The following is a 71111-nucleotide window of genomic DNA, read 5'->3' as shown; positions in this document are numbered from 1 at the left end:
TTGTTAAGAGCATCTGTAAAATTGAGATGGAATAGTAATGGTTTGTATGCATGTATCACACACTAATTTTTTATAATTATAATTATGATTCTCCTCATCACCAACTAGGATCAAAGAATGCTTGAGAAAAATCTCCAACTGCAAGCTTCTCATCTTCATCACCAATATAATCAGCTCGGTCTCTATGTGAGTTTGTACAGATCTCCAAACTTGGAAATGTGTCAAACTCGTTGTTGGGCAGTTGGACCAACTCTAGCCTTGTTTCTGCAATTAATATAGAGTTAATAGTCAAAAGATATTATTACTCCCTTCGTCCCGGCTAAGATGACACATTGCTTAGCCGGCACGGGATTTTAGGAGTTATTGGTTAAAGTGTTTAATTAGAGAGAGAAAATATGGGTGTAAGTATTAAAGTAGAGAGATAAAGAAAGATAGATATTTTAATAGGAGTGAGAAAAAATGGTTGAGTATGGAGAGAGAAAATTTTCAAATAAGGAAATGTGTCATCTTAGTTGAGACAAACTAAAAATGAAAACGTGTCATCTTAAGCGGGACGGGTGGAGTAGTATATTTTGAATTCGAGTGAGCGAGTTATATACAGTCCTTACGCACTGGCTTGAATTTTCTTGAGTCCACATCTGACATGAGAAAAGCTCCAGAATTGGAGTATCTGAAATGTGTGTAGTGTGTGTAGTGTGTGAAATATGTGTAGTGCGTGTAGTATGTGAAGTGTGTGCTATATTCACCAAACATGTCAATTTAATTTCATACCAATTCTTTATTTTACCATACATAGGATTTGGAATTGTATTCCATAGAATTCCAATTCTCATTCCAAAAGTAATTATTTTGGACCAATTGCGTAGTTTAACTATATATTTAAGAACAAAATTTACCTTTTAGTCCAAGAATTAAGATTGGCTATAATTTGATAAAAGTTGGATAATTTTGAACTGAACATAATTTAATCAAATTGATTGATTTAAATGATATTGGGCGAATTTCCTCTCGTTTTCATATAACATTCTCTCTCTTCCTGCGTATTATTATCTGAGAGAAGAGGAGATCACATTGAATCAACAATCGGAAGAAAATGGCGGATCAGCTAACCGATGAGCAGATCTCCGAATTCAAGGAAGCTTTCTCGCTATTCGATAAGGATGGCGATGGTAAATATATTATTTCTTATTTTCTTTGCTGTATTAATTTTGCTTCTTTTTTTTTCGTGTTTTGTATATCGATGTCTCCGAATGGATCTGCTCAAACCCTCGCGGCGGCTGTTAGTTTTGATATTTTCCGATCTGCCAGGTTTTGGTGGTATTTGCATTAGAATTGTATTGATTTTACAATTAAGATTTAGATCGCTCGACGAAATGAGATTTGGAAATGCAACTTTCGGCTTTCATTCGTGATTATATATGTTTTTGTTTGCTTGTGTGTTGCTCTTATTCTCCCATGTTCTTAGCCGCGTTCGGATGTAGGTATTATTAGAAATCAATGAAATTCTACTGCTTGTTTTCAATTGATTGCCAATGCTACTTACTGACCTTTCTAATTGCGGAGGTGTTTGCTTAGTAGAATGCTTTGTGGTGGTTAATTTACTGTGACGATTAGTTGATTCCATCCAATCTAAGATGTTGTGGTCTGTTGAAGTTCCTTTGATTGAGTAAAACTGTTGATTGCACTGGCATTCGGATTTTATTTAGGGCAGCTAATTTGAAATTAGCTATTTTTCTATCATATTTTGGGATAGATAGGTTATTACTCCAAGTTTGTTGTAAAAATTTAAGTAGTTCAAAGTAGTAATGGTTTCACAAATACTCCCTCCGTTCCGCGGTAGTGGAGGCGTTTCTTTTCGGCACGCGATTTAAGAAATATTGTGATAAGGAGTTAAGTAAAGGAAGAATAAAGTAGGAAGTGAAAAAGGCAGAGAGATGATGAGAGAATAAAGTAAGAGAGAAGAAATTGGTTGACTTTTGATAGAAAAGGAAATGACCCTATTATTATGGAACGAACCAAAATAGCAAAATGACTCCACTACTGCGGAACGGAGGGAGTATGTGTCGGTTTGTTGGCTCTTTTCTCTTTTCCCTCTCTGATATGCATGTGCATTTAATTCATGGCCGTGCTATTTACATTGGTTGTCTTATAAAGTGTCTAATATTTATCAATTTCACATTACTGCCCTTGTTATTAGAAATGAGTCACTCACCCCTTAAAAGGGGTTATAAGGGGTTATAAGAGGGAGAGCTATCCATACTTTTATAGGTGAGCTAGGATCGTTACCAAGTCGATGTGGGACAAGATATTAATAATTTTAACACGTCCCCTCACGTGTGGGGTAGAATGACACATCGGACTTCCATCAACTGGGTAGGCAAGAGAAGAGATAAAGACATAAAATCCATCATCGACTTGGGCCCGCTCTAATACCATATTAGAAATGGGCCACTCACCCCTTAAAAGGCCTTATAAGGGGGAGGGTTATCCATACTTTTATAGGTGAGCTAGGATCATTACCAAGTCGAGGTGAGACAAGATATTAAGAATTTTAACACTTGTTTTCTAGGGTCTTGAATATAAGAGGCATTTTTCTTTCTCGTTTCTGGTTGCATTTTTATTATTATTTCATGGTCATTTGTTGTCATTTTTATGGCTATTCTAAGTTTCCCTTCCTGTATAAATGCTTGTAAACTCCATCACAGGCTGCATTACTACCAAGGAGCTTGGCACGGTGATGCGTTCGTTGGGGCAGAACCCCACAGAGGCTGAACTTCAGGATATGATCAATGAAGTTGATGCTGATGGCAATGGGACAATCGATTTCCCAGAGTTTCTTAACTTGATGGCCAGAAAGATGAAGGATACTGATTCAGAGGAAGAACTCAAGGAAGCTTTCCGTGTTTTCGACAAAGACCAAAACGGATTCATTTCTGCAGCTGAGCTTCGACATGTCATGACAAACCTTGGGGAGAAGCTTACTGATGAGGAGGTTGATGAAATGATCCGTGAGGCTGATGTGGATGGTGATGGGCAGATCAACTACGAGGAGTTTGTCAAGGTCATGATGGCCAAGTGAGATCCAACCCAACTGATTCTAAATCTTTGAAAGTATGAAATAGACCATAAAAGGAATAAGCGCAGATACGTCTGATTTTATTCCTATTTTCTCTTAGATGTATTCTTCTGGCATTATCAGCTTCATTTTGGTGCTCACCTGTTTTTCCTTTCGCATTGATTTTTAAGTGCTTTTGGTTCTTCAGTTCAGTGTATGCAGTTTGCGCTGTTCCTTTTTCTCTTATGGCCATTATTTCTTGACATTTCATTGTAAGAACCTAATGCAGTCGGGATGTAAGTAGCTGCATCATCTTTCTGTCTGCTCGTCTCTCTTACTCGGATTACTTAATCATGGATGCTCTTCTTTCTACGTAGACTCTTGTAGTGCTTGATTTTCTGCTCCAATTCTTACTCGTTTACACCCTAATTCTTACTGTTTTCTACCCCAATTCTATAGTTTTCTGCCTAATTCATGCTCTTTTCTGGTCTAGTTCATGATTTAATATCTGGGGATTGCTGGAACTTCAAAATGTCAATGTGTTTACTTCTCTATGTTGTGGTTTAACATGTTGATTTTTTTCTCTGGGTTTGAAGATGCCCTTTTCCCTATAAATACAAGTTTAATGTTATCTACTTGAACTAATTAAATTAAAATAAATATCCATATTCTTGCCGTCAACCTTTCTTCTTTAGAAAAAGAACTTTTCCCTATTGGGCATTTTATACTTGTGCTTCTTGGTACTTCATTTTAGGATTTTGGTTCAATGAACTTCTATTTTTATTTGTTTTCACACCCTTACTCTTGTTCCTTTGGTTTTGACCATGTACTTGTGCTTATTAGTGGCTTTTGCCCATATGTATACATAATTATCTGTAGAGTAAGGGTTAAATGTGGTTCTAAAAATATGATGATTTTCAAACGGGCCGGAATCAGTCCATTTTGGATGGCTCTGAGTAAAACTATCGATCAACGGATGTTTAGCCGATTTTGACCAAATAAGTTACCTAGTACATTTATTAGCTGCTAAATCATTACTTAGTTTTTATTTAGAAAAAATGTAAAATGAAACAAAAAATTAATAAAATAAATACCAAACAAATACAAAACAAAAATACATGATGAGACTTTACAAAACAACAAAACAAAAAATTATTTTAAATGACTTTCTTTAAAATATTGTTGTAATCAAGCATTAAACATGAATGCTTTAAAAATCAACCATTCAATATTTTCTAAATAATACAACAAATATATATATATATATATATAAAAGATTGTGATCAATTGAGATTTTTTATGCTAATTGAGAAATGAGATGCAATATCAGCCACTCATTTTTATTAAATGAGTAGTCCAGATTTTTCCACATAGAAAATATCTTTAGATTAATTAATTATGAAATGGCAGAATGGTAATATCATGGTAAATTTTATTCAATAAATATTTTTTTTTTAATTTTACTTTTTAATTAATTTTTTTTAAAATTTTTAAAATTATTTTTTATTTATTTTTTTAATTTTTTAATTTTTATTTTTCAACTACATATACAATTCATGTCAACTACACACATATAATGTCAACTATGTGTACAATCCATGTCAACCACACACACAATTCATGTCAACTACACACATATAATGTCAACTATGTGTACAATCCATGTCAACTACATATACAATTCATGTTAACTACAACTACATGTACAATTCATGTCAAATACTCCCTCCGTCCCAATAAATATGAAACATTTGATTTTCGGCACGAGATTTTATGCAGTGTTGTTTTGTGAGTTAATGAAGAGAGAGTAAAGTAAGAGAGAAAGAAAAGTAGAGAGAGTAAAGTAAGAGAGAAAAAAAAGTAGAGAGAGTGAAGTTTCCATTTTAGGAAACGTTTCATTTTTAGTGGGACAACCCAAAAAGGAAAACGTTGCATTTTTAATGGAACAGATGGAGTAGTATTTATTGAATAAAGTTGTTGACATTTGATGTGTAGTTGACATGAATTGTATATGTAGTTGAAAAAAAAATTAAAAATTAAAAAAAACGAAAAAATAAATTTAAAAAAAATTAAAAAAAATTAAAAAAAATTAAAAAAATAAATAAATAAATAAAATTACAATTATGCCCCTCTGTTGACATAAACTACATGCTGTTGACATTTCACAAATATTCTGGATGAGTGGCCCATATTGCATCTCATTTCTCAATTTAGCTAAATAATCTCAACCTAACAAGACCCTATATATATATATATATATATATATATATATAGGAGTGTACTAGTATAACAACTAATTTTAAAGTTACAACGTACATCCAACCACGTGCTGCCACATGGCACGAAAAATGCAATATTGTATACAGAAAAATGCAATACGCATTTGTAGAAGCTATAAATGAATTTCGGCAGATTGCATTTTTGTTATATGCAGATTGCATTTTTTATTGTTAAGTTTTGCATTTTAGATATTGACTGTTTAAATTGCATTTTATATATAGACGGATTGCATTTTTATATGTGAAAATGCAAAACTTAACAATAAAAAATGCAATTTATGTGAAAATGCAAAACTCAACACTATAAAATGCAATTTACATACAACAAAAATGCAATCTGCGAAAATGCATGTACAACTAGATTGCATTTTTGTGTTTAAAATATTGCATTTTTCGTGCCACATGGCAGCACCAGATTGGATGTACGTTGTGACTCTAAATAAGGGGGCACCCTAGTGCTCCCCTATATATATATATATATATATATATATATATATATATATATATATATAATATAGAGATGTGATCATATCATAACCCCCAAATCATATAATAACTCTATAACCAAATCTGGACCACGCATATTTGATAATCTTGTGGTTGAGATTCAAACTTAGATTTACTTCATAAAAAGGCGCAGAGGGGTAAAAATGTAATTTCATCATTTAATTTCTGAATTTTACTCCAAACACGCGATGAAATAGCGATTCACTGTTTCATTCTGTTTGAACTCAATTCTCTCACCTTCACAATTAACAGATCGATTCTCTCATCTTCATCTTCCATATTTCTCGCCTATTTTATTTCAACATCTCCAGATTTTCTTCGATTTGTTCATTATTCCGTAGTCTCCAGATTTTGTTTCCATAATTGTGATCGGGAAGATGTTTTCAATTTTGCGTTCTTATTTTCATTGATTACCTCTTCAATTGCTGTGAACATTTGCTTCGATGGAATCTGTAGCAAATAACGAAGGTAACAATCATTATCTATTATTTAGCTTATTGATTGTGTTCATTTTCATGTATTGAATTTGATTTTAGATTAATATTAGTTGTCGATTGGTTTATGTTTCTGATGTACTGAAATTCTTATTTGATTATATTATGTATTGTCGATTATGTGTTAAAATGATACGTTTGGCTTATAAATGTTAGGTTTACTGCATAACATGATAGTTTTGTCGGATAAAATGATATAATGATAAAATGATACTATGATAAAATGATACTTTTACTGATTTGTAGGTATGTACATTCCTGTTTGTGATGATGCTTTGAAGCCAATGATTGGTATGAAATGCAATACATTAGTAGAAGCAGTTGGTTTCTATGAACATTATGCTCGTTCAGTTGGTTTTGGCATACGTAAAATGGGTAACAAATCAGTTCAAGGTATTACTAAGTGGCAGTATTTGGCTTGCAGCAGACAAGGCTCTAAGAATTTTATACCTGGTCATGCATCCCAATCAACTGAAGTGTCTTTTAAGAAGCGTAGGTGTCGGTCATTTAGGTGTGAATGTCTTGCTAAGCTCAATTTGAGATATTTTTCAGATGGCAAGAGCAGAGGATATGAGGTTTATCAGTTTGTTGAGTATCAGAATCACTTAATGGTTGCGGATGAGCATAGGCATTTTATGATGGCCAATCGCAATCTGGATCCTATCCATCGAAGGTTTATGGAGGATTGTGGCAGGTGTAATATTGGTCCCACTCTCACATTCAAACTTTTGAAGGAGATAATGGGTGGACCTGAAAATGTTGGATGTGATATTATTGATATTAGAAATGGTTATCGTGATATTATGTCCAATATTGATGGTTCAGATGCTCAAATGATTTTTGATTATATGCGTTCTCAAAAGAAATCATCTGATGCCTTCTATTATGAAATTGAGATAGGATCTCATGGAAAGTTAACTAGACTCTTCTGGGCTGATGCTATTTCAAGACGAAATTATCATATGTTTGGAGATGTAATTTCATTTGACTCAACATACAACACTAACAGGTATATTACTTTTGTTGCTAATAGACATAAAATTATACTTTTTGTTGATTAAAATACTTTTATGTTATAAAATGATACTTCTGAATTATATAATGACAAAATGATACTTGCAGCAGATAAAATGATACTTTTGGCTGATAAAATGATAGTCATAGTTGATAAAATGATAGCCATAGGTGATAAAATGATACTTCTGAATTATATAATGACAAAATGATATTTGCAGCAGATAAAATGATACTTCTTACTAATAAAATGATACTTTTGGCTGATATATTGATAGTCATAGCTGATAAAATGATACTTTTGGCTGATAAAATGATACTCATAGCTGATAAATATAATTCATTTTTATGTTATATTCTGAAGGTATTGCATGATTTTTGCTCCATTCACTGGAAAAGATAACCATTCTAGACCAGTTACATTTGGAGCTAGCTTGTTATCAAGTGAAGGTAGAGAATCCTATTCTTGGTTGTTTGGCTGTTTTGTTCGATGCATGGGGGTAGCACCCAAATTGATTATCACTGATCAAGATTGGGGGATCAAACTTGCTGTTCAATAAGTACTTTTACAAACAAGGCACCGATGGTGTATGTGGCATATCATGGTTAAGGTGTCAGATAAGTTGCCCAAATCTTTACTTGGTAATGAAGATTTCAAAAAAGAGTTGAATGCATGTGTTTGGTCTGATTTGTTAGAGCCTGATGAGTTTGATATAATATGGAATGATATAATGGAACGGTATGGATTAGAAGACGTGAACTGGTTTGGATCAATGTTTGAAGATAGAGAATATTGGGTTCCTGCTTATTTTCGAGATTTTCCCATGGGGTCGCTTCTTAGGACTACATCGATGTCTGAATCGAAGAATAGCTTTTTTAAAAACTACACAAAGCCACGTGCAAATCTTGTACAGTTCATCAATTTCTTTAATTATGCTGTGGGAGATCAAAGGAATGTCAATTCACGATTGAACTACTTGGATTACTCAACTATTCCTGATTTGTCAACCCAATTGCCTATTGAGAAGCATGCATCTACAATCTACACTGATTCTATTTTCAAACATGTACAACAGGAAATAAGTATGGTATGTGAGATTGTTTCTATAACTACTGTTGAGGATAACATCAAGATGCATCAGGTCAAGGACCAATATGGTAGAACATGGGATGTTAAGTATGATTGTAAGCAAGACACATTCGACTGTAGTTGCAAGAAGTTTTCCAGAATTGGTTTGTTATGTTGTCATATATTTTGTTTGTTGAAGAATAAGTCCGCTAATCTCATTCCTGAGAAATATTTTGGTCGAAGGTGGTTGAAGAGCTCTTTACTAAAGGCAGCCCATGGTCTACCATCTGAGGAACAACAACCATTTGAACGTGTGTTCCATTTTTAACCTTATTTGTAAAAATTCTATTTTTCAGTCAGAGAAATGATAGTATTTACTGTAATAATGTTATCTTTTATCTTGCAGATTTGGATGAAAAGCAGGAAGTTAAGAAAAAGTTGTTCTCCAACTTTTATCGATTAGTCCAAAAGTCTGAGGGAAGTATGGATCATTTGTCTTTGTTAAGTGCTGGTCTTGATGATTTGGAAGAGCATATATTTGGAAATTGTGCAGCACCTTCAGTCATTGAAAAGAAGAAGATGGTTGAGGATTTTTATGGAATGGCAGTACCTGATGTAATTGATGTACATCCTCCAGACGTTGTTAGTACCAAAGGATCAGCTAGTGGCAGAGTAGCAAAGAGAGAGAGTGCAATAAGGAAAGCGAATAAGCCTCTACGACGGTGTGGTAAATGTCATGAGCTGGGTCGTCATGATTCAAGAAATTGTGGTAGAGTCAATGAGAAGACAGATTGAAGCCATTTGATATAGTTTAGATATTTTTGGTGTATAAAATGACATTTTTGTTTAATAAAATGATACTTTGGGCTTATAAAATGATAAAATGATATATAAGCTGATAAAATGATACTTGGAGCAGATAAAATGATAAAATGATACTTCTGACTGATAAAATGACAAAATGATACTTGCAGTAGATAAAATGATACTTTGGGCTTATAAAATGACATTTTGGCTTATAACATCATTCTTTTGTTTATAAACTGATAAAATGATACTTTAACCTGAAAAAATGATACTTGGAGCAGATAAAATGATAAAATGATACTTCTGACTGATAAAATGACAAAATGATACTTGCAGTAGATAAAATGATACTTTGGGCTTATAAAATGACATTTTGGCTTATAACATCATTCTTTTGTTTATAAACTGATAAAATGATACTTTAACCTGAAAAAATGATACTTGGAGCAGATAAAATGATAAAATGATACTTCTGACTGATAAAATGACAAAATCATACTTGCAGCAGATAAAATGATAATTTTGGGTGATTATATTCGAAACCACTATTACAAAACGCTATTATCAAGTCATATAAGTTAGTATACAAGGGGTTTAAATTCTTTGATCATCTTTTCAACATCAATTTCTCCTTTTTTGCTGTCATTCTCAAACTTCTTCTTTATTATTGTAAGTGTCTCAAAAGCCTTCTTGTTAGTATCTCCAATAAGCAATGCTTCAGTATATCTGGCACGGAGTTTTATGAAAGACTCTGTTCCCTTCTTCGTTAAACCCGAATTCTAGTTACGAACAGGACCACCCATGTAAGTCTCCAAATGGCGCATCACATAAATTCCACAGTCAACTTTATTTGTATCGTTCTGCCATGGCATATTCATGTATCTGGTTTTTGACAGTTTGACAGTTCTTCCCATTGATGGATTGACTCCATTTCCAAGATAAGTTCGGAAGAAATTTCTCTATTCAAATAACACAAAACATACATGAGGTTGATTAAAAATTATATTATGTTCCATACTGAATTATATTCAATGCATTTTAACTAATAAATATTGAATGCATTTAACTAAACATACTAGAGTACTTGGTGCATCTTCATATTTCTTCTCAAGTAAATCTTCACTAACCAGAGAATTATCAATCACATCCATCATTTGCATTTTGAGATTGAAGCAGGTGATATAATAATGTTCATACGCCCAGATCGGAAAGAATATCTAATTTTCAAAACATTATATATAAATGTCATTTTCAAAAATATAGGTATGTTGTCCTGTAAGGGATGCGATCATATCATAACCCATATTTATGGTGATAACCTAATAACCCTCATTTTATGGAAGAAAAGAATCATTTTATAGAACAGAATATCATTTTATGGACGAAAAATATCATTTTATCATGTATAAATATCATTTTTAGTAAAAATGATACTTTTGACCCATAAAATGATAGGGTTATTAGCTTATCATATAAATATGGGTTATCATTATAACGCACCCCTGTTCTATAATGTATATCTAATTATTACTTACCAGGTCATAATTTTCCCATTTGAAATTTTCAATCTTTGACACAAATTCATTCAAGTTTGAGCAAAATCTTTCTCGACTCTCTGCTTCAGTCCAACCAGATCTCCTTGCAGTAATGTTGTAAATCTGTCATGTTTACATTTTTGTAAATATATTTTAACTTTTAATGTAATACTATTATTTATTTACTCGTTTACTGTACCGTAGGTGTGGTGTTGATGAAAAGACGACTCGGTGATGACTTTGATTTGAATTTTTCATTGTGGTTGAGGAGCACAACCCATGTATCTATGATGTTGATCCTGACGTATGTACGTGGAGCAAGGCTGTGGAAGTCAATCTTGAACATTGTGATCTTGTCGTTCTCATAAACTACCTCACAACTGATTTCAAATTCATATTTAATGTTAGTTAAAAGAACTGAATAAGAATATAATTATGTAATTCAAAACTTACTGTTCACTTTCTTCATCTGCCATCAACCAGTACATTATTTCTCTCTTTTCTTTATTCAGCTTTCCTTTCAGATTTACTGCTCTGACATTGTAGGGAGAGCACATTGCTTCAACAATTTTCTTTGTTGTTCTGACCACTTTCTCCTTTTCAACTGGAGGATCTTGAAAAACCATCTTCTTCCCTTTGTCCTTATTCAAATTTTCTTCTCTTTGTTTTAAAACTTCATCATCTTCTTCAGAAACCACTTTCTCCTTATTCAAATTTTCTTCTCTCTGTTTTAAAACTCTAGCATCTCTGTGGATATCCTTCATGACAGTGGATATTATGGTATCAACTCTGTCATGCTTTCATTTAAAAAAAATATAAATTGTTATTGACAGAAGGGATACTATTTTACCTACAGGAACTATCACATTATCAGCCAAAAATCTAAAACTATCATTATGAAACAAAAGTATCATTTTATTCACAGAACCTATAATTTTATTCCCCGAAACTATCATTTTATCATTTTATCATGCAAAAGTATCATTTTATCCGCTTAAACTATCATTTTATGATGCAAAAGTATCAGTTTTCAAATAAAACAGAACCACCAAAAAACATCATCAAACCTATATCATTTTAACCATATAAACAATCATTTTATGTACTTAAACTATCATTTTTAAAAGTTACCTCATATTCTTCATTCTGAACTTCTTTCTCTGAAACTTTTTCCTTTTCTTTTCCAGCTGCTTTATTAGCCATTTCCTTTTCGCTTTTATTCTGTTTCTCTTGCTCGTTTTCCACCTCACCATCTTTCTCCTTCTCCATATCCTTTTCCCGATTAAATTCTTGATTCTCATTAGGACTGTCATCACATTCAGGTATCAGAGTGAAGGTAGGGAACTCATTCTTATTTTTCAGTATATATGTCCTCTCAGCAGCTTTAGTTAACTCAATCATGATATCAATCCATTCAGGATCATCAGTTTCATCATTGTTTATAGCCTGCGTCATTGTATCCTGACTTTCTATAACATGCTGCACACCTTCCTCTCTCAATCCCATTGCATTTCTCGTTGTATCACAGATTATCTTAAAGCTATTGAGATTCCTGAGTTTATCCGGCGCTGCTTCAAGGACATCAACCATCTTCAACATTGAGGCTTTAACATCCTTTGCAGCTCCCTTCCATTCATTTATGAAATTCTCCCATTCACTGGTTGTCCCCACTTCATCATGATCATTTGTCTTGAGACCTTCTACATCTTGAGATTCATCATCTTCGTCAGCTTCATCATTTTCTTCATGTGGCTGCTTTTTATATCGGTCATACTTATCACCCAGACCAAATGTTGAATTCTCCATTTCTGCTCTTTGTCTTTCTTTCAACAATTCGGCAGTCCATCCTTTCACTGTTGGAAAACATCTTGGCACCATTTTTTTTTCAAAGACAATCCTGTCCACGTAACAAGCCTACATTAAACAAAAACTAAATATTAGTTTTTCTGTAAATAGATTCATAGACAATGGAAAACAAATATATTCTTACCACTACAAAGATAACTGGCCCGGTAAATATCTTTGCTGTGTTTTTTTTCACCTCTTTTGTGTTTCATGCAATCTAGATATGACATAGCTACACCAATTGTATTGTTTGATATTCTCAACATCAGCTATGTAATCTAAAATTTTTGGCCTCAAATTTCCATCAGCAGGAGTGTTAATCATGGCATACTCCATGAGAACCATAAAAGTCCATTTAAACAACTCACCACCTTCTTTGTCTCTCTCCATCTGCTTTATAACATACTTTGGCACCATTTTTTTCTCTCCACCTTTACAGAATCTAGCAATTTCAGTTTTGATGTGGGTATTTTTCTGAAATTTGCTTTTATTGATAGGTAAAGATCCAATCGGGAACCCAAGAGTTATGTGAACATCTTCATCATCTAAAAAAAGTGATTCCCCACTGTTCAACTCAATTGATGAAGTTTTACGGTTAAAGTTGTAGATCAGATAATACGCCAGTGCTCTTGGGAAACTTCTAATATTGAAGTTTAGGAGTGCGCCAAACCGAATCTCTCGAACAGCTCTTCTTTGATTCTCGTTTAGAGATTCAAGCATGTCAACGAAGAAGTCAGTATTCCTTCTTCCTGCCAAAGTTGTTGTCTTAATGACTGTACTATCTTCAACAACTTTTTTTCTTGCCCTTCTTTGAAGCTGTCTTACCATCAGTTGCATCATCATTCTTTCTTTTCTTCTTATTTTTTATATGTTCTACTTCTTCTGCTAATGTTCTATGCTCATCATCATCATCATCACGAATGTTCTTTCCTAATAAACAAAAGATTTCAGTGTGTTAAACAGTTTATGTCATTATATAAAGTCAAAGTATCATTTTATCCCATGAAACTATCATTTTATCTTCTGAAATTATCATTTTCTAAATTTCAATGAGTTCAAAAAAGCAGAGAAGGCATAACTTGTCACTTAAGTAGAACAAAACACTATTCACAAAGTATCATTTTATCATTTTCAGAAACTATCATTTTATGCACCCAAAGTATCATTTTATCAAGCAAAGGCACAATTTCTACATTTAAACAGATCAACCAAACACATAGCAACACAAACACACATACAAAAACACAGAGACACACACAACAACACACACAAACACAGCAGCAGTAGCATCAGGACACACACACAAACAAACATAAAGTATCATTTTATCCCATGAAACTATCATTTTATCCCATGAAACTATCATTTTATAATGTAAAACCATCATTTTATAATCTGAAACTATCATTTTATCAAGGGCAATAATCATTTTATCTTCTGAAACTATCATTTTCTAAATTTCAATGAGTTCAAAAAAGTAGAGAGGGCATAACTTGTCACTTAAGTAGAACAAAACACTATTCACAAAGTATCATTTTATCATTTTCAGAAACTATCATTTTATGCACCCAAAGTATCATTTTATCAAGCAAAGGCACAATTTCTACATTTAAACAGATCATCCAAACACATAGCAACACACACACAGCAAAACACATATAAACAAAGCAAAACACACACAAACACAGAAAAACACACACCAGCAGCATACACAGCAAAATGTAAATCTAAATGTGTAGATTGTTCTCAATATTGTCATGCATGAACGATATTGTATAAATATAAGAAATATCTACACTAAAAAACTACAGAATCTAAAAAAAATCGAGAAAATCTCCAGCAAAATGATAAATCGAGCAAAATCAAAAGTGAAATAAGTAATAAACTTCATCCAACCTTTCTTCGATGATGCTTGAGCGTTTTCCTTCGACATATTCCAGAATCGGATGATTTTTCCTTCGATTCGAAGGCTTTGAAACGCGATTCAGAGGGTTTGTTTGTGAGAGAAATTGAATGCAGGGTTTGAGTGTGAGAGAAATTGAATGGAGCGTTTGAGTCTAGTTTCCTTCTTTCCCACCAAATTTTAGAACGAAATGACAATTTTGCCCTTAATATATCCGAAAATGATAGTTTTATTTGATAAAATGATAGTTTTGTTAGATTAAATCTAGACCACATATTTTAAAAATGTGTGGTGGAGATTTAGTTAGGGTTATCACACAAGTTGGGGTTATCATTATAATGTACCCCTAATATATATATATATATATATATATTAATTTCCCGATTGTAATGCAATAATTGAAATAATACTACAAATATTTAATTAAATCATTTTTAGATAATAGTAAAAAAATTAAATAATTTATTTTGAGATAATATACAAAGATCTAGTAATGCCACAAAGATTTTTGGTCCTTAAAAATCACAAAAGAAGTACAAAAACATTCAAAAATCACAAGTTTGGTTCTCAAATCAAGCGAAATGGACAAATACACCCCTCAAAGGCTGATGGGTAGAATAATAAAAATCGGGACTGAATTCGGGATCTATGAAATTTTTTTACTCAAAATGTAATTTTGTAAATGTTGGATAATAAAAAGATGCGAATCCCATTTTTTTGGGTACTAGTTTTATAGATAAGAAAACATTGAACCTAACTTTTCGATCAAAATTCTGGCAGTATTAGCATAATAATAATTGCATGCTAGTAACAATATTCTTCCAAGTTCAGGACCTAAATATGCAAACATTGTTATCAAGGGCTTTAATTTAAAGATAAGAAAACATTGAGCCCAACTTATTGATCAAAATTCTGGCAGTATTAGCAACCGAAAGTCTTTCTGTATCTTGTAAATTAAGGCCTAAAAATGGCAAGTGATAGTGATCTAAATCAGGAAAATTTGTTAGGACTTAAGTCACAATTAGTAACAAACCCTCACGCCATTCTTCTGAAGCAAAACAGAAAAAGGAAACTAAAAATAGATGTATGTTCCACTTCCAACCTATAAAAAGCATGCATGATCAAGGTGAAGTTGATCATTGCTAAGAAAACTAAAGAAAAACCCGCAAAATGAAGACGACGAAGATGATGATGACGTTCGCTCTCGTTATAATATATATGCAGCAGAGTTCAGAAGCGCAACAGTCTCAAATAGGGCAGTGCCTAATCAAGTGTTTTCAAGCAGCGATAGGCTGCACTTTGGGCTGCGGGTTCCAACCCGTTTCTTGCTACCAAGGATGCAGCTCACAGGATATTGTGTGTCTCTTCACTTGTTTCACCAACCCCTCCAAACCCAACTCTACTCTTACATGATCATCTCTACCTATTTCTCTATCAAATAAAATATATCGTCCATTACATTGTGATTGATCTCTTAATAAATTCCATCTCGTTTTACATGTGTTGCGTTTAGTTTTCCTTTTTAATGTGTTCTTGATTTGAAACCGAACTGTTCTTAATAAGTTGATACTCTGCAAATAGGAGTCCCTTTTTTTCTATTTTGGTCCGTCCGCGAATATGAGTCTCGATTCATAATTACCATAAATGGTAAAGTGGCCTCGCGCATTCCACCAACTAATTTCACTCATATGTCATTTAAAACTAATATATGTAAGTGGGACTCATATTCCACTAATTTTCTTTCACCCACTTCTTTTAACATTTCTAAAAATTGTATCGGAAAGAAGTGGGACTTCTGTATACGAACGAACGGAGGGAATAGCTTATATTGTCACAGAAAAGTAAACTCGAATTCTATGTAGTGCACAAGGTTTCCTTTTCCAAGGAAACGCTTCATTAATAGTTGAGTTTTGAGCTTTGTCATTTTCTTGAGAAAACCATTAGGCATATAACTGGAGGTCCAATTGAACACGTGGTGATTTTACTTTATTGTTAAACTATTACTCTCACCGTACTATAAAAATATATATATTTTCGATTTTCATCCGTTCCATAAAAATATGAACATTCCATTTATGGAAAGTATACCAATATATTATCCGAATTGCATATCCCTAATCTGTGCTATTTTTTGTTTTGAAAAAACTGTAATATACTTTGGAAAATTGTCTCAAAATGGGCACCTCTCACTGCGAGTACCGATTGTCATCCTACAAAGAAGGGGAAATACATTAAAGCAATTGCTCATTAAAATTAAAGAACTAATCAATATGAATGAGTGGAAGCGGAGACGGCGAGTGAGAAATAGAATTTCGATTGTAAATTTGGAGTGGAGAATTTCGATTGAGTTTTGGAATGGAGCACAGAACTCTCGGCTAGGAGTGGAGCAGAATTTCAATTGAATTTTTGAGAAATTGGATCAAAATGTAAAGGGTGGTTAGTTCAATTTATAAATATTTGGAGAGAAATAATAACAAAAAAGAAGATAAAAAATATAAAAAAGTAAAATACCCTTTTGAAAAATTCACATGGCTCGAACTCATATTTTAAAAGATCAACGAATTTAATCTCTGACCCATATTCCGAAATAAACGACTTGGATGAACTAAACGTACTGCCATATCTCATGTTGCAAAAATTGGCCCATCAAAGTTTTCTGTTTTAGTTACACAGATTTTTCCTTGTATTCATTCTCCTTTTTCTATTTTTTACTTATATTACGTCTGGTAAATTTTGTAACGGGTTATTCGAACAACTCTTGAATTTATAATTAATATTCTAATCATAGTCTAAGTTTAGAATATGTGTTTATGTTACTCAGTTAGGACGTTTAATTTTGGGCACATTGTGGGAAGCGCCGTCTTTAGTGACAACATATTTTATCCAATTTATATTCTCTCTTATCTTTAACTTTGGGCTAAAGATAAAATAAATGGCAGCCGCAGCAGCAACCTTGGCAATTCATCGCTCCTCAATTGCATCATTCCTGCCAAACAATCATCATCCCAAGACGACGTCGTTAAGGAGGATATTACCAATACTGGCATTGTCCAAGCGCCAGAGTAACCAGACCGCCGATGACAAGGCAGCCTTCGTTTCTCAGGTCAGAATCCAACATTACCAATTTATCATTTATGATTGCAGATTCTTCTTCTTTGTAAAAATAGACCGTGTAGCGTTTGAAAGTGAGCACCTCCATTTTCATTCACAACCACACATTGTTTGGTTTTCACATATCTTCAAGTGGTTGTTTTGGTCGTAAATTGACTTGGTAGAGAGATCATATGCTAATACACAAGTTCGATTACTACCATCTACCCTTATACTCCCTATGTCCCTCTATAATGGATTAATGGGGTTGGGTTTTTTCCATAGGATTTAAGAAAAATTATGTTAAGCAAGTTAAGTAAATAAATAATAAAATAGAAATGAAAACCAGTCAATCACTTGAGGTGGAATATAAAAATGACTCAACTATTAGGGAATTTTTTGAAATAGAAAAATGACTTAATTACGAGGAAACGGAGGGGGTAACACATAAGGGTGGGTGTTAAGTAAATTGGATAACACAAATAAGACATATAAGAGACTTGTTAAAAAGAATTAGATATTCTTCAAGTTAAAAGGACAATGTTGAGGAATACATTTCTAAGTAGGTGGATGGATATTTGGACAGGAAGATGTGAAGTATTTGGTGCAGTTAGGAGGCGCATCCGTCGCAGGTGCAGCAGCGATCAAATACGGAAGCATTATATTTCCAGAAATCACTCAGCCCAATCTTGCACAGGCCTTGTTCATCATATTCGCTCCTGTTACAGTTGCTCTTGTGCTACTCGCCAGACAAAGCCGTGTTTGATTCAATGCTTCTGCACAAACCAGACACACTTGCAACTTAACAACGATGTAGCTAATTTATTATCTCAAATGAAAACTCCCAAATTCTTAATTTCTTTTCCTCGGAATACTCTTCTGCATCACACAATCTTGTAGTTCTACTTAGTTTTGTATGACATGATCAAGAATTCTTACCAAGGTAAGTATAGACTTCATTTACTTGCAGCTGACTAAGTATGCATTCCATCCTTGAAGCCGATATTCACGAGCTGCCTCTGCAGGATTTTTCGCATTTATGATTCCGCGGCCAACTATTATAACGTCGCTGCCTCTCTCTTCAATAACCTGAAACAAGAATACCAGAAATCAATGACAATGATGATAAATATGAATAAAAAACGTGGCAAATAGTTATTTTTAATTTCTGAATGACCCAAATTTTAAAAATGTAAGACAATATGATTCACAAATATGAAATGAAAATCAATGAAGATTTGTGATTGACAAATAATGTAAATTTGTTAACTAAATCAAAGTGGCAAAAAAATTGGTAATACCATAACTGAAAAGTATGTTATACTTACATAGTTATGTATGGAGTAGCGATACAGAGCAATCATTACTTAAATGCATAACTAGATATCACGAATTTAGTTCACTACAAGAGAGATTTGGTTAACTATAAAGGCATTTTAGTTCACAATACGAATGTGAAAATAAGTGAACCAAAATGCCATGATAGTGAACTAAATCATTCACGGAGTAAATCCTTCACTATCGCTCTTATAGTGAACTAATATCGCTCTTATAGTGAACTAAATTCTTGTTCTCTAGTTATGCATTTCAGATTAGTTATACTTTGATCATCTCCCTCTATTAGATCTTCTAATCCAATGGTTATAAATGATTATTTGTTATGTTTTAAGATTTGTTTATTATTTGAATAAATCCATTTATATACTCTATATAGCCTTTCCTTTTTTATTTGTCCCACTTAAGATGTTCACTTTCTATATTTGAAAATAAATTCCTTTCTCCTCTCTCCTCATTAATATTCAACTACATTGTTTCTCCCTACTTACTCCCCTAACAACTCTTCCTAAAATCATGTACCACTCAAGAATGTGGACATCTTGAGTGGGACGGAGGGAGTACTACTACACTGAATATACTAGACAATATCAATTTGACTATATAGTATAAACAACTAAAAATATGGTGAATGGACTTATGAATACTTTCTAAGTAATAAGTGTATAACAAGATTATTACTACTTTTCATTATTGTCAATTAACTATAGATATCCATAATAGTATGAAATTATAGTTATAGGTTAACAAATTATCTATTTGTAAGAAGAATTGAAGAAATAAGTTATCTTGCTAAAACCCAAAACAAGGTGAGACAGAACAAGCTGCACCACTATAGTCTATATGTGCTAATCTACTCTGACTATAACTATAAGAAATGAAAAGTAGTAGATCGGGTAAAAAATCACTTACAGACTCTGGAGTATTATATTGTTGGCCCAATGCATCTCCACCTTTTACCATTTGAACACCAGGAGTGGCGTGAATAAAGGATGGATTTCCGGGTCCACTAGGCCATGAAGCAGGATTCACAGATATGAAACCAATAACAAAATCTGAATGATCCTCCGCAATTTTCACAGCTGCAGATGTATAGTCGCCAGTAGCAAAGTTACCAAGAGAACTCATTTCAGCAAGCAGCAACAAACCTCTGCCATGTGATAAACCCTATCACATCAGAAAACATGATATAGTAACTGTCGTATTTCATAACATCTCATGGCTCAAACCGAGCCAAAAGGTATACTCCCTCCGTCCCTGAAAAGTATGACCATTTGGATTGACACGGGTTTTAATGTATAATTGGTAAAGTAAGAATGAGACAGATAAAGGGTAGTGTAAGTAGTGTTAGAAGAAAGTGGGCTCCACATCATTAGTAGTGCAGTGTAATGGTATAAGTTGTAAATAAAATGATACGTAGGGGTAATGTTTTGTTTAACTATTCCAAAATTAGAAAGTTTATACTTTTCAGGGACGGATTAATAAGGAAATAGTGCATACTTTTCAGGGTCAGAGGGAGTATTAAATACACACCTTTGATTTTAGCCCATCCACAATTCCGGGACCTGAAATTATATGAGCATTTGTTATATCTGCCCAGTCCAATATATGGAAGATACCACTGCAGAAAACAAGTGAAAAATCTTAAGGAAAGCAGCCAAAAAATATACTCCCAAATGCAATATAAGAGTACCCTGCATACTGCATGCTGACTGTGTTGCCAACGTCAGCAAACTTCCGGTCTTCAAAAATCAAGAAATTATGTTTATCTGCGATCTTCAAAAGATATGCAGAATTAGTCTCTACAAAGATTTACTTCATGCCTTGTAACAAACCTTTCTTAGAAACACTTGATTTTCATAATGTATGTATGCTCATAAGGGGATAGATGATGTTAAATAGGGCAAATAAAATGAGAATATGAACTTCAGAAATTTTCTGTTAAGAGAAGATAGTCCCCTTTAATAAATAATCATGGTGACATGAAGCAACCTACTGTAATAAGTTAATAAAGTATTGGTGCAAAAAGCATGTCCAGTCAGTACAAGTAAGACAAAATCAGGAGAAATCTTTAAAATCCTAATATATGATACTGCAACTAATGATAAACCAAGGCCGAACCATCACCATCTTTAGAGTAACCTTAGAAATACGTATACCGTGATTCCGTGAGATGTCCTATAAATCCTAGGGCAATATGTAATTCCATCAATTTCTAATGTATGAGGAAAATTATGCTCAGAAGTTAGCAATATACCGAACGCAGTTTAGATCCAAAATCTGGGATAAAATCAGGTAAAGTATCAGCATGGGTTTTCAACATGCAGATCTCTGGTCCAACCTGCAGAAATATTCAAAGAAAGGTCACCAATATTTAGCAGGAATAACCACATGCGAAGTTAAGTAATTAATCAGTTACAAATATACTACTCCCTTTGTCCCATTAAAATGTGAAACATTATACTTTTTGAGTTGTCCCATTAAAAATGAAACGTTTCCTGAAATGGGAACCACATCATCTCTACTTTTTTATCTCTCTTACTTTATTCTCTCCTCGTTAACTCACAAATGACACTACATAAAATCTCGTGCCGAAAAACAAATGCTTCATTTCTAATGGGACGGAGGGAGTATACATTAAGCGAGCATATCACCAAATGTTGAACGAAAACCACATGGAGTGATATTAGAAAGTTAAGTAATCTAACTTCCTCTATAAGCAGATTTCTACCAGCACATACACAACTACTGAATTCATTGTTTTTTTATTTAATACAGAGAAATACATGAACCAATGAGAAAGAAGATTTTATTAGACAGAGTATGTCTTCATGTCAATACTACCCTCAGGCCTCATATTCAATAGTAAAGAGGAGAATGTGTTTATCTCACCTTGTCCGCTAAGTCAAGCAACTCTGAAGCAGTTGCAACATCAGCAGCCAAGCACAAGTTAGTCTCCTTCTGTGACATTATCTCGAACAATTTCTTTCCCATTGGGTTCTTCGCCATTTTTGCCCTCTCTTCATATGGAAGTCTATGTCTGACCCCAGCAGTTGTTGGTGCCACTGACGCTGGTACTGACACCTTTTGGTTCTCCTCCAAGAATCTTTCAACCATCTTCTGAGTCTCCTCGGAAACTCTTTCCTTTTCCTTCAGTATCCTGACCATTTCCCTCAGTGTCACCATAGAGTGTAATACAATTCCTTTTTCTGCCAAATTTTCCCGCCCTCCCTGTTCCCTGTATGATGATACATAGATTTTCAAAGAATAGTTTTCAGTATGCAGAAATGAGCACGCGTCACCTTTTATGCGCATCTACTAGGACATACGAGCGGTACACAAACATAAAATCAAGCAAAATACACTGGCAAGTGAAAGCAGATGCATCCAAATTCCAAGCCGAGAAAGTACAAGGACGGGCGTTCTAATGAATGACAATATGTTTTAGGGTCATTTTCTATAAGTGATAGGATGGATGGATAGATAAAAGAAATCAACGCTAATCTATCATTTTCTTTCATATAGATTGATAATTCTTGAACTTGATTGACGATCTTAAGCTTCAAATACTCAATCATATGACTGATTACTAGATAATCTGGCTGTTGGACACAGAAATCTCAGAGTTACAATAAAATATAATAATAAGCCTCAAAATTAGTGCCTTCGTCAAGAAGCCAACAGGCAAATGGAAAGCAAATTAGCACCCAGATGAAAACTAAGATGCTGCTTTTGTGATACTAAATTGCAGATATTTCAATCAGTATGACTGATTACATATTTTTGCACATTGAGAAATGAATTAAAACCCTAGGCAGTAGTAATAATAAGGAAACAACAATCAGTGCGGTAAATTTGTTAGCATGAACAGATATAAAAGAAACAAATACCGGAAATAGCTAGCAGAGTAATTCTCTTTTCACCTATCAATCATAACAACCGCGTCGGCGACGTTCATCCCGGCCGCGCGGAGAGGCGCCGCTGTCTCAATGACGGAGGCGCCGCTGGTGACGAGGTCTTCGACGACGAGACAAGTCTGATTTCGCAGAAACGCGCCCTCAATAGCGTTGGCGGTGCCGTAGTCCTTGATCTCCTTGCGGCGCATGACCATCGGAACGCCGGACGAGACGGAAATGCAGGTGGCGATGGGGAGAGCGGTGTAGGGGACGCCACAGACGACGTCGTAGCGGGAGGAGGAAGGGACGGCGGCGACGAGACCGCGGGAAATCTGGCGGAGGAGGGAAGGGTAGGAGACTATGAGGCGGAGGTCCATGTAGATTGGGGAGGAGATGCCCGATTTGAGCTTGAAGTCACCGAATTTGACGGCGGAGATGTCGTGGAGCTGCAGAACCAGCGACTCCATTGTTGGTGGTGAAAGTGAAAGGGGTTGAAGTTTGATCAATGTTTGAGGTTTTAGATTTTGGCTACGATGCATAGTAGAGTTGGACTGCAGTCACAAATCCACTCTTTTAATTTTTCTCTCATTCCTTTAGAGCATCCATAAGTAGACCTGCCCACGGTTCATGAACCGGCGATTTCAGTTCGGAACCGCCGGTTCCGGTTTGGAAAATATGGAACCGGAACCGAACTGTGAAGCTGTTTCACGGTTTCGGTTTCGGTTCGAAAACCGGCGGTTTCGGTTTCGGTTCGGAACCGCCGGTTTTTGGACGGTTCGTAGCGGTTTAGGTTCGGTTTCACAGTTTCACGGTTTTTTCCGTTAATTTTTTTTTGCCATATAGTTTGATATTATAAAATAAATTGGAACAAGGAAATGGATAGTTTAAATTGAGTTGTTAACACTAAAATGAGGTGAGTGTAAGTATGGATAGAGAGGAGTATTTAATATAGATAAAAATAGAGAGAAATGAGATCCAATTTGAATTTAAAATCAACATTTAAGAATAAATAAATAAATAAATAAAAATAAAAGAAATGGTGTTTTATGCAATCAATTTTGAATAGTGCAGCCATCGCCCACCGTCAACCAATCAATTTTGAAGACTACGACATTAACCAATGTTAATTTATTATACTTTATTTAAAGTAATCAATTCTTCTAAGTTTATTTTAAAATGTTGGATAAATATTTATTAATAATTATCCATACTCCATAGATTCCATACGTAAAAAAATGTGTTAATTAATAAAATTGGAAATAGTATTATAAAGTTATTACCATAAACCATATAACATAGACTCCATCTTGTAATTTAGTTATTTTTATTTTATTATCTTTTATCTTATGTTTTTACCATCCAATTGTACCAAATAGTATTATAAAGTTATTTTTGCTACAAAATTTTGTCTCACATTATTGTTTCTACGGATATTACCAAATCTAAAAATGAAAGTTATTTATATAAGAGTATAAAACTCATAAACCGGATCATTCAACAATGTTTTATTTAATGGAGTATAGTTTTAATATAAGGATTAACTATGTTTAAATTTATCATTGCGTTGGCGGTTCGGAACCGTGAAACCGCCGGTTCGAAACCGTCCGGAACCGGCGGTTCGGTCGCGGTTTCGGTTCAAAAAATTTGGAACCTGAACCGAACCACGGTTCTAATTCACGGTTTCGGTTCGGCATATTTTTCGCGGTTTCGGTTCGGAACCGTAACCGCCGGTTACGGTTTCGGTTTTAACCGCCAGTTCGGTAAACCTTGGGCAGCTCTATCCATAAGAGCCTCTCCAATGCTAAATAGGCCAGCAATAGGCTAGTCATTCTCTCTCCCTGCCACGTCAGCAGCACTAAAAATTCACCTCCCACATCAGATTTAGGCCAACCATAGGCTAGTCATAGGCCAGCCGCAATAAAAATAATTCAAAATATACTACATTTACGGAATTAAAATTACGATTTAATTACGGAATTAAATTTACGACACATATACGGGAAAATTAATCCATTCCATTCAAAAAAAGTACAAAGATTTAAAAAAAAAGTACATGATTTTTTTTTTAAAAAAAGGGCTTCCACACACGAGCCCCGCCACTCTCTACTCGTCCTCGCCGTCGCCGCCGCCACCCGTGGTATCTGAGCCCACGTCGGAACCCCTTAGCCGTGAACTGCGTCTCCACTGGGGTCGACGTGTGAGACGAAGCCGTAAAAAAATCCAGAGAGGGACGATAGACCGTGTCCCTCCCCCCCCTCCCTCCGGTGACCCCTGCATCACGGGATGCATACCGTGCTGCATCCCCCCCTGCATCCCTCGGCTGCTGCATCTGGAGCATACCTCCCCACCCCGGCGCTGACTGTCCGCCGCTCCCCTGCCCCCCGCCGGGCATCCCCCACGGCATACCCCCCGGCATACCCCCCCTGGTTCCCCCCCTGCATCCCCCCGGCGCACCGGCCATCATCCCCATCAACTGCCTCCGAGGGACGTTAAAACCTGGGCCCATCTGCCCGCCCATCTGGCCCCATCCAGATCCCACAGGTACCGTGGGAGTCTGAGATCCACTCGTCGCTGGACTGGACTCGTTGTTGTGATCCATCCCTCGATGATGCTCTTATACAGAAAGTTAGAGAGAGAGAAAACTCGTTAAAACAAGTGGTGTAAATGAAAATGAAACGAAAATCGCGTTTATATAGGTTTTAAAAAAAAAACAAAAAAACAAAATTCGGCGTTGGCCGATCGGGCCGCCACAAAGGCGGCCAGCGCATCGGCCAGCGCCGAGCGATCGGCCAGCCCACGCCGATTGGCTCGCCGATTTCCCGCTGGCCGCCTCCAATGGTTGGGCTAGCCGATCGGCCAGCGCCGTGAATCGGCTAGCCGGTCGCTAGCCGACCATTGGAGATGCTCTAATAGATGGATGCCCGATCTCACGCCCGATCGGCTGAGATCGGGCTCGGACTTGATCGGGCATCCATTGTAGACGTTGGGCATGCCCGGGGATGACCGATCTCTCACCCGATCCATCAGGCGTGAGATCGGGCATCCACTTGCAGAGTCGCGCCCGATGACGCGTTTGCCCGATCGACGCATTTTCCATTTTTTTTTTCAAATCTATAAATATACCTTAAATTTCACTCATTTTTCACACAACTCTCATACATCTCTCAAATCTCTCTCCATTGCAATATCTATCTTTCGCTCACTTTTCCAAAATGTTTCCCGGAGAAGATATGGGTCGGTCTATGGAACGCGCAATATTTGCTTTCGGGAACCAGATTCTCGCGGGTATTCGTGCAATACAAGAGCAAGAGCAAGCCGAACAGCAGGCCCAAGAGCAGGTCCCGAGGCCCATCCGCCAACGGATATCCGTCCGTCGAGATCATGTCCTAGCTCATCAACCATCTGTTCGAGGACTACTTCGCCAATGAGCCCCGGTGAGGACCGACGGTTTTTCGCCGACAATTTAGGATGCGGCGAGAGCTGTTTCTCCAAATTGTTCACGCGATGGAGGCGCGCGACGAGTACTTCCAGCAGCGGGAAGATGCGGCCCACAGAAAGGGTCTGTCCCCGCTGACGAAGTGCACGGTTGCGCTTCGTCAGTTGGCATACAGCACTACGGCGAACATATTCAACGAGTATCTTCACGTCGGGGATACAACTGGCCGGGAGTGTCTGGTAAATTTTTGTGCTGGCGTTATTGACGCCTTCGGCGCCACATATTTGCGCAAGCCGAATGTCCAAGATTGTCAGGACCTGATGCGGATGCACGGTACGGTGCACGACTTTCCTGGAATGTTAGGGAGTATTGATTGTATGCACTGGGAGTGGAAGAATTGTCCTGCAGCGTGGAGAGGCCAATTCACCAATGGGTATAAGGGTACCCACCCAACGATGATCCTTGAAGCCATCGTATCGTTGACCACAGTCTTTGGATTTGGCATGCTCACTTTGGCGTGGTGGGGTTAAACAACGACATCAATGTGCTGAACTCGTCGAGTCTCTTCACCGAGCAATACAATAGCAACGGTCCAGTTATCAACTTCACTGCTAACGGACGACAGCATCATATGGGGTACTACTTAGTCGACGGCATTTATCCAAGATGGCCAGTTTTCTTGAAGACAATCTCCTGCCCAACGGATTCCAGGAGAGAGTTTTTGCTTCTCGCCAAGAAGCTGCATGGAAGGACGTGGAGCGAGGATTCGGTGTGCTTCAAGCGCGTTGGGAAATAGTGAAAGGCCCGGCTCGTTCCTGGTACAGGCATCATATCGCCAATGTCATGTACGCGTGCATCATCTTGCACAACATGATTATTCACGATGAAGGTCGTGCAGCTAGTGAGTGGTCCGACGCTGAAGCCGCTCCAAACGCAGGTCATGCAACTCCGCCGGTCGTTCAAGGTTTAGCCTATGGAGTCAGCGAGAGATTACAAGCTCAGGAGAGCATGCGCAACCAACAAGCTCATCTTCAACTCATGAACGACATGATTGAAGAAGTTTGGACACGTAGTGGTCGTTGAAATTGTACCTCTTTCGTTGTAATTTTTTTTCTTTTAAATTAAGTAATGTATCTTTTTTGCTAGTTCTTTTAATTTGGAGTTTAATTTTGCTATTTATAATTGGTAAAAAAAAATTAAAATTGAAATGAGAAATGGATAATAAATAGGGCATGCACTAGGGCTCCACCATTGCAGAAAGATAGGGTATGCTGACGTGGCAACCACTAGGACTCTCACTAGGTCTTCCACTAGGGAATCCATTGTGGATGCTCTTATAATAATACTCCCTCCATCCCACTTAAAATGAAACATTTGGAAATTGGCACGAGATTTTATGTAGCGTTGTTTGTGAGTTAATGAAGAGAGAGTAAAATAAGAGAGATGAAAAAGTCGAGATAGAATTGTTCTCATTTTAAAAAAATGTTTAATTTTTAATGGGAAAATAAAAAAAGGAAAATGTTTCATTTTTAATGGGACAGAGAGAGTACTATTATACTCCCTCCGTCCGTGAAATGTTGTCCAGTTTTGTCATTTTAGTCTGTCAGCGAAATGTTGTCCACTTTGCTTTTTTTCCATTTTTGGTAAATGAACCTCATTTTCCACTAATTCATTACACTCACATTTTATTATAAACCTAATATATAAATGTGGGTCCTACATTCCACTAACTTTTTCCACTTACTTTTCTTTATATTTCTTAAAACTTATGCCGAGTCAAACTTGGACATTTAGCGGACGGAGGGAGTAAAATTTCAAATAACATACTTAATTTTCTATAATCAGAATCTATGATTGGAAATTATCTTATACTCCCTCCGTCCCATAGTAAATGTCACAATTTCCTTTTTTAGAGCTCTTGCAAGAACTGGGATTTTTTAGAGTATTTTGAATCGAGAAAGAAGAAGACAGGATATAAATGAGAAAGAAGTAGAAACCCATTATTTCAATTTTTAAAGAACAACCTTTTGTTTTTAATTTGCTTTTTCAAATGCCAATTATTTTATTTTCAAAAAAATAGTAAATATTCTAATCTAAATCCTTAATCCGGTCAAAACACCTTTAACTGGCGTTAACCGTTAATTTTTTATGGCTCCGTCCAGAATGGAATAAATCTGGACTGTTTTCAATTGTGCGGGATATAATAATTCAAAAGAAAATATTACTATGAACTAAAATCATAAAATCTCCATATGTTTAGGACCACGGATGACTTTTAGTCAAGTTCAAACAATTAAAGAGAGATATCCACTGGACCAATTAGTTTGTTTCGACATGTAAGTTTAGGATTCTTGTACGTTCACTATAAATATTTCAAACAACTGAACAAAAGTATAATATATCCAAGGGATCAATTAGTTTGTTTCGGCAAGTGTCATGAGGTTAGGATTTTGTTCCTTTCTTAGTTAGTGTATGTCCTTTATTTTCTTTATCATAGTTCTGTATTATCGGCTTTCACTCCGTATCAGGACAGCTGAGAGAAGTATTCACTGGATTGGGATGTGCTTCTTGACGTTTTTAATGACCCAATCATCGATAGCGGCAAGAGAATTGTTGACATGTACAACAAGAACAACAAACTAGGGTAGTTCCGGCTCCAGGCGAATGCCACCAAGACTGAAAATGAAGCTAATAAGGCAACACTATGAATGCCCTAAGGTAACAATAAACACAAGTTAATTAGTATCTTTTCATTTACATTTTTGCACAAGATCACCATTGTATTCAATGACAAACTAGCAGAGTGCATATCATTTTATGGGAAAACTGCTGTTATGTGCAAAATGGCAAAGTTTATGAATTTTTAATATTTATGCATTTAACTCTAGGTAGTACTTGCACAAAACTATGTAAGATACTTGAAAGCCCATGTTTCCCTGCAGCAATGTTTTTACCAAGCACAAAGATACAACATGAACATCAACAAGCAGTAGATTCATACCATCACTACTCAAGATCCTAACACATGACAGTCGATAACTAACGAGGATTCTTCACCATGTAATTTGATTCACGAAGAGTATTCTACCCAAAACACATGACCTGAAGATTCCATCGTACTACACGAAGCTACCTAATTCTAAGACTACGACAAGGGCTGGGCAAGGATCGTGTTACTGCTCCTTCCAGATCCTACCAGTAACCCGCAGCTTCAGCTCTTTCCTGTCTCCACCAGAGAAAAAGAGTGCCATGTTACGTTGTATGATGAACCCATCAAAACTGTCACGAACCTTTCGGTGGCTGTCCCGGATGCTCCTGGGCACTCCTTGCCATATCATCTTCCTTCCATTACCTCCAACCTCTAGGCTATAGCTATAGTTTTTTGCCTCATTGTCATCGCCCATGAACCGCAAAAATGCTATGTAAACTGGTGCCATTCCAAGCTGAAATGCTTCGAAATGCAGACAGAAATACTGCCCAAAGCAACTGAAAACCTGAAAGATCAATAAAAGCAACAACTGAATTGCAGGAGAAATTTTTTACCAAAGAAAGGAAGCATGCACTGGGTTTTGCAGTCGGCTGGCAAAGAAACATTACAAGTTGAGAAAGAGAAAATAGACTCTACCGTAAGCATCCATGTTGCATTCTCAACTTCATGCGGATTTGATTTGACATAGCGATGGTTAAAAGTACTACCGCTATGCATGTCTACTTTGTGATCATCTTTCAAATGGCTCACAAGAAATGGAATATCACCACTGACCAAGCACTCTGATCCGGCATAAGGACAATTGTAAGGTCTATAAGCGCATTGAGATTCGTGTTTAAGCTTGCTGTAGTAAGGATAGATTCCTATGCACCCAAAATTTTGATATTTACATGGAAGCTCAAGGGATGCAGCAACCTTCTCTAATGCCAGACAACGGATATTACCAAGCTCATGCCTGCAAGTTGGACATCGGTTGTGCACCCTGGGTTTGCAACCAGAACACAATGTGTGACCATTGGAACACTGCAGTGAAAAAGGAAATGAATCCAATTTTATTAGAGCAAGAACCAAAAAAACCAGAAAAAGGGCAAAGTAACAAATAAAAGTAAAAGGAAGTGGTCAAAAAATTGTTTTAGTAGACCAAAACAGTAGCATCAAACCACATACAAAACCTCATTTAAAATTAAAATATGGGACTGATATTTTGCTTACGTATAACAATAGTTTCAGCAAGTTCCCTGCCTAGAAAAGAATTATTTTTAGAAAGTTAGTTCTCTAATTCCACAAATTCATGTATTCCCATAAAATGTTTTGTTACAGCCACTAAGTATTTCTCAATTCATATTTTATGAAACAACAGATACTAGTATCTGCCCCAATTAATTGGAAGTAAACTTTACAGTCAAGCTTCCAAGATCTGGAGAGATAAAACAGTCAGAAATGACAGAGCCTTGTTATTTGCAGGCTATTTTATATACTCTACTTTTTCTCTTGAAACAATCTTCATCCTTGAAATAAAAGTATGTGGTGTGTGCTTAATGCTTATGAATTAAAAATTACTGACCAATGTACTCGAGAGACAAATACAAACGACATGAAAAGATTATTCCATACGATATAAGCACAACTAGTTGAAGACTGCCCAACCTTGTTGTTTTGAAACAAAATATTTGTACCTGACTAATTGGAGGGTACATAGCATTCAAGCAAACTGGGCATTCCAGAAGTTCACGGACATTTGTCGAGACAGCCACATTAGGTTTTGAGGCAGTTTCTGAGGTGTCATTGACATGTTCACCAATGTCCAATGTGTCTTCATTTTCTGATGGATCAATGACCTCAGGTTTCATTCGCAAGTCATCATAGTAGGAATTTCCACTTGACATCGGAAGCATGTATGGTGAGCCCTGCACATGACACTTTTCAAGTTAACTAAACCAAAACATATACTCCGCCATAATACATAAGATAACGATATAAACCAAACAAGAAAACAGAATGCAGTTCAACCTCACAACAACAAGTGAACAAACTAAGCACAAACACAACATTATCATAAATTGCATATTTGAAGAAAAACTACAAAACTAAGGACAAATGAGATGATTAAAATACAGCTACTGCCATCATAATAGCTTCTTAAGTTGGTCACAGATATAGCAGAATAACATAAAATAAAACATACACATTCCATATCCAGCAAATACAATGATAAGTAACATTAGTTTTATGATATAACCGTAAAATTGAAGCAATGAAATCCAGTGACTGCCACATTATAATCTCTAAAAGGTTGGCAATTGCTAATTCAGAAAAGATGCAAAAAACTTTTTAACTTTTAAGATTGACAACGCAACTGTACTAGATAGAATAAAGCTCACAAAAACAATGTACACAGCCCGGAAGCTCTGTTATAAAACTTTATGACACAGCTCAATGTATAGATGTGAGCACCATTAACAAGTTCAGGAAAAAATATAGTAGAACTTTTCAAGTTGCTTTAATACAAATTGAAACTTAAAATGCCATCCTCTTACCACTTTTGCCTTTGAATACTGTATTCATTGATTCACAAACAACTACTCCCTCTGTCCCAACTAAGGTGACACACACGTTCCTTTTTAGTTTGTCCCAACCAAGATGACACATTTTGTGTTTGGTAACTTCTCCCACCAATTAATACACCCATCCACTTTTTTCACTCCAATTAAATATTCAACTCTCCTTTTCTCTCCATTTAATACTTTCACCCACTCTTTCCCTCTACATTAACCAACAACTCCTAAAATCTCGTGCTGACTAAGAAATGTGTCATCTTAGCTGGGACGGAGGGAGTAGTATTATTATGCTATAAATGACTACTCACTTTAAAGCAGAAAAGTGGCACCCAAATCAAATCTTCTCTGAAATCACAAGGTTTGGTACAATCCATGCGCTAAATGCTATACCTAATCTTCTATCTTTTTCAATGCTTAAAATTGAAATTCATCTGTCCCACCGAGTGTAGCAATAAATTCATAACAAGTACCCGTTAATAGTAAGAGAATATATCCAATTTATAAAAAAAAATCCAACAAATTTAGAGACCAGACTTGAAATCGGCCTCAATTTTGTAAATTCAACAAAAACACAATCTTGGAAACTTTCTTGTTTAAAGGCGAGAGAGTAAATCACGAAGACTAGAAAGCAAACATAAATTGAATGTTGAGAAGTTTTCAGCCTTTGCCAGAACGGGGCGAATATAGAAAAAGGAATGGAAAATAGGAGAGTAAAAGACCCAGAATAAAAGGCTAGAGACTAAGATGTGAACACAAAAACTTACCTGGAAAAAAGCAATGGCGAATCAAAAAGCGATTGAAGAAAAGGAAGAGAAAAACCCTAGCAAGGTTGTAATTAAATCGGATTAATTTATAATCCGGTAAAGTCAACCAAAGAAGAACATAGCGAGTGAGAGAGAGATTTGAGGGTAGAAGATGTTTATTGTCTTGGTCTAGCACGGGCTTGATGTGCAGCAACAAATGAATTTGTAACCATAGAAAATGATGAAGAAATTGAAAGTGAAACTTCAATTCAAATTAAAGCCGCGGACAATGAGGGAGAGGAGCGTGTGGGTCATTTTTCTTTTGTCCTAGATAAAAATATAGAGTAATTTTTATTTTCATCTTTTCTATAAAGATATAGATATTTTTATTTATCAAAAATTATCCTCTAACTCATTATATAAATTTGTTGCAGTAGTGTGCTCTACTATTTTAACTCTTTAAACACTACTAATAATATGGATTCAACTTGCATTTGTTCTCGTATCGTTTTAAATATATATATTTTTATAAGATGGGGAGTACTAGTACTAGAAGTGTGTTCAATGAGAGGAACATAAATTAGCGCATCTCTATTTTTCTCTTGTCACATCAGTATTTTTATCATTCGGTCTAAATTTTTGCAATAGTATCCTATAATTCTGTCCAATATATCAGTCCATCTCCATTTCTAATTCATTTAATTTTATTGGTGTTTATCAAATAAAAATAAATACCAATATTAGATAAATTGAAGGCCAAACACTAAAAACAAAATATAGTCCCTTCGTTTTACTCAAGATGTTCAACTTTTCTTTATAATTTGTCTCATTGAAGATGTCCATTTTCTATATTTGATAATTAATTCCTCTCTTCTTTCTCCTCATTATTATATTCAACTATATCTTTTCTCTTCTTACTCAACCTAATAACTTCTTCTAAAATCTCATGTCACTCAAGAATGCGAACATCTTGAGCAGGACGGAAGGAATATTTAATTAAAAATCTCGTGCCACTCAAGAATGTGGAATATTTTTATGGGACATACGAAAAAGGACAATGTCCTTATTTTTGTGGGACGGAGAGAGTATTGTTTACTTATACAAAGAACTTACTCCCTCCGTCCCACTCAAGATGGCTACATTTTTTAGTGACACAAGATTTTAGGAAGTGTTGTTAAGTAGAATAAAGTAGAGAGGAAAAGTATAGTTGAATATTTTAATGAGGAGAGATGAGAGAGAAGGTTATTTTCAAAATTGAAAAGTGACCATTTTAATTGGGACAGACAAAAAAGGAAAGTTGGTCATCTTGAATAAAACAGAGGGAGTACTTGTTACCTAATATGAACATCGTTCACAACTAGTCTATAATGCCGAAGAGTTAGATGTATTTGTTTCTTATACATTTAAATGTTTGATAAACATCTTATAAATGCAAAAACACACAAAATGGATAAAATTACTTATTCTCAACTAGGGTTAAAGTGGATTATAGAATTTATTGTGTACAAATAATTCTAATTTTTCTAACTGCTTAAAACATGTTTTTAAGTATACCAATCGTAGCAAGTCCGTGTCACGTCCCTCATAAATTTTCGTCCTCCCTGAGTGGTGGCTGAAAATTTTAAATCCTCAAGCAAGAGAATTTCTTTTCGAGTTTTGATAAGCTTTGCCCATCTAAAAATTAAAATTTGAGTTTGGAAAAAAGATTAGAAGATGTAGAGAACAAAGACTTTCACATAGAAAAATAAACAATACACTTCGATTATTTGGATATTAACGATATGATCATATATATTCATGTGTTATGATTTATATTTCTTATATATAAATTATATGCGTTCCTAGCATGCAACTTACTCTATTAAAATTGCGCAAAAACTGATAATCCAATAATCACTTAAATAAATTGTTTAGGCCTCATTGTAAGCATAGGCTGTTGGGCTGTGAACACAGCCCAATTGGCTATTATTGATAAAATGTTCCTTTAAATAGATAAATAACACATCGCTACAGCGCGTGAAGGAACAATTTTTTTCATACCCAAAAATCCCTAATTTTGCCATTTCGGTGTAAGTTGAATTAAATGGAGGCAGGGCAGCCGAAGTTGAAGAAATTAGCAAAGCGCGGCAAGAATCCATACAATTGTCAAATAAATAATCTCGATGATGGTTGTCTCATGCTAATTTTCAGCTTCCTCTGCCCCATTCCAGGTATGAATTTTTGTTCCTTTGATGTTTAAGCTAACAGTTATTGGTTGAATTCCTGAATTTTTTTGAGTCAGTTGTTTCTTTGAAGCCGTATTATGAATATCTGTAGTTATGTCGAACGTCAATTTGGCTTATTATGTGGAATTTCATGATAAATTGAATTTATTTGGTGTTTCTGCCGACAAAGAATTGTTTTTTTTTTGTTTATCATAGTTGGACTGTTGAAGCTAAAGTGGTGTAATTGTGTTTGTGCTTCTTAAATTGAATTGCTGTTCGGTAACAGATGTGTTTATATCGATTTTAATTGCAAGAAAGATTTTTTATTTGCGTGTCTTTATTTTTGATGAAGTATTCTTATGTATGTAAAAGTCGATTTTTCGTAGATAATCGTTTGTATTATTGAACTCATTTTTAATGAGGTATCTCTAGAAGTTAGTGTATGAATATAGTATATTTATTGGAATAGTTTGCAGTACTCTGGGACTTTTTCCTTCCTTATTGCAGATCGGTATAACACCGCCCTCGTTTGCCGCAGATGGCGATTCCTAGCATGCCACCCTCGTCTCTGGTTGCGAGTTGATAGGTCTGTTAATGATCTATCTGAGCCTGGGGTTTACCCCAATATTGAGACGGCTGTCGCTGCAGCAAGGTCAGTGACGCTTGATATGTGATGTTCAGTGTCGCGAGACGAATCTACTCGTGAAAGGATACTACACTCTTCAGCTTAATAATTTGCAGGCCTGGAGACACAGTATTGATTGCAGCTGGAGGGATTCACCGAACTTCTAATATTCAGATCAAGAAGCCTATCTGCCTTGTAATTTATGCTCTCTGACTCAGATTTGGAGCTTATTCACCCTCTTATTTATCTCATCTTTAATTCCTTTTCTGATCTGTCTGACAAAGGTAGAATTTATGTTAAATATATCTGTTTGTATGCTGAGCTTTTAGCAGTGTGTACGGGTGTATGCTGAGCTCTTAGCTTTGCTTCTACGTTTTGTTCTGGATAAGGAGCAGTGTATGATGAGTCAGTCACATCTCAATATGAAATAAAGAAATGTGGTTGAAGAAAATCACTTGCATGCTACCACTAGTCTCAGAAAGCTTCCACCCGGCCCCATTTTCTTGCTGTATGTAGGAGCATTACACAAAAGTGTGCCTATCATAATTGATTGATGTGATAAGATATGGTTCTTTAAAAGGGGGAGGAGAAAAGTACTATGAATATATCGTAGGCAATAGGTACATAAAGTTAGCCTTACAGCCAACTTCTTTATTTGATTATGACATGCTAAAAATCATACTCCAGTTTGCAGATATGACAATTGCTGTTGAAATAAAACTTTAGAATAGACAGAGTCACAAAAATCATTATTCCTCTTATTACTCGGTTACGTAACGTATGTCCATTCCTCATTAATTTTGTTGCTTTGCTATATTTTTGACGTTCATATTCCTCTAAATTTGTGAGGTGGTTATCCTTTTTACCGCCATTCTCACTCATTTTTTCTTTACTTTGATATGAGAGAGTTATAATTGTTGACTATATGAAGGGTTTAGTTTCAGGATGTCTTCAAATTTGTGATTTAAACTGTCTAACCATTTCAATTGGCTTGTATCATGTAATACAGAAAAATACCTTATTTCCACAATATTTTTCGCAGATTGGCGCAGGTGAACTCCCTGATGATACAACACTTATCTGCTCCCGTGGTTCTGAGAGGTTTGCTATAATCTGAGTTTTCTTTCTTAAGTAAATAAATAGTTTTACTTCTTAAGTAAATAAAGAGTTTTACTTCTTAATTAATTAAAGAGTTAAACTGCTAGATACAACATACACTTGCACTGCGTGCTTCTAATTCAATAGTGATTTGTCTGATGATTTTGATTTAAGTCTAAGTCTCTAAGATTTTTTGGTGAGGGAAACTTGATGATTGTGTTAAGTATGGAGATCGATGCCCTCAACCAGTTTGCTAAATTGATGCACACAAACTGTTTGACTTAACACTAACACAAGATATATAGATAAAAGATTTAAATGGAATTGCAACACTGAATATCAAATAATGACAACCCCTACGTGGTCCTTGGCATATGCCAAACTAAACACTATTCTGGGACGTACCCTCTCCTTCAAACATGAGGCGTACTAAAGATTCCTATCCTATTCCTACTATGAAAGGTAAAGATAATTGTGGAACATAAAGATAAAAGTAACCTAAATAAATACTAAAGATAAAGGAGTAAAAGGTCATTTGTGGTCCTAAACATATGACGATTTTACGATTTTGATCCAGAACATATCTTTTGAATTATTGCATCTTGAGCAAATGAAAACGTTCCAGATTTAGTCCATTTTGGACGGAGTCGTAAAAAAATTGATGGTCAACGGCAATTAAACATATTTTGACTGACTTAACACCTTAAAATATTTAATATCAAAAAATAAAATATAAAATATATTATTCACCAAGCCAGGCTTCTTCACCAGGCTGGACCGAGGCGAGTCGAGGCTCCTCAAAAGCAACAGTTTGACAACGTCGATCAGCTCCTCCGTCGGATTCTTCGGCTGCACCAGATTCTTGAAATTCTGGCAGAAATTCATGTGCCGATTTAGCGCTTCTTCGCTCCCAATTCCCCTCTCCGACCTCACCACCTCGTCCTTCACCGCCTCGTTGCAAAGCTCGCAAATCCACCGCCCCGAGTAGCGCTCGCGCACCCACTTAATGTACACCTCCATGCACTCCTCCGTCAGCCCGCAACACTCACACCGCTGTTTACCTCTCTTTCTCCCACTTGCCTTCTTCAACAATTTTTGCGCCGATGATGAGACGCTTGAATGCCATGTACATTTCCCGCAAAGCCCTTCTCTAAGATTGAAGTTGTTAAGGTTGTTTGTGATTCCGTGCAGACATGTGAACCATGTTATATGTGTAAGATTTTGGTGAGATGGAAAGTTGGGACTCTCCTTTGCCAACTGTGTAATGTTTAAGGACAAAATATGTTATCTCCAATCATTGGCAGCATTTGCGACAGTGTTATATTGGGAGTGAAGAAGTACTAAATCGGTACATGAATTTATGTCGGAGTTGCAAGAATCTGGTGCCGCCGAAGAATCCGATGGAGGAGCTGATCGACGCCGTCAAACTTCTGAGGAGCCTCGACTTGCCCCGGTCCAGCATGGTGAAGAAGCCTGGCTTGGTGAATAATATATTTTATTTTTTGATAAATTAAATATTTTTAGAAGGTGTAAATTAGGTCAAAACATGTTTAATTTGCGTCGATTTTTGAAAGCTCCGTCCAAAATGGACTAAATCCGGACCGTTTTCATTTGTTCAGGGTGCAATAATTCAAAAGATAATGTTCTGTACCAAAATCGTAAAATTGACATATGTTTAGGACCACGAATGGCCTTTACATAAAGATAACCTAATCCTTTGTTACTATTTTTCCATATGATAAACATAATAACAACTCTATCTTCAATTCTTGATCTATATCCGCGAGTGAAAACAGCCTTGTCCTCAAGGCTGGAGTCGAGACTGGCCAAAAAGCGTTGTGCTGTAATCGGTGGGGGTTCCTATCTCATGGTTGGGAACATAAAACAGTGGGCACATCAAAAGCGATTTGAAAGTGCACTGTATGGAAATACCTGCACACTACCGTATTCATTGCGGAATGCAGTAGGAGAAGGCTGTTGGAAGAAGATATTGGAAAAGAACGCTGCAAGCTTAAGAGCCCGGCTGGTGGTAGTGGTGGCAGGGGCATGGGCAGGGGCAGGGGCAGGGGCAGGGGCTGAAACAGTTGATACTAACTACCACGACGAACATCACGGTGGAACATCTGTCGTGGGACATCGACTAATGCTGGATGGATGAGGAACAACAACCGTGACCGCTGCAAGTGCTGGCTGGGGCCGGGGTTGCATATCAAGAGCATGAATGGGCGTGAATGGGGAAACACTGCTGGGAATCACTTCTGTCGTAAAAGATGTGGAGACGGAGTATGAGAGACTATGGTGTGGGTCCTGAAGAAGAGTGGAGTGGGCCTATAATGGCTGATTTCAGATCACACTTGGTGAGAACTCAGCTCGAATTTCTGCGATATTCTTCTCACCTAAATGAACTAGTAGCTCTTTCGAAAACATATCCCATGACAATGTGGAATTGCGCCAGAGTAGAAGCTGTATCCAAGTGCTGGGCCAGAAAAAGCAATCAACGCTGGTGTCTGATGCACGACGAAGTATTGGGTGAGTCGAGCTAGCCAAGCAAGAGGTTCAGTTCCGTTAAACGTTAGAAGAGATGCAGGTGGTTGAGGGTTGGATGTAACTGTGTTCGTGAATACCAGAGGCTCGGTTGTTGATTTGCTGATGATCTGCTCGTCCATTTTTTTACACCAAATTATTGAGGACATTAGTGAAAGTCCCCATGTCAACAGAGTGATAGCGAGAGTGGCACGGATTTTGGGAAAGTCCTTGGCGGTAGTTTCTGCCTCCTCATTCCAGTTGTTAAGTATGGAGATCGATGCCCTCAACCTGTTTGCTAAATTGATGCACACAAACTGTTTGACCTAAGCACTCTCACAAGATATATAAATAAAAGAAGACTTAAATGGAATTGCAAAATTGAATATCAAATAACGATAGCCCTACGAGGTCATTGGCCTATGCCAAACTAAACAATATTTTGGGACGTGCCCACTCCTACCCTATTTCTACTACGAAAGGTAAAGATAACTATGGAAAATAGAGATAACCTAAATACTTACTACTATTATTGATAAAGATAACCTAATCCTACTGCAACTATTTTTCCTCCAAAAGATTAATACTCCATAATTAAAGGTCCTCTTCTTTCTATTCAAATCCAACTATTATCTTCAATTCTTAATCTGTATCAGATTGAGTTAAATAGTTGATACCCAAAGGGTGTTTAGATAGCCGAGCTTATAAGCTTATTTAAGAAAGGTTATAAAGCTCCAACCAATGATAAGATGTACTATGTCAAAAGTTTATAAGCTGTCAAAGTGTTTGGATAGCTGAGCTTATAAGTTACAGATAGAATTGTGAGTCAGAGTAGAAATTTAAGGGAGATGAAATTTCAAAAGAATATGAAGGAGATAATGATCCAAATAGAGTTCTTTTGTAAGCCGATCATTGTTTATAAGATTAAGAAAAAATAAGTTGGTTGAAGGGAGCTTATAAGCCTCTGGAGTTAATTTTTTACAGCTTATAAGCTATTTTCGAGCTTATTTTGTCAAACACTTCGCTAAAGCTTATAAACCCCACCAAAAACCCTATCGGTCATGTGTTTTCATAGGCCATATTTTTGTGGTTAGAAATTCACCAATTTTTATCAAGGGTTAGTGAATTGAATGAACCTCAATTAGTTATCATAGTGCAATCAGCAAAGTTCTTAGTTTTGAGTGATGAGTTTTGTGTGCATGTGTTGGCCAACTGGTGAAGTCGTTAATACCTGAGGCCAAAGGTTTCGGGTCCGAGTCTACTGTGACGCAACCATACATTTTCTGTTTATCCAATCAAATATATTGATTGAACCTTTACCAGTTAGAACAATTTCAGTAAGTGTAATTTTGCTGTGATTCTACAGTGCCCTGGAGTTCTTGGCAACATGCAAGCTGGCTAATCTGACGGTGAGGGCCGAGCTCGGCTGCTGCCTTCTGCACAGGGGTGGGAGGCTCACTATTGATGGCTGTATTCTCCAATGCGAGTCAAATCCCTTGGACCATCTCTCTCATGCCATTGTGACCACCGCAAGCCCTCCTGATGGAGTTCCAGCTGCTGCATTAAAGAAGAATGGTGATTGTGTTACTGTAATGCGTACACGGATTGAGGGAGGTGCAAAAGCTGTCTTGACAAGCGGAACACTCTCCCTGCAGCAAGTACGTGTCATATATACTCGCACTTCCCTGTTTTTCTGGTTCAGCGTCGAGCAAACTTGAGACCGAACTAATCTGTGGGTTCGCGTTTGACCTCTTTCTTAATACTCATTCAAATATCTTATGTCTTCCTCCTTTCTGAACTGGAATCTTTGTACTATATATTCAGTGGTGCCATCTCAGGTAGTTTGTAGTTGTAACTGTAGTTTTCCTGTGTTGTATACTAGTAATAGTATAAATCTCCCGCCACTCTTTGGTATGGAATCTGTAACAATAGACCTTTATAATTTGATTGCTAACTAATGTTTCATTTATTGGGTTTTTTTCACGACTGCAGTGCTTACTTTCACCTATAGTCATTGCATTGCCCACTTTACCATCATTTCCAATCCAACTAATTAGTCTAATTCGTATCTTTATTATTGAGTTTTGCTCAAATTCGGGATTTGTTACTCCCAAATTTTATGTTTGTAAATTATTGCTAATTCATAGGTCGATGAAAATTAATATAAGGATTTAATTTTTTGTTGATATATGCAAAATGAGAATTTGGAGAAAATCCATTATTATCCCAAGTTTAAATATGAAGATGAAGAGAGAGATTGAGATGATGCAGCAACAGCGTTTACATTTCAGATCAAGTTCTGTTGCCACATATTGAAAAAAAGCAGAGGCTAATTACAGAGCTCACGGGCAACTCCAAGGCGAGAATTGACAGTGTCGAACAAAATCCTTAGATTCTGCTGCTGCAAATTGGCTATCACATTGAGCACTGAGTTCACATTGTTCGGCGCCGCTGCCATCGCCAAGCACGCCAACGACCCCGAGCTGCTATGGATCAACACATTCTCCATCGGAAGCTTTAAATCCAGCCCCGTAAAATGAAACGTAACAGTTGGCGCTATCTCTTCATTCGTCGCTGCAAAGCAAGTGTCGAACGCTCCCAACGAGCTTATCGCCCCTGTTATTTGCTTCCTAAATTCATCCCGAATACTTATGTATATGGGTTGGACGAACCGGGTTATAACAGTGCCCGAATCTATAATGGTACCCGACCCAGTGCTTGGGTCGAATGCTAGTAGCTCTGGTGCTATTGGAATATTGACCCGGCCCACACTGACTCCGGTGAGGTTCACGTAGTATAGCGATGGGCGGTGTGGGTTCTTCAAGAGCGGGGTGGTTCGGATGTTCTTGGGTTGGCCCGCGGGTCCGAGTTTGAGTGAGCCCGAGAAGTAGTACGACTTGAAGCTAGGGAGACAATATGAGAATACACCTGAATAGATCGCCCCGGTTTGAGAAAGTAATGACATTGGTCCACGGCCCAAGCCCAATAACCCTTGGGGCGGGATCGACCCGCCCGAAATGGTGTTGACACACCCGAAAGCATAGTTTGGGATGACGGTGTTGCCTAAAGTGAGGGTGTCACGGGATAGCGTGGCCGAGAAGGTCGATCCGGCACCGTAGGACCTGTTAAAGAGGCATGAACCGGAACCAACTGTCGGGCACGAGACCCCGCTGACTTGGGTACATTCTGGTACAGAGCAGTCCAGTGAGGCGTAAGTGGTGGAGGAGTTGGAGGCGAAGACAGCAGACGAGCACCCGGTGCAACCGCTGCATGGAATCCATGCAGCGTCGTTGCTAGTGTCCAACACCATGAAGAAGAGCTGGCCCGGAGTCCCAATCTTGACCCGGACAACGTAGTTGCCCGCGTTTATGACCTGGCCCGAGGCGATAGGGGCGGGGGTGGGTTTTGGTGCGACTAGGTTTGCCAAATATGAAATTCGTTTCGGGTCGTTTGAGGCCATGTTAAAGACGGCGTCAACCCATGATGTAGCGGGTTTGGGCGAGTCGAATGGTGAGCATTTGCCGAACATGGGGATGACGGATAGATCCGAACCGGGGGACGAACATGGGTTGAAAGAAGAACCATTGCAAGATGTGGAGAGACAAATGAAGAAGACTAATGTCACAAGAATATTGGAGTGTTCCATGGAGGCTGTTTTATGAGGATAAGGGTGATGGTTGTTTACAAGATTTTGTAAGGGGTTTTATAGATAAGAGTAGAGAGACGGTGTGTGAGCAAAAAAAAATTGGTAGTGAATTGAAAATAACAATATAATAAGGACTCTTATAAAAAATATAATACTATATGCATTAACATTTGATGCATGTGAAGAACCCTGGCCCTTTTGTTGACAAAGAAACAAGCATGGGTAAATATCACCCAAGACAAATCTTACACTGCTGAAATATCAATACGGAAAAAAAAGATTACTTTAGTTCTTGTTGATTTTTCAATTTAAAATATAAATAGTATTTCATTTTATGTGTCTACCATGATTATATCTTAATTAACCAAGTGAATTATTAGAACCTTCCAAATTGCTTCGTCCGGTCCTCATTAAGCGTGCGATAATTGACAGGTGCAGATTTTAAAAAATTGTTTGACTTTATTAAAATAATGGGAGAAAAAATTAGTGGACTGAATTATGAATTAAATGAATTAGTGAAATATGAGATCTTGCCACAAAATAGAAAAAGCAGAATAACACATTTAATATACACCGAACGAAAATGATAAAATGGAATAAGTAATGAGGACCGGAGTAATAATCTATACATATATGTGGTTAATATTAAAATGAGATAATTAATGGAGACCGAAGTAATAATGGTTCTGAGATAAAATGAGATAATTAATAAGGACCAAAATAATAAACTATATATAAGTGGTTGAAGGGCCCTGAAATCTGAATCCACTGTGGAACCCGATTTGCAGGATGTTTTGTTTGATATAAGAAAATTGAGATACAAGACAAATTTATACTGCATTAATTAGATTGTCCCCTTTTTTATATTTTACCTATCGCGTGGACCATGTTTTACAATTTTATATCTATTTTTGTAACCCAAATCGAGGGTATTAAATTAACCCAACTTGATATTCTTTAATTATATGCTCTATTGCGTGAAAGTAGGTTAATTATGTAAAGGGTACATATATGATACGATCACACACATGTTTGTTAGGCAAGCAGGATCATGAGTGGTTCAGAAATTCCATTCAAAAATCATTATGTTCATTATGTATTTCGTTAATGAATATATTAATGATAATAATTTGGTAAATATTGAGTTTTGTTTCAGTTAAAATGTTACTCCCTATAATTTAAAATAAAAAATGTTATCAAATTTGAGTTTCATATAAATGATTGGAGTAAATTTATTTTTTATTCATATATCAAAAAAATAGATTTGACCTTAACCCCTATGCAATGCTAAGGGGCTAGAATTGAAAAGTTGGGTTTTCTTTTGAGATTCTAAAATGATATTTCCCTCAATAACGACATTAACTTTCATATCTCATCTCCACTATTGGCAGAAGGCATCTATTGTTTTCAACATCAATGATCCTAGGGTTTAATCAATGTCAAGAGGTTTAAAAATAATAATTTTGGTAATATGTGAGTGAAGTAATTGACCTAGTTCTAAGTGTGGTGATTAAAACTGATTATTATATGATTATAAAATGGAAATTAGCAATATTATTGGGATTTTTTTCAATATTTTAGTGGATGATTGATGTTATTGTTTTGAATTTCTCATTTTCTTTTTTAATATTATTTGTTTTGTATTTTGAATGATAACTTCTTACAATAATTAATGATATAATTAGGGAGTTAGTAATCATATTTAACAGCTTAATTTGGTCAAAATTGGGATTAAAAACGTTGACCGTTAAAATTTGACGGAAAAGTTAACTTTGGACCGATTGTGATTCGAGTTGAAATGTTTGAGATCAAAAAATTCAAAAGATAATGTTTAGGACCAAAATCATAAAATGAGCATATATCCAGGACCGGTTTTAGCCTTTACTCAAATAGGAATAGAAATAACTATATCATTATGATATTATCTAACTATATCAATTAACCCCTAAATAATAGTAGTAATAATAAAGTTCATTTGCAGTGCTTAAGATATAACCATATCATGATTTTGGTTATGAAATTATGTTTGATATTTTAAGATTTAAACATTATGATTTGGTTCATTTAAATAATGTAAATACTACTCCCTCTGTACTCATATAAGTTGAGTCATATTTCTTTTTGAGATATCCCAACTAAGTTGAGTCATTTTGTTTTTTCGGCAAAAACCAAAACATATAATCACTTTTCTTTATCATCTCTCATACTTTACTGTATCTCCTACTTTATACTCTCTTTTTTTTATTTTAACTTTGTTTAATATACTTAACCCAATTTCTTAAATTGCGTAGCCAAAAGAAATGTCTAAAAGTTAGTTGGGATGGAGAGAGTATTAATTAAGTATTTAAAAAACTAAACTAAAATTTATTTTGGTGTTAAACATATGAGCATTTTATGATTTTGGTCCAAAACGTTATGTTTTCTGGTTTTAGATGATGCTATGTTTTCATTCACGATATGTATCAATATGATTATAACCAAATTCAGCAATTTGGACATTGTAAGTAAGGGTATTTAAGCTTATCATCCAAACTTCAAAATTCTTCTGATGCCCAACCATTAAATCGCATGCCTGTGGTGAATTTTGGAGGCAAAGCTAACGTCTAGATTCATGCATGCCTTCTTTAAAAATTGGCTTTGACAACGATCTCCAATGGGTGAATGGATGACGACAATTGATCTACCACATCAAGTCGACCAAGATGGATGCAGTGACCACATCTATTGTCATTGCAAATTTCAATTATTTTTTATTTTCTTGTATGACAAAAAATTAATAATAGTGCTTAATCATATAATTTTAATCAATTTTTTGAAATTTTCAGTGTATAATTAATATCTCCGTCCAAAAAAAAATCATATTTCCATTTTTACCCGTCCTCTCAAGTGATCTCATAATAAAATGATAAAGTTACTCTCAATTTATTACTCACTTTTTATCTTTCTCTCCTATTTAACCACTTATATTTTTCTCTCTCTTACTTCACCAGTATCCAGAAAAACATGTGACATCCACCGATGAGATTATTTTTAGTGGACAGAGGGAGTAATAAATTTCAAGAAGAAACATTATCTCATGGAGGAATTCAGGCGCCAGGTTCGCCTCTAAAATTCATCGTCGGCTTGCGAGTTTATGTCTGTGCATCGAAAGAATTTTGATGATCGAATGGTGAGCTTTAAAACCCCTAATGTTTCACCGTCTTTCGCTGTTGATATCGATCGAAATCTGGGTTAGAATCATCATAATTCAAATTACTTATAAACCCTAGCACCGTTTGCTACGTCAATTTGTGGCAAAAATGAACAATTCATACTCCATTCGTCGCTTAAAAATATAAACTACTAAAGGATACCTCAGTAAAGAGAAAAAAGTGATTGAAATATTGTTAGTGAAAAATGGGTCCACCTCAGTAGAGAGAAAAAAAATTCCTAAATTATAAAGTTCATAATTTAAAGGATGAAATAGAAAAGAAATACTCCCTCCGTGCGAAAATATGAGTCCCGTTTTTCTATTTTGGTCCGTCCGCGAATAAGAGTCTCGGTTCATAATTACTATAAATGGTAAAGAGGTCTCACATTCCACCAACTTATTCTACTCACATATCATTTAAAACTAATGTATACAAGTGAGACCTATATTCCACTAACTTTCTTCCACCAACTTTTCTTAACATTTATTAAAACCCATGCCGGAATGGAATGAGACTCCTATTCGCAGACGGAGGGAGTAGTTCATATTTTTAAGGTATTGAAAAAGTAATATTTAGGTACCAAAACTAGCAAACATAATATTATGAACCAAAATAATAAATGAGTCACAAACTTTTAAGGATCAAAATATACTTTACTATAGTGTTTAAATATTTAGTTAACAGTGTGTTACAAATTATAAAAATGCCTTGGTCGTTTAAACTGTTAAACTGTACAACAGTCACTTATTTAGGAAAAAAACTTTAGTCTTTTTTTTCATACTCACACATACATATTACATACAACTTTACGTATGTGTCCTTCAAAAATATAAAATTTCAAAGTATGATTATAATTTATTACTGAGTAAAGGCCAAATATGGTCCCTAACATATGACCGTTTTATCAATTTAGTCCTTAACATTATCTTTTTGATTATTTGGTCCCTCACAAATAAACTCGGATCCGAATCGGTCCTCACTTAACAGAACCGTCAAAAAATAGACGATGACCGCAATTTGACTATGTTAAATTACTAATGGTAATTAATTATACATAATTATAATTCTTTTCCTATTAGCAAAATTGGAAAAAAGATAGTATCAGTTACAAAATGAAAATGAATAATTTATAATTTAATAGGAATTAAGAATTATAATTAAGTATAATTAATTACCATTAATAATTTAATATAGTCAAATTGCAATCACCGTCTATTTTTTGATGCATCTGTTAAGTGAAGACCGATTCGGGTCCGAGTTTATTTGTGAGGGACCAAATAATCAAAATGATAATGTTAAGGACCAAATTGATAAAACGGCCATATGTTAGGGACTATATTTGGCCTTTACTCTTTATTATTCCAGTTTCATATTAATAGGATCATTTTACTATTTTGAAAAGTTTTAAGTTAATTGAGTCATTTTTATTTTTGACAAAAATTAATCATGTCTCTTACTTTATTCTCTCTTCATCTCTCTTACTTTATTTTCTCTTACTTTATTCGCTATCCACTTAACACACTATTCTTTAACTCCGTGCCGAAAAGATGTGCATCTATTAACAAGGAACAAATGGAGTATTACTACCTCCGTCCCACTCTAAGCGGAATATTTCTTATTCGACACGAGATTTTAAGTATTGTTATTTTGTGATTTAAATGGGCAAAGAATAAGTATGAGAGTTAAAAAAAGCAGAAATAATGATTTTTTTTAAGAAATGTGTCATTTAAAGTGGGATATCCCAACAACAACCTAGAACAACCTAGCCAATGAGAATAAGGTATTTCATAAAAAAAAACAAAATAAAAAATAAAAAATAAAAACCGGCTAGCCGATCGCTCGTTGTGCAATAGTGGACTTGCAATCGGCTAGCCGATCGCTCGTTGTGCAATAGTGGACTTGCAATCGGCTAGCTGTGCTCGTCCACGCCCTAGCTCTAGGGCGTTGTTTTTTCGTCCTCTCGGCTAGCCTACCGCAAGAGCGGACTATCTGAGAGCCTTAGCCGTACGCCGGTGGCTAGGGCGCCGGCTGGTCCACTATTGTGGATGCTCTTAAACCATATTCCTTTCTCTTCTTTCTCATTCAACCCAGAAACTCTAGTTCTCTCATTTCATTTCATAGATATGGAGAGGTCCCATTATAGCAGCGGCTTTCGCGATTGCACACGTGACCTCCGATTCATATACGACTATTGTCATTATACCAAGGTGGCTTCACTCCGATTCATCACAAGTTATGAGAAACCTATAAGGGGAACTTATATTTCGTTTTTGAGAGAAAAGAAGGATGTTTCTTAAAGCTATGCGAATCGATCAAGGAAGGCGACGTCGTGACTTGATCAACGTCATTATCTAGATCTAAAAGTGAGAGTCTTGGTTTAATTTTATCATCAACGATAGACGTAAGTAGAGCAATAGAGAAACTAGTGAGAATTGTAATATATGCGGGTTGTTTTTTTTTTTTTTTTTTAATTATAGTGTTTCTTGTTGAAGTAATGTTATGAAATGCAATTTGAAACATTTGGATTACAAATCTGGCAATTCAAAATATATAACATGTTACTCATGTAACTCATCATTCTATGAAGCAAGAAGTACTTCAAATTTTTGGACATCCTTACACGCACACTGATTATTTAAATAATAATCCAAATAAAGATTTAATTTTCTGATTGCTACATTGTGATCCTACACATTTGCTCCATTTCATCAATCTTCACTTAAAAATTATAACTAATTAATCACAAATTATTATATTGATACGATAAAATATGACCTAAATTCGGATTGACCGTTAGTCTTTTACGACTTTGTCAAAAAAAGCAAAAAAGTGGACTGATTTCATAAATTCGAGATACAAAGATACAAAATATTCCTCCTCATTTCCATCTTAAAAAAATAGACTAATTTTACTATTTTAAGCAGTTCTCTAAAATTAGACCAAGTCTAAATATAAAAAGGTTTTAGCCAATTACAAACCACTAATAATGTGAACCCCATAATCCATTAACATTATAATTTTCACTCCTTTTTTCTTCTCTCTCTTACTTTTTCTCATCTCTCCCTTACTTTACTAATTGTATATTAAATTTTGTGTCATTTACAAGTTTGTGTATTTTTAAAGGACAGAGAGATTATAATATTCTGGACCAAAATTATAAACGGTCATATATTTAATGTCAATTTTGGATTTTAGTCTATAATATACTTCCTCCGTCCACAAAAAATAGAGCAATTGGTGTATGACACGAGTTTTAATGTAGAATTGGTAAAGTAAGAGAGAAGGGAAAAAAGTAAGAGAGAAGGAGAAAAAATAAGTGAGAAGTAGTATTAGTGGAATGATGTATAGGGTTATTATTTGTTGAAAACTTTCCATAAATGAATGTGCTCTATTTTTTGTGGACGTTCAAAAATGGTAAATGTGCTATATTTTTTGTGGACGGAGGGAGTATTAAAGTAAGAGAGAAGGAGAAAAAATAAGTGAGAAGTAGTATTAGTGGAATGATGTATAGGGTTATTATTTGTTGAAAACTTTCCATAAATGAATGTGCTCTATTTTTTGTGAACGTTCAAAAATGGTAAATGTGCTATACTTTTTGTGGACGGATGGAGTATATAATACTCCCTTCGTCCCAACTAAGTTGAGTCAAAACTTTTGGGTGCAGAAATTTTGATGAAAAGTAGATGATGAATAAAGAAGGAAAGATAAAGATAGTAAAATAAGTGATGGAATAAAGTAAGAATGATTAGATATTTTGTTTTTTGTCAAAAAATGAAATGACTCAACTTAGCTGGGACATCCTAAAAAAGAATACAACTCAACATAGTTGTGACGAAAAGTGTATCAATCATGATGTAAAATGATGTGGGTCTTATTCTCCAATAACATACTTAGGCACCTTTTTTTCTCTCTCTTTCTTATTGTACTCCCTCCGTCCCACTCTAAGTGGAACATTTCTATATTGGCACGATATTTTATGTAGTGTTGTTTTATGAGTTAAGTAAAGAGAATAAAGTAGGGAAAGTGATGTTTCTACTTTTAGAAATGTGTCACTTAGAGTGAGACATCCCAAAAAAGAAAATGGTTCACTTAAAGTAAAAGAGATGGAGTATTAACTTTGCATTAAAATTCGTTCTATTTTAAATATTGTACTTATTTTTTTAGGATGGAACATTTTGATATATTGTAGAACAAAAGACCAAACTATAAGAGAGAGCGGAGAAAGAAAACATTGTCCGAATCTGAACAGTAATCAGCCCTTGAAGATCAATTTCAAATAAATGCTTCTACAAGTCCACCATTGCATTTTCCTTCGAAAGAGCTTCGCGTGGATACCTCGTACGCCTCAATCGGAGTTCGGATGAAGAAGATATGGTTGTTTTACAAAGACTGCGCATAGCAGTGCAACACGCGCGACTGGAGCAAAATGCGCGACCGGGGGTTCAAAACGCGCGACCTAATCGAGAGTCGGACAAAAAACCCAACCGGGCATTTTGCACTGTGAAGATTGCCCGATCGGGCGTTTCTTACCGGGCCTATTTTTAAAGCCCTAACTATTTAAATAGCTAGGGCACGACTTCCAATGCATCTTTTGGCGGCTGGAGGCGATTTTTAGAGAGAGAAAGAGGCTTGGAGTCCATTTTTGGGAGGAAGAAGAAGAATTTTGAGGCTAATTATCCATAATCTTGCCCATATAGTAGCATTTACTTGTTTTCTTGTATTGTTGCCCACTATGAGTGACTAGATTTTAGGGATTACTCCTAGCTACTTAGGGAAGCTTGTAAATATGAATCCATGATTGTGTTTTGATTGATTTCCATGTTTTGGTTCTTATCTATGTCTTTATTTTCAATCTGTGTTGGGTTTTTCTAAGAAACTTAATCCGGTAATAACCTTAACTTCAATGTCTCTTTAACTTGGGGTAGGGAGCTAATATAGATAAGAAACCCTAGGCTAAAATTGGTCAGGGGATAGTTTGGGGTGGATCTTGTGTGTTGAACGTTCTTAGAAGCTAATCCCGAGCTTACTATGCGACTATATGAGTGAGGGGTTGGTGAGTAGAGCCTAGGAGACGTGATCAGCTTATCCTAGGTGTAAAATTCAACGATCAGTGATCAGCTGCGTGAGAGCGTAAAGTCAACACGATCCCGATAGATAATGGTAAGTAATTAAACTTTAGGATTCATGTGAACAAGCAACCTGAAACAAGCTAGGAGTAGTCTTCCCTTGTATTTTTCCTTCTCGTTTCGTCCTTCACTCGTTTCTTGATCAAAAATCCAAAATTAAACTATTTTACTGCTTTTTAGTTAGGTTTACTAGTTTTAGCAATTCATCTCCTCCTGTGGGTTCGACACCTTTTATACTGCATTGCATATACTTGCAGGGGTAGTATTTTTAGGGAATTATTACTTGTTTTGTGTACTTAAATTGCATCCTAAAAATCACAACGCTTATGCCCATTTAATATACATTTATTTTGTGAAACACATCCTCTGCTTCATAGAAATAGGCTAATTGGAGATGACACATGGTTTAATGTGTAATTAGTCAAGTAGAGAGAAATAGACAAAATAGTTGAAATTAAATACTCTCTTCGTTTCTTCATAGTTGAGGCGGAACTTTTCGGCGCGGAGTTTTAGAAATAAATGTTGGGTGTGTTAAATAAATAGATAAAAAAGTAAGAGAAAGGAAAAGGTAGAGAGAATAAAGTAGAGAGAATAAAATAAGAGAGAGTAAAGTAAGAAAGAGGAAAAAATTACCATATAAGGAAACGACTCAACTATGAAGAAACTTCCTGAAATGATAAAACGACTCAACTATGAAGAAACTTTCTGAAATGATAAAATGACTCAACTATGAAGAAACGGAGGGAGTAGTAGATGGTGGGATCCATAAATAATAAAGTGAAAGAGAAGAAAAAAGATTTGTTATTATGAATGTTGATACTTCTGTGGGATTGAAGAAAAGGAAAAATGAAATAAATCTATTAAATGAAGTAGAAAAGAATTGAATTTGACGAATGAATAGGATGAGGAATGATTGGTGGATAGGTTTGTTGCAGCAAAGTCCTTTTGTCCCTTGCTGAGGTGAGCACGACATGCGGTCGGTCACGGGAAACCGTTAAAGACTTTCCAGTTCACGTGAATTTCCAATAATCCTCCTATTTTCTTCATTTCTTTTTATTACGGGCCAATAATTATTTTGATAGATTCAATAATGCTCCTAAAATTAGTTTTACGTAGTTCTTCCTCCGTTGTATAGTAGTGGAGATATTTCTTTACGGTACGATAATTAAGAAAAATTGTGTTAAGTGGGTTAAATAAATGAAGAATAAAGTAGGAAAGAAAATAGGTAGAGAGATTAAGAGAGAATAAAGTAAGTGAGAAAAATATGTTGACTTTTATTAAAAAATAAAATGACTCTACTAAATAGGTTAAATAAATGAAGAATAAAGTAGGAAATAAAAAAGATGAGATGAAAAGAGAATAAAGTAAAAGAGATTAAAGAAAATGAGAAGAAATATGTTGATTTTTACTAATAAAGTAAAATGACTCCACTATTATTGAACTTACGGAGTTCTATGTATTTTGCAAACTATGTTTTAAATTATGCTGATTAGATTATAAAACGATTTAATATGAAATTATGCTAATATATTAACACAATATGTTGGTTATATCGTAACAGGGGCATGTTAGGGTGTCACCACCCCTTAAAATAACACCACACCATACCACTATTCCTAGCCAATCATTTGTACACGTGGACGAATAATAAGCTGTCACGTGGCAAAAAAAAGAAATCTGGAAAAAGACGGTCAGCAATTTGCTGGTCTTTATCCAGCAATATTTCTTGTCCAGCAATATCTGACACACTATACAACAATCTATAGATTGGTGTGTAGTGTTTGTAATATTGCTGTGTAACGTTTATAATATTGCTGTATAAGCGGTGTCACGGTGTCATTTTAAGAGGGGTTGTCATTTTAACACAAACTATCGCAACATTATGGGTCGTAGTGGGTTGTCAAAAACTTATTTATATTATGATTAATTAAATAAAACTTTCCATATCCTATCATAAGCAACTCCTAAACCTTTTAACATCAAATGGCCATATTTTTATTTGTTAAAATAATTTAGAAATTTTTAACAAAAACTGCAAACACACGTCAACAACATATAATTAATTCCTAAACACAAATCCTAAGCAGAAAAAAATCCCAAATCCAAACTCTAACCTGACAAACACACCCCAACCCTAAACATAAACCCAAACCCAAAGAAAAACCCAAACCCAAACCTAAACCTAAACCTAACCTGAAACCATTAAATTCTTATTGGGTTACAACTCGTTAGTCAAGTAATTAGAATTAATTAAAAAGCCTATTACTAAATTAAAATTAAGCCTATTACTATTGAAAATTCATTAGAGTGTCGTTGATTGACAAAATGAGCTTGGTCTATAACTAAATTATAATTAAATTTTATATTATTGTTTGATTGCTGATTATACTCTCTAAGATAATTTTGAGAAATTGCTTAGTTGATAAGATTAGAATTTTAGATTCAACAAATCAAAATTTGTTTGATTGCTTAGATTATACTCTTTAAGATAATTTTGAGAAATCGCATGGTTGATAAAATTAGAATTTTATATCCTCTAACTAGAACTACCCATAATTGCATGCGATCAAAATCTCTACATAAATATTGGTAAGTAAAAGTTGTACTTATGGCAAAAAAAACATAAGGGTATCATGGCATAGACACATTATGTCTCAAAATCATTACCAAACTAGCCTCTCACCAACGAGTACGACGGAGAGCCTCCGTCTAACTTTTTTTTCTCTTTATTTGTAAAACATAGGTAAGACTAGGCATCAATATCTTCTTCGAGCCACATGTATTCGCCTTCTCTAGCACCTTTATTTGCACTACTTTCTTTTTACTTGAGCTCTTGCCTTCTGGATTTAGTAATTATTGGAGATGATTCCAATAGTCTCTGCAAGAAATTTCGACGCAAATTAATGTTGCTTCCAGGAAAATATGTCATAGTGTGGATGTGTAACAACAAATCGGCAATGTTTTTAGTTGCGAACCAAATATACAATTTTTGACTCCTTAGTTTTGAGTGCTTTTATATGTTTTTGGATATACAAAACTGTCATAATTTCATTGCACTCTAAAAAAACTTGTTTTTACATGACATAAAAATTGAGACGCAATTACTTGCGTTGAATTTTTTTAAGAAATAACAACAATTCTTTTGCTTTTTTTAGGATGCTTCCAGTTTGCATCCTCTAATTTTAGTTGGGACACCAACAACAAGGACACTTTTAGAAGCGTTTGTGGTATATTTAGAAATACATTGACGTCCTTAATTACATTAAAAATGTCCATATCGGTTTATTTGGTTGTAGTGGCAAGACTTGAAAGTGGAGGTAAAACGGAGCTCCGGTGATGTCGAGGATTGAGGTGAAAATGGAGAGCTCAAATGGGAAAATCATCACACATCTCAGTCAGTTGCTGATTTGGGCGACCTGTCGAACTCAGCGGGTCGCTAAAGTTGGCTAGTTTGTCGAGAAGCATATGAGCATTGTTCACTCATATAGCTGCCCTCAACATAAGAATTGTAGGAAAACATGGAACATGTGGGAATTTGAAAAGGCTAGGCCTTTGGCCTTTCATCTTTTGGTAACCTCCAAATGCTTTATGGTATGCCTTAATGTCAAGACCTTTGAGGTGGTCTCCCATATCCTATAAATAGGTGGAGTTTGGGAGAGGAGAACACACCAACAATCATTCTCTCTTCTCTCTACCTCTCTACATCATAATTCGCATATAGAAGCATTGCATAGCTCGGTTCTCGCCTCCAATTCAAGTTCGCCGGAGCCTACGAGTTTGAGGTGCTTCAACTCGGTAGGAGGAAAGTCGTTTCATCTTTGGGGACGTTGCGCCAATCCGTGAGCACTAGCTGGGGCGTATCTCATCTTGCGGAGAGAGGGATACCTCGACTCGACTTGAAGAAGACTATAGTTTGCATCTTGATCCTTTTATTGTATTTACTTTGATATATTTACCTTCTAGTTTTTGGTTCTTTTGTAATAGCAAGAGTTTGCCCGTGTAAAGGCTACACTATTTCCAACAATCGCAAGACGAGATAGTGTACTCTTGCCATCATCATGCGACCGAAGCTGGAGGAAACATAAAATTCAAAGCTGGAATGAAGCAACAAACAGACGCAATGTCGATGCGCACTGAAGTGGTTAATTTCTTGAGATCCATTCTCTTGATAATTGTGTTTATCGTTTGTCATTTGACAAGCAAGACCAGTTTTGACTTGGTAGTAATAATGCATGTGGTGTTGAATATACCAATGCACATATGGTTCAAGATAATTGTGTACTTATTGATGGAGATAATATTGTGCAAATTATTTGAACGTGTTGTTATAAACAACAAAGATCACGAGGTGGTCGCAATGGTCTCCGACGTGAACCATGGTAATAATCCAAATGAATGGTTTGTTGATACGGGTGCCACATGTCATGTGTGCTCCGAGAGAAGTGTTTTTTCTACTTACAAATCTGTTGGAGGTAGAAAAGTACGCATGGGAAACCAAGCCTCTTCTGAGGTGGTTGGTGTGGGTAACGTGTTCCTAAAATTAGGATTTGGAAAGGTTCTTACCCTTAAGGATGTGCTGCATGTCCCAGACATCCGAAATAATTTGGTGTTAGGCTCACTTCTAGTAAATCATGGATTTTCACTAGAATTTGAGTGTGAAAAGGTTATATTGACCAAGTATGGAAAGTTCATAGGTGAAGGTCACCTAGTAAATGAGCTTTTTGAGCTGAATGTTATGGTCATTCACCGTGGAAAAGCAATAAGCAATAAGGAAGATGGCACATCTTCTTATTTGCTTGAGTGCTCTAATTTATGGCATAAAAGATTGAGACATGTAAATCTGAATGCTATAAAAAGATTAGTAAATCTTGATTTACTAAAATTTGATGAGTTTAATTCACAAAAGAAATGTGAAGTCTGTGTTGAAGCAAAAATGACCAAGCTGTCGTTCTGCTAGGTAGAACGGAGCACAAAACCTCTAGAATTGATCCATACAGATATATGTGATTTAAAATTTGTGCAAACCAGAGGTGGTAAAAAGTATTTCATCACATTCATTGATGATTGCACGAGGTATTGTTACATTTACTTATTAAGAAGTAAAGATGAGGCAATTGAAGCGTTTAAAGACTTCAAAAATGAAGTCGAAAATCAACTTAATTGTCGAATTAAGTGTGTTCGAAGTGATAGAGATGGTGAATATGTGGCGCCATTTGCAAAATTATGTCATGCAAGTGGTATAATTCACCAAACCACGGCTCCATATTCTCCTCAGTCGAATGGTGTTGCTGAGCGCAAAAATCGAACACTGAAAGAGATGATGAATGCTCTGTTGATTAATTCAGGATACCCCAGAACATGTGGGGGGAAGCTTTGCTAACCGCAAATTACATCTTGAATAAGATTCCACTAAAAAATAGGGATGTGACTCCTTATGAATAGTGGAAGGGAAAGAAACCTTTATATACACACCTTAAAGTGCGAGGGTGTTTAGCAAAGGTACAAGTGCCGCCTTCAAAACAAGTTGCAATTGGCCCTAAAACAGTCGATTGTATCTAAATTGGATATGCATTGAACAATAGCGCATGTCGCTTCTTAGTTCATAAGTCAGCTATACCTGATGTAGCTGAAGGAACAATAATTGAGTCAAGGAATGTTGTATTCTTTGAGAATGTGTTTCCTTGCAAGAAGCAAGATGATCGTTCTAGTGAAAGAATGATGGATGAAACCACTAGTTCTAATTCTCCAAAAGTGACGAGGACAAGTCTTGAGGATGTAGAACCAAGACGTGGTAAAAGAGTTAGAGTTGCTAAGACTATTGGTCCAGACTTCATAACTTTTATGTTGGATGGTGAACCAAAGTCACTATTAGAAGCATTGTCTGGCTCAGACGCAGTGTGGTGGCTAGAAGCTATCAACAGTGAAATGGAATCCATCATGCTAAATAACACATGGGTGTTAGTAGACTTGCCGGAAGGCTGCAAGGCCTTAGGATGCAAGTGGATTATGAAAAAGAAATATAAACTCGATGGTACTATAGACAAGTACAAAGCTCGCCTAGTAGTCAAAGGCTTTAAGCAGAAAGAAGGACATGAGTTCTTTGATACTTACTCACGTGTGACGAGAATAGCTTCCATCCGGGTGCTTCTTGCGATTGCTGCGTTGCACAATCTTGAGATTCACCAAATGGATGTGAAAACTGCGTTTCTGAATGGTGATTTGGAAGAAGAGATATACATGGAGCAACCTGAAGGGTTTGTTGTGCCCGGACAAGAACGCAAGGTATGCAAATTGGTAAAGTCTCTCTATGGATTGAAGCAAGCGCCGTTGCAATGACACTTGAAGTTTGACAATGTAATGTTGACAAATGGATTCACTATCAACGAGTGTGATAAGTGTGTTTACATTAAGAACACAGATAACGGGTTTGTTATTATGTGTCTTTATGTTGATGATATGTTGATAATGGGCAGCAATAGTGCCATTATTAACGAGACAAAAAATATGTTGAAAAGAAATTTCGATATGAAAGATATGGGTCTAGCTGATGTGATTCTCGGAATCAAAATTTTGAGGACTAATGAGGGAATTGCCTTAACGCAATCTCATTATGTTGAGAAAATGCTTAAGAAATTCAACTCGTTTGATTGTAAGCTAGCAAAGACTCCTTTGGAGCTCAATGTCCATCTAAGCAAGAATATGGGTGAGCCTGTTGCTCAAGAAGAGTATGCAGGTTATATGAAGTTTGATGTTTATCACGAACTGTACTAGACCAGATCTTGCTTGTACGGTGAACAAGTTGAGCTGATTCACGAGCAACCCAAGCAAGGAACATTGGAAAGCTCTGTGCAGAGTTTTGAGATACTTGAAGTATAATTGACTTTGGACTCCACTACACAAGATATCCCCAAGTACTTGAAGGGTACTGTGACGCAAATTGGATCTCTGATTCAAAAGACTCATTTTCGACGAGTGGGTATGTGTTCACTGTGGGGGGTGGTGCTGTTTCGTGGAAGTCAACGAAACAGACGTGTATTGCTCGCTCCACCATGGAATCCGAGTTTATCGCATTGGATAAAGCAGGGGAAGAAGCCGAGTGGCTCAGAAATTTCCTAGAATGTATTCCATGCTGGAAGAAGCAAGTGCCCACAGTAGTGATACACTGTGATAGCAAAGCAGCTATAGGTAGAGCACACAGTGGCTTTTGTAATGGTAAGTCTCGACACATTCGTCGACGACATAATACTGTAAGGCAGTTGATCACAAGTGGTGTTATCGCAGTTGACTATGTGAAGTCAGTGGATAACATAGCGGATCCATTAACAAAAGGTTTAAACTGTGATCAAATGCATAAATTGCTAAAATGAATGGGACTGAAAACAACATCTTAAAAGATGAGTATAGTGGTAACCCAACCATACGATTGGAGATCACATGTGATTGGTTCAATGGGAAACAAAGCTATACAAATCTAGTTGTAACACTCAGAAGATTTTTATCATTGCTCATTCTTTAGAAAGCATTGAGTGATGTAACCTGCAGGTGGTAAGAGGCTAAGTCTTTTGACTTTTAATGATTCTTGAAATCTCAAGGAGATGCAGTATGGCAGGATACTCATGAAAGAATCACCTATGTAAGTGAGAAGTGGGGCCGCTTCGTGTGTGTGAGTCACTTACGAATTCCAAAGAGGTGTTCCACGGCCGAAACGGACACAAACATGAGAACTGATGGAGTTGAGACAATATTGTGTTGATACTATTGACTAGGCATACACCAAGGAGGAATAGTTCAAGGCATCGCGTCCACTAGCCTGCCGGTATGTCCGATAGTGTTGATATGGAAGGTTCAAAACCACAAGTTACCTCTCCAAAGACAGTATCGTTTCTCGAGAACTGAGCAATGAGTCTGCATACATGCATTTGTGTCTGGTGTTGGTTTGAGCTTGCGGCGCTCTAACCAATGTGGGGAATTGTAGGAAAACATGGAACATGTGGGAAATTTGAAAAGGCTAGGTCTTTGGCCTTTCATCTTTTGGTAACCTCCAAATGCTTTATGGTATGCCTTAATGTCAAGACCTTTGAGGTGGTCTCCCCTATCCTATAAATAGGTGGAGTTTGGGAGAGGAAAACACACCAACAATCATTCTCTCTTCTCTCTACCTATCTACATCATAGTTCGCATATAGAAGCATTGCATAGCTCGGTTCTTGCCTCCAATTCAAGTTCGCAGGAGCCTACGAGTTTGAGGTGCTTCAACTCGGTAGGAGGAAAGTCGTTTCATCTTTGGGGACGTTGCGCCAATCCGTGAGCACTAGCCGGGGCGTATCTCGTCTTGCGGAGAGAGGGATACCTCGACTCGATTTGAAGAAGAATATAGTTTGCATCTTGATCCTTTTATTGTATTTACTTTGATATATTTACCTTCTAGTTTTTGGTTCTTTTGTAATAGCAAGAGTTTGTCCGTGTAAAGGCTACACTATTTTCAACAAGAATTGACCGTTTCCAGAGTGCTAAATATGTCAGTGTAGTTCACTCAGCTATTAACAATTGGGGATTAGGTTTTGTACTAAGAGAAATGAGTTTTGCCATTTGTTTCCTGGAATGAGAAAGTGTTCAATTATTAGGGGAAGAATTGGTAACATATAAGTTGAAGGTAATATGCTTTATTTGTAACAAATTAATTTTTATATTAAGATATTTATGTTTACTCATGATAGAAATCCATGGGTTCTATTCTAAAATCAATTGGTGATAGGAGGAGTAGCCCATGAGATTTATATACTAGTTTTAGTTTTCTCTTGACACCAATGTGGGACAGTTATATGTTATTTTTTAGTTTCAATTGCCAACATCCTCCCTCAAACCCTTCAAGGTGAAGCTTGGAGGGGTTGGACTTTTTTTATGATCGATTGGACAATCGGCCCAATTTATTTTCGATCGGTTGGACCACTGGCCCAAATTTCAAGCCCATTTATACTGTTGGGTCAGTCATTTTTTTTTCGGTTTCAGCCCAGATATACTACTGGGTCAGTTAAATATGACTCACAGTCTGCGACCTGCTCTGATACCATGATAGAATCCATGGGTCCATCCTAAAACCAATTGGTGATAGGAGGAGTGGCCCATGGAATTTATATACTAGTTTCAGTTTTCTCTTGACACAGATATGAGGCAGTTATATGTTATTTTTTAGTTTCAATTGCCAACAACTAAGCCTATCGTTATTTTTTGAGTTGGTGTTGTTGATAACATTTATATTTAAAATTTTAATTTGCATACAAAATGACAAAAAGTAGACGGTTTTAATTTTCAAAGTTAAAGATTAAGATAGAAAAAATGCAAAAGACTAAATGGTGAAATTTAAATGAGAACTAAAAGATTTGTATAATTGATATCTCTATTTCATAAAAACGTGTGTACTTTCCATTTTTATTTGTGTCATAAAATTATGGTCATTTCATTTATAAAAAATTTTCTCCAACTTATAACCTATATGCATCAATTTATTTACAACTTATACCACTATAACTAACCATTACAATTCACTAAACAATAATAATAGCATACTAAATTACTAATATAAATCCTACTGGCTATCTATACCCTTAATTCTCCTTCTCTCTTTTACTTACCAATTGTGTATTAATTCTCGTGTCATTTCAATTTTCATATACACTTATTTTTATGGGACCGAGGGCGTACATAGTTTAATTTAATTTTAGGTTTATTATCACAATGTTAACTTGCTATACTATTATTTTTCAATTTACTAAATATGTTATTATTCATGATTATTGTTAATATGACTCACTATAAAAATTTGCGTAATTACTTAAAAAGATGTTGAATTGATATTATATTTTTTTAGCATAAAAATCATAATATTTTAATAAGGTTATTGGCTGAATATTAGAAATATTATTTTAACGTAAACAACATTAATATAAGAGTCGAGCATCATTTTAGCGATATCAGCGTTATTGCATTTAGTTTGTGACTTGAAGAGATTTTATTTTATTTTTATTGCCTTTTTTGGAATTTGAGAGGGTATGGTGATGCACATGCACATAATACGATTAGAGGTGGTAATTTGGAAAGGGAATTAGACGTAATTTTGTTAAGGTGTATCAGTTTTATTTTGGTTGAATCCCCTATGTTATATAAAGCGATGAGATGTAGGGAAAACTGATACAGAGTTATTGATTGAAAAAAAAACAACAAATTGGTGGAAAATGGTTTCATCTGCGCGTAGGTTTGGAATGAAGAAGAAGTAGCGATTGGAAGAGCTGCTTCAACAAGTGTGCAAATCAAAGAGGATTTCTTTTATGTTTGGGCTTATCTATATAACTGATAGATTCCAAGTCTAATCTTTTGGGCCTAACAATCTTTTTTTCGTTTTTTTCTATAGCCCAATTCTTTTATTGAGAAAGCCATTTTGAGCCCAATTGATTAAAGCAATTTATATTCGAAGAATAATTGAGGAGCCCAATACATGAAATAAACAAGGTGAGCTTTATTACTTAAACTCTTTTATTTTTAAGGATATAAATTTGGTGATATAAGGATGATTTAAATGTTATGTCATGCTGTATTTTTCTGTTTTGAATTGCATATCTGATTGTCTACTAGGATAATATTGATAGACTAAAGGTGCCTAGTCCGGAGCAAAGCACAAGAAGTGCTCGACAAGAGATGAGGAAGAAATAAACTTCCGCACACAGAGAATGTAAATGATAACACACCAATATGCAAAATAGGAACCCTCGGCTTTATTGAGAATATTGAAAGAGAACAAAGATAAATCCTCACAAGGAGGCCCTCGATCCTAGATCGCCTAATACCAAATTCCCCAAGATGATCTTTACCATTGTGGAGATTCAATATTTATAGACTTACAAATGAGAAAATATAGCAACAAACTTAATTCAAATTTCAAATAATAAATCTGCTAACAAACTATCTACTAGCCGAGAGATATACGCTACTCCTTGATCGCACCTACTCCATCGCTGTTTCCTCCAAGTTAGTTGGCCACAACACCCAGCGGTTTCCACGTTTGTAGACCGCCATTCCGTATCAAATATCTACTAGAATTTGATGGTTAACGGATTCGGGTCTAACTAGGGTTTGATCTCCTAGTTGGGCTAGTTTACACTAATGGGGATCGTGAGCTATCTTTTGGGTCATGCCGGTCCAGTGATCGAGTTTGTGGCCACATTCTCGTCTCACATGATGGTTTAGATATGTTATGATCGATGATGATGATGATGATGATAGTTGGTTGTGCAACCAAGTTATACGCTGGAGGTGATTTTAGTGTTCAAAAACACTAAAATCTTTATTTCTTTTGTCTTAGCAAAACTCATGTTATTTGAAGTTTGTTTGTTGATCGAAGTTATTTCTTTTGTTTTGAACAATTTGTGCTTGGATCTAGCGATAATGAATCAAAGTTGATTTCCTTTTTGCATCTCGGTTATGAATACTTTCATTCTACCTAGATTAGTTAGATCTAGTAGTTTAGCATCGATTTCATAATTTACCTGCATGGATTTCCTTGATTAGATTAAATCTGGTTTCTTTAAGCAACATTTTAAGCGTTTCGATCGGTTGAACTCAAGGAAAATGCATGAAATCCGTGGTTGTTTAGTTTTCGTCACCTTGCATGTTGGTCAGTTTGCATGATATAAGATTAGCCTATTTAATCACTTCGGTTTAGGATTTAATTTCAGATCTAATTTGTTAACAAGAATCGATTCAAGTTGTTGTTCATGAAGTTTTCATTTCTCTGCATTTCACATACTTGTTGAGGAAGATAACATCTCCATCTGATTTGGACCACTTTGTGCTTTTTAGCCACCTTTTACCTTTTGTCCTTTCACTTTTTCTGTGGATCTGGTAGGCCGTCGGCCAGTTCGGTCTGATATTCGCTTTTGTTCGTGTTTGTCCATTTATAGTCTTGTACCTTCCACATGCTCTCAAGCAGTCCGGTTCCTATATTCATGACTCAACTTTATTTTACCCAAATAATACCCGCAAGTGTATGAGGTTATTGTAGCAAATAACAAGCAAGAGTATATCGTATCCCACAGAGACAATTAAGTGTAAACCTAAGTACCACGAATAAATTTCAACTACTATCCAGACGATCAAGAATTTTAGGTTTTGAACTAACAACTACGAAAAGCATATAAATTCAGAGATTATAATAAACACTTAAACAAGAGAACAAAGAAGCAAGTTGTAGAAAATGATAGAGAAATATGCAGAATTCAAGGATCCGATGCACAACTCATAGCCTAACCCAATTGAAACCGATTTACCATTTAAAGTCTCCAGAATTGTTGAATCAATCACAAATATAGATTAAACCCCCTCCCGAGGTGAGAAATCTGTAGATTAGGTGTAATAATTGAAGTCCCCTTCTAATTCTTAGACCTAACTCCTAACAGTTCGATTAGATTAAAGATCCCACCCTAAACCTTCAAAACCTCAACTCTCCCGAGTTTTATTGAATTAAGGTGTGAATTATTCTTCTTTCAAGGTTAAATATTTCATTTCCCGATTACTCTAAGAAACCCTACACTCCCAATTGGTGATCAAACAATTGTTAGGAAAAAGCACAAGAATAATTCAAACAATTGCAAGAGCAAGATAAAAACGAAGTCAATTGGATTAAAACTATGAATCAATGCATCTTCACCAAGAATTCTACATGAAAAGTTTAGCTACCCATGTTCATGGTAGAAAATAAATAGAAACTAAGAAACACAATGGAAATCATGATGCGAATTGCAATTGGCGGAGGAATTGAAGCTTGAATCTTCAATCTTCTTCCAAGAGTTCTTCACAAAGAGAGAGAGTGGGTGTTTTGTGGCTTGTAGCGAATGATGTGAACCCTAGGCGTTTTTCCTTTTAATCCCCCATCAAAAATCGCATTTTTGGCATAAAAATATGCCAAAACAACGTACTCGGTCGGGTGGTATTATAAAGGGTAAAAGTCACCCGGCCAGGTGATATTTTCGACTAGTTTCTGACCTCTTTGGCGCAGAATCGTCGTACCCGGCCGAGTGAATTTAAATGGTAATAATTCACCCGGTCGTGTGAGATTTTCTGGACAGCGCAGTGTTCGTAAAACGGCCATAACCTTTTCTATCGGACTCCGATTGAGGCGTTTAAGGTACCCACGCGAAGCTCTTTCGAAGTCGAAGAGAATGATATGCATTAGAGACTAATTGGACTTCAAAATCATCAGTAAAATTGTCTCAAACCAAGACTGCTGCATATCAACATATTTTGTACCTTTTTTCTACACATTCTTAACAAAATGGTCAACATACCAACATAATAGAGAAGTAGATATAAACACGCCTAATAATAGACGAAATATGCTCAAATTCATACAAAACTTCCATCTAAAACTATGTAAAATCCAAGTATGTCCATTCACGAACACAACCAAATTCCGTTATGATAGCATCTCACTAGTCAGGATAGAGTAGGTCCTCTTTCAATTTTGTGTCTAGATAAAACTCAACCCAAAGCGTGATAGTAAACCAACCTTCCAATGTGTCATCTCAATCGTATTACGCACACATCCATCTCTGTGGGATTCTACCATTTGCTCCATTATACCAGCTAGTAGAAGTGAGTTGAGGTTTTGATAATAGGTTTTTAGTTTTCTTGCCAACGACACGACTAGATCTGGGTTTCCTTCTTACTAGTTGAATACACAACCCTACTCTAAACCTGCTCTTTCAAGCTTCCTTGTAGGTAAATGGTTCTTCAATAGATGGTTCGTCTTCCACCTCACTGACAACCTATAGTGTATATGCCATCATGTCTTCAAAACCGTACTTCAATGGAGGCTTCACACCTGTCCTCCCAGCTCTATCAAGAGCAATGTTTCTTTGACAAGCTTCTGGATTAATATCAGAACTAGTAGTTTCATCAGTGTTGTGTTGATTTTCTCTACCTTGAAGTTGTGATTCACTCTCATCGTTTGCAGCTCCACCTGTTTATCAACACTACCAGAATCCTCTGCCCCGATAGACTTCACAATAGAGTTAAGCATAGAAGTCTCATCAAACACCACATTCCAACTATGAATGACTTTATTCTCTGAAGGTGAACAGATTTTATACCCCTTAACTCCTTCTCCATAACTAACAAATACTCCCTTCTTAGCTCTTGGTTCTTCACTCACATGATAGTAAACAGTACTCCCAAAAACTCTTAGCAAAGAGTAACCATACCTCATAAGGTGTCTTGCAGTCAATGCCAGTGTAGGTCAACGGTTGATCTGGCAAGCCGTGTTTACTGCTTCCGCTTAAAACGTCCTAGTCAAACCAGCCTGGAAAAGCATGCATCTCGCTCTTTCCCGCTGTGTCTGATTCATGCATTCGACCACACCATTCTGCTGCGGTGTATGCATAATAGTGTGGTGGCAAACAGTCCCCTCGTTCTTGCAAACTTCATTGAACTCAGACGAACAGAATTCCAGACAATTATCAGTTAATAGTTGCTTGATCTTCTTCCCTGTCTGATTTTCTACCACGGTCTTCCATTGTTGCAACTTCTTGAATGCTTTACCTCTATGCTTCATCATGATCACCCAAGTCATCCTCGAGTAGTCATCAGTCATCAACACAAAATACTTGTGACATCCAATAGATTCAATACGTTATGGACCCAACAATCCATATGAATGTAGTCGAGTGTCCCCTTGGTCCGATGAACACCCTTCTTTGGGAACTTGCTGCGAAGAAGCTTCCCTGAAACACAATGTTCGCAGAAATCCAGATTCTTCACTTTATGCCCAGAGAGAAAATTACGCTTTGACAAAATTTGCACCCCTCGTTCTCCCATATGACCAAGCCTATGCCCATAACTTTGTCATATTCTCGGCCTGAATCTCGGATGATGCAATATCAGCAGAGCCTGTCATGATGGAACCTCTCAGACTGCACAAGGTACCACATTTCAAGGCCGTCAAAACCACATTCGAACCTCTCATAATATTAGGGGTGGCAAATCGTGCGTGTTGTGTCGTTATCATGTCGACATGATAATGACACGACACGATAACAACAAACACGAACACGACCCGTTAAGAAAACCCAAACACGAACACGAACACGACTCGTTACCCTCAGACACGAACGCTACACGAACCCATTAACGACACGAACCACTTCGGGTCAACACGACACGATAACAACACATATATGACACGACACAATAACGATACTATAATTTAGAGACGGAGAGAGACAAGAGCGGTTGGAGCGCTGCTAAACCCTTAACAGGAAAGTGATTTAGAATGAAAAATGAAAAATCTATTTTCACGCCAATACTAAGTGCTCCATTAGACTAAACCTAATTTAAATTTTAAAATAAAAATAATAATAATATTATTATATATTAATATTATTTCTTAACGTGTAACACGAACACGACACGAAATTTTCGTGTCGTTATCGTGTCGACACGATAAGGACATGAACCCAATAAGCTTTGACACATACCCATTAATTTCGTGCGGGTTCGTGTCGTGTTATCGTGTCATGCCAAAAATTGCCAACCCTACATAATATGCATTACTCTACCTCCACCTCTGAAGTTGAGTCCCTTACTGTCAAAGGTACTCAGTGCTATAAGATTCTTCGTCATTTGTGGAACATGCCTGACATCGTTCAAGGTGCAGAACACCCCTTCATGCGGTCTTATTCTGATAAAGCCATTGCCAACCACCATGAAAACAACACTGTTGGCCAGGAAATATTGCTTGTATCTATCTGCTCATAAGTGGTGAAATACTCCATGTGCGGACATAGATAATATGATGCTCCTGAGTCAAGAATCCAAACATCATTACAGTGTGGTTGTTCATTTGCAACCAGCGCCAGGCTTTCTTCAGAATGTGTGTCATCAGTTTCTGCTACTGTTGTAGAACCGTTAGCATCCTCTTTCTTGCCCTGTTTCTTCTTCTTCTTCTTCTTCGGACAAGCATACTTCCAATGCCCTGGTTCTTTACAATATATGCAGATGCCGTCGGGCTGAGAATCTTTTGAGTTTGACTTCTTCTTTCTAGATTTCTTCTGTTCCATAGCAGATAATCCCAGTGCCTGATTTTCTGTGGCTGGACTAGTTGCTTGTTGCCGATCTTCTCTAATGTGGAGAGCAGATCGAACATCTTCCAGATTTCTCGACAACAGCTTCGAGAGTTTCAAGATTTTCAATCTTTGGAAATATTTTTTCTTAAAGCACACACTCCAAATTTGTTCTTCAATCTATTAATATAGCCACAATTTTTTTAATGATGAGAAATAGCAAATCGATAGTGTAGTTCATGATATTATTTGTCAATTTTGTCAATTTCAAAGTTCACATGAAAAATCTAACTTTTTAAATGTTAGTGTCAATATCCTTTTAATAAAATATCGGATATTATTTTAACACTAGTAGATACTCCTAGAAGAAATAATCGAAGCTATATCGATAATCGAAGCTATCTGGAGAATCTGAAGATGTTAAGCAACTCAATCTCTTATCCCACTCCCATCCGTCTCATCCCCACCACCCGACAACACCCCCAATTATCCGGATTTGGGCGCCGGAGAGTAGTACTAACACGCGCCGGGCCGAGCACCACCAGCTACATATTTGCCTTCGTTTTCCCATTATCTCTTCTGGCAGTTACAGCCATCACCTCTATCAGAATTGCCGACAAGCTCGACCAGAAGTTTCTCGAAGAGGTAGTAAATCACCTAATTTTGGATAATTGCTTGATGACGTGCTTCTTCTTCTATTGCCCAATGTTTTTCAAGGGATTGCTCTTTTTTGATGTCTTTGTCTCTGTGTGTAAAATTAGAGCTAAATTAGTTTGTTGATTTTTGGATTTCTGGTCCATTGTGCTATACAAGAATCTAACCCTAAATGAATTTCAATTGGGGATAAATTAATTGAAGGAGAAAACGGTATCTGAGATGAATAGAAGTTAATGTAATCCTGCCATATTGATGTAGAAGAAGCTAATTAGCTAAGTCAAACCAGCTACTTTTTCTGAGGAGCACCAAAACCTGTCTCAACACCCTAATACTCCCTTTGTCCCCTAAAAATAGGAACTTTTGAAACGGCTCTGGAGTAAGATAGATAGATAGAAAGAAAAGTGTGTTGGTGGAAAATGAAATTTCCTTAAATAGAAAGTTTCTATTTTTAGGGGACGGACCAAAAAGGAAAGCGTTTTTATAGGGGACGGAGGGAGTACAAAGTAATTTCACCTCGGAATCTCGGAAAAAACTCCTAACCGCATCTAAGGCTGCTTGCTTCCCCTAAGTAGTGGTCAAGAAAAGACTTTGTTGGGTACCCATTTTCTGAGGTGTAAAAGGAAGGGTAAACCATGTCACTCATCTGTGGTCGTACATCTCCTCGGTAGTCGACACTGCCCCTACCATGTTACATCTTTAGCTATGTGTTCTTACTCCCCTTGCTTGTAAAGGCCTCTAAATGAGTGAACCATGTTTGTTATAATTGTCTCTGGATTACTGTCTGTGGATGCTGAATGTTGTTTTTCCATGTCTTTTGGCTGTAAAATTGGAAATAAAACAGTTCGAAGATTAGGGGCCTTTGGATTCTCTGGTTCATTGCTGCACAAGATTCTGGTGCATCTGGAATTCTGAATGCACGATACATTCGCTCTAATTAACTTTTAATTGGGGCTTAATAAACTATAATTGAGGATTAATACATTATACATTTCATATCCATATTGGTAGAAATTCTTTTATGAATGCACGATACATTCGCTCTAATTAACTTTTAATTGGGGCTTAATAAACTATAATTGAGGATTAATACATTATACATTTCATATCCATATTGGTAGAAATTCTTTTATGAAAACTTGTGTCGTTGTGATGATCCAGCTTGCAGTAAACCAAGCTATACTGGAAGCAGAAGATGGTGAAGAGAAGGAAGATGATGTCCATGTCTCTTCCGAAGAGGAAGAAGTGAAGCCAGTTCGCAGGCGCAATCGCCCCACACGACAAATAGAGCAGTCATCCGTATAATAGGCCTTGGGAGCAGGCACAAGAGATGTGAACCCTTTATTGTTGCTAGCCTTGTTCTTGTAATTGCTCTTATTTGTTTGTATGTTACACTAGATAATTCACAGATCTCCATGTAAGTTATGCAGCTATTATACAGAGAGAAGCAAATTTGGAACTTAGTGACGTGCAAAATATATTCAATAAGAGAACACTTAGCCTAGTGGGAGAGTGGTTAGTGCTCGAAGCCAATGTTTCAGGTTTGAGTTCATTATGATGTGGCCTTGTTGATTTATCAATAAAAAAAAGTACATCAGTTTTGGTGTTTGTATCAATTAGGATGAGAAAAATAACCCCTGTCTTGATTGGCACTAGGTATATTATGGATTGTCTAGTTTTGTGAGTTGGGATGGCTTTTCCCCAAACTAATAATATAACATAAATTAGTTTGAAAATTTGGGTGTTGTATTAAGATCCTTTTTGTTTCTGCAGATCATAATTCTTGTGATGCTAAGATATGTGAGAATAGGGGAAGACTGATCCATGCCTAATAATAGAAAAATCAATGTATTCCCATTTAAATGAATAAACACTTGTACTTCCATGATGTTTATGCCTTATGAGTTTTGATCATCTATCTATCTATCGTAGGAGCAACTTTATAATGAAAATGTTTCTCATAAATAGAATTATACGCCCTCCAAAAAAAAATTTCATCTGTGGACGGCATAGGTTTTAATGAGATATTGATAGAGTGAGAGAGGAGAAAAAGTGGGAAAAATATGACATTATTTTAAGAAATGAGACTATTTTTCATGGACATTCTAAAATGACAATATAAGACTATTTTTTGTGGACGAAGAGAGTATGTGAATGGAAGTCACTAAGCCTTTTTGTCTTATAAATATCTATAACATCAATCTTTTAAATGTCAAAGTACATAATATGGGTTGAAATCAACTACTCCAATGTGTATCTCATGGGTTTTGTTGCCTTGAACTTGTTCTGGTTTTTGCGGGACTGATTTACTTGGAGGAGTGCATGCTTGGTGAGAGGGATGAGATCGGGTTGATTCTGTTGTTTGAATCGCTGCTTGGCTTTGTGGGCTTGCTGTGCTAAATGCATGCAGATTCTGTAGTATGGATTGGATTAGCTGGGCATTTTATTTATTAAACTATTTTTTATTTTAAAAATTTAGCCATAAACTTAATTAATGTTTATTTGCTAATTAGTCTCCGGTCAGTGTTTTAATCCAATCAAAAGTTAATTAATTAGCTTTGATCGTCAATTTAGTGATGCCATAAAAAGACCATTTTAAAGCTATTTTTATTTATTCGGGATTCAAAGATCCAAATAATAATACTTTGTACCAATATCATAAAATTACCACAGTTTAAGACAAAAAATGAACTTTAGAATGGAACAATAAAATTTATATCCTCCACAATTAAACTAATTTTTCGTAGAAAGACTGTTTATTTTGGACGGGTGTCTTTGCTCTCGACATTTCCATCATCTCCAACTATTTATAACAAACTCAAACTCAAAAATGGGTCAACACCAAAAAAGCAATTTTATTCCAATCATGTACTACAAACTCAAACCCAAAAAGTATTCCATATTTACCTATTTTTTATACTTTTTCAATTATATCTGTATACTTATTTAAATTACATATTAATCCCACAATGTTTATCAATATCGCAATTACATATTACATATCACGATAAACATAAAAAATAGCTAAAATTCAAGATTCAAAATTTGTGTATGGTTAAAAATGATCAACTAGCGCTTCCGAAGCTGCAAATTAGTACTTTTATTTCTTATTACGTGATACCGGGTCAATTACTCTATTAAAATAATTAATGGTCCAAATTAAATAAGGGCTTCTACTTCTTCAACTTTATATCTTCTTCAACTATCATATTTGCATACACAAATTTTGAGAGTTCAATAGACATCATTTTTGGTGTTTATTCCAAATTTATTAAAAAGAGTACATGTCAAAATTTGTTTTAAACAAATCGCCACGGAGTTGGTCCAAAACATTCATTTTTTGAAAATTGACTCCATAACAAACAAAATCGTCGTCGATCC

At 35.9% G+C, this 71111-nt stretch overlaps 9 protein-coding genes across 9 annotated transcripts; 5 read left to right on the top strand and 4 right to left on the bottom strand.

The window, feature by feature from the left end:
* The first annotated feature begins 975 nt into the window (after positions 1-975).
* LOC125207650 (calmodulin) lies at positions 976-3427 on the top strand. Its single transcript, XM_048107084.2, has 2 exons — positions 976-1169; positions 2706-3427. Exons 1-2 carry the CDS (start codon positions 1094-1096, stop codon positions 3077-3079), a joined length of 450 nt encoding a protein of 149 aa, XP_047963041.1. The 5' UTR covers positions 976-1093; the 3' UTR covers positions 3080-3427.
* Positions 3428-9755: 6328 nt separating this feature from the next.
* On the bottom strand, positions 9756-12566 carry LOC148933402 (uncharacterized). Its single transcript, XM_089059949.1, has 3 exons — positions 11892-12566; positions 10053-10184; positions 9756-9770 (listed from the first exon to the last, which is right to left on the bottom strand). Exons 1-3 carry the CDS (start codon positions 12564-12566, stop codon positions 9756-9758), a joined length of 822 nt encoding a protein of 273 aa, XP_088916075.1.
* Positions 12567-17397: 4831 nt separating this feature from the next.
* On the top strand, positions 17398-18454 carry LOC125223864 (homoserine O-acetyltransferase). Its single transcript, XM_048127171.2, has 2 exons — positions 17398-17611; positions 18185-18454. The coding sequence occupies exons 1-2, from the start codon at positions 17441-17443 to the stop codon at positions 18362-18364; spliced, it is 351 nt and encodes a 116-aa protein (XP_047983128.1). The 5' UTR covers positions 17398-17440; the 3' UTR covers positions 18365-18454.
* LOC125223863 (uridine 5'-monophosphate synthase-like) lies at positions 18082-23388 on the bottom strand. The gene is made up of 8 exons (XM_048127170.1): positions 22857-23388; positions 21826-22171; positions 21191-21274; positions 20627-20709; positions 20467-20554; positions 19846-20100; positions 18538-18687; positions 18082-18374 (listed from the first exon to the last, which is right to left on the bottom strand). Exons 1-7 carry the CDS (start codon positions 23366-23368, stop codon positions 18559-18561), a joined length of 1497 nt encoding a protein of 498 aa, XP_047983127.1. The 5' UTR covers positions 23369-23388; the 3' UTR covers positions 18082-18374; positions 18538-18558.
* A 3543-nt stretch (positions 23389-26931) lies between these two features.
* LOC125221077 (uncharacterized) lies at positions 26932-27348 on the top strand. Its single transcript, XM_048123207.1, has one exon. It carries the CDS (start codon positions 26932-26934, stop codon positions 27346-27348), a length of 417 nt encoding a protein of 138 aa, XP_047979164.1.
* A 1827-nt stretch (positions 27349-29175) lies between these two features.
* On the bottom strand, positions 29176-32756 carry LOC125223775 (E3 ubiquitin-protein ligase DIS1-like). Its single transcript, XM_048127071.2, has 4 exons — positions 32577-32756; positions 30931-31161; positions 29891-30277; positions 29176-29759 (listed from the first exon to the last, which is right to left on the bottom strand). The coding sequence occupies exons 2-4, from the start codon at positions 31147-31149 to the stop codon at positions 29439-29441; spliced, it is 927 nt and encodes a 308-aa protein (XP_047983028.1). The 5' UTR covers positions 31150-31161; positions 32577-32756; the 3' UTR covers positions 29176-29438.
* A 1802-nt stretch (positions 32757-34558) lies between these two features.
* Positions 34559-40988, top strand: SKIP5 (SKP1/ASK-interacting protein 5). Its single transcript, XM_048125645.2, has 5 exons — positions 34559-34765; positions 35267-35411; positions 35501-35579; positions 36427-36485; positions 40372-40988. The coding sequence occupies exons 1-5, from the start codon at positions 34639-34641 to the stop codon at positions 40721-40723; spliced, it is 762 nt and encodes a 253-aa protein (XP_047981602.1). The 5' UTR covers positions 34559-34638; the 3' UTR covers positions 40724-40988.
* Positions 40989-41208: 220 nt separating this feature from the next.
* Positions 41209-42692, bottom strand: LOC125218991 (Eukaryotic aspartyl protease family protein). Its single transcript, XM_048120828.2, has one exon. The coding sequence runs from the start codon at positions 42649-42651 to the stop codon at positions 41335-41337; it is 1317 nt and encodes a 438-aa protein (XP_047976785.2). The 5' UTR covers positions 42652-42692; the 3' UTR covers positions 41209-41334.
* A 24742-nt stretch (positions 42693-67434) lies between these two features.
* On the top strand, positions 67435-69234 carry HCF153 (high chlorophyll fluorescence 153). The gene is made up of 2 exons (XM_048120630.2): positions 67435-67721; positions 68892-69234. The coding sequence occupies exons 1-2, from the start codon at positions 67494-67496 to the stop codon at positions 69033-69035; spliced, it is 372 nt and encodes a 123-aa protein (XP_047976587.1). The 5' UTR covers positions 67435-67493; the 3' UTR covers positions 69036-69234.
* The last annotated feature ends 1877 nt before the right edge of the window (positions 69235-71111 follow it).

Source organism: Salvia hispanica, chromosome 1 (genome assembly GCF_029641045.1).
Source record: "Salvia hispanica isolate PSC_SH4W2 chromosome 1, Shi_PSC_v1, whole genome shotgun sequence".
Classification (NCBI taxonomy): domain Eukaryota; kingdom Viridiplantae; phylum Streptophyta; class Magnoliopsida; order Lamiales; family Lamiaceae; genus Salvia; species Salvia hispanica.
This window is presented reverse-complemented; position numbering and strand designations above follow the sequence as displayed.

Coding starts and splice junctions, on each gene's coding strand:
- LOC125207650 (XM_048107084.2), top strand. CDS start 1,094: ATGGCGGATCAGCTAACCGATGAGCAGATCTCCGAATTCAAGGAAGCT. Junction 1,170..2,705: donor ATTCGATAAGGATGGCGATG/GTAAATATATTA, acceptor ACTCCATCACAG/GCTGCATTACTACCAAGGAG.
- LOC148933402 (XM_089059949.1), bottom strand. CDS start 12,566: ATGGAGAATTCAACATTTGGTCTGGGTGATAAGTATGACCGATATAAA. Junction 10,185..11,891: donor TTCAGAATGAAGAATATGAG/GTAACTTTTAAA, acceptor TTATTTGAATAG/AGAAATTTCTTCCGAACTTA.
- LOC125223864 (XM_048127171.2), top strand. CDS start 17,441: ATGGCAGCCGCAGCAGCAACCTTGGCAATTCATCGCTCCTCAATTGCA. Junction 17,612..18,184: donor AGGCAGCCTTCGTTTCTCAG/GTCAGAATCCAA, acceptor ATATTTGGACAG/GAAGATGTGAAGTATTTGGT.
- LOC125223863 (XM_048127170.1), bottom strand. CDS start 23,368: ATGCATCGTAGCCAAAATCTAAAACCTCAAACATTGATCAAACTTCAA. Junction 22,172..22,856: donor GCGGTTGTTATGATTGATAG/GTGAAAAGAGAA, acceptor ATCATCATACAG/GGAACAGGGAGGGCGGGAAA. Junction 21,275..21,825: donor TGCTTGACTTAGCGGACAAG/GTGAGATAAACA, acceptor ATATTTCTGCAG/GTTGGACCAGAGATCTGCAT.
- LOC125221077 (XM_048123207.1), top strand. CDS start 26,932: ATGGCCAGTTTTCTTGAAGACAATCTCCTGCCCAACGGATTCCAGGAG.
- LOC125223775 (XM_048127071.2), bottom strand. CDS start 31,149: ATGCTTCCGATGTCAAGTGGAAATTCCTACTATGATGACTTGCGAATG. Junction 30,278..30,930: donor TGTACCCTCCAATTAGTCAG/GTACAAATATTT, acceptor TTTTCACTGCAG/TGTTCCAATGGTCACACATT. Junction 29,760..29,890: donor ATGCAACATGGATGCTTACG/GTAGAGTCTATT, acceptor TTGATCTTTCAG/GTTTTCAGTTGCTTTGGGCA.
- SKIP5 (XM_048125645.2), top strand. CDS start 34,639: ATGGAGGCAGGGCAGCCGAAGTTGAAGAAATTAGCAAAGCGCGGCAAG. Junction 34,766..35,266: donor CTTCCTCTGCCCCATTCCAG/GTATGAATTTTT, acceptor TCCTTATTGCAG/ATCGGTATAACACCGCCCTC. Junction 35,412..35,500: donor ACGGCTGTCGCTGCAGCAAG/GTCAGTGACGCT, acceptor AATAATTTGCAG/GCCTGGAGACACAGTATTGA.
- LOC125218991 (XM_048120828.2), bottom strand. CDS start 42,651: ATGGAACACTCCAATATTCTTGTGACATTAGTCTTCTTCATTTGTCTC.
- HCF153 (XM_048120630.2), top strand. CDS start 67,494: ATGTTAAGCAACTCAATCTCTTATCCCACTCCCATCCGTCTCATCCCC. Junction 67,722..68,891: donor ACCAGAAGTTTCTCGAAGAG/GTAGTAAATCAC, acceptor GTGATGATCCAG/CTTGCAGTAAACCAAGCTAT.